General features: G+C 32.0%; 3 protein-coding genes across 3 annotated transcripts; 1 reads left to right on the top strand and 2 right to left on the bottom strand.

Annotated features, from left to right (window-relative positions):
• Positions 1-11,542: 11,542 nt before the first annotated feature.
• LOC106104057 (peroxidase-like) lies at positions 11,543-16,979 on the top strand. Its single transcript, XM_013283995.1, has 11 exons — positions 11,543-11,567; positions 11,784-11,960; positions 12,377-12,573; positions 13,195-13,393; positions 13,974-14,171; positions 14,247-14,406; positions 14,493-14,669; positions 15,287-15,437; positions 15,843-16,044; positions 16,369-16,477; positions 16,898-16,979. The coding sequence occupies exons 1-11, from the start codon at positions 11,543-11,545 to the stop codon at positions 16,977-16,979; spliced, it is 1,677 nt and encodes a 558-aa protein (XP_013139449.1).
• A 6,730-nt stretch (positions 16,980-23,709) lies between these two features.
• LOC106104145 (neuromedin-K receptor-like) lies at positions 23,710-31,443 on the bottom strand. Its single transcript, XM_013284097.1, has 10 exons — positions 31,257-31,443; positions 30,770-30,912; positions 30,337-30,550; positions 29,279-29,413; positions 26,854-26,931; positions 26,272-26,419; positions 25,632-25,828; positions 24,642-24,745; positions 24,252-24,344; positions 23,710-23,861 (listed from the first exon to the last, which is right to left on the bottom strand). The coding sequence occupies exons 1-9, from the start codon at positions 31,394-31,396 to the stop codon at positions 24,298-24,300; spliced, it is 1,206 nt and encodes a 401-aa protein (XP_013139551.1). The 5' UTR covers positions 31,397-31,443; the 3' UTR covers positions 23,710-23,861; positions 24,252-24,297.
• Positions 31,444-45,532: 14,089 nt separating this feature from the next.
• On the bottom strand, positions 45,533-51,591 carry LOC106104287. The gene is made up of 4 exons (XM_013284292.1): positions 50,424-51,591; positions 49,210-49,356; positions 47,733-47,866; positions 45,533-46,798 (listed from the first exon to the last, which is right to left on the bottom strand). Exons 1-4 carry the CDS (start codon positions 51,469-51,471, stop codon positions 46,661-46,663), a joined length of 1,467 nt encoding a protein of 488 aa, XP_013139746.1. The 5' UTR covers positions 51,472-51,591; the 3' UTR covers positions 45,533-46,660.
• Positions 51,592-55,138: the final 3,547 nt, after the last annotated feature.

Below are 55,138 nucleotides of genomic sequence, written 5' to 3'. Positions count from 1 at the left end.
TTTTATCTATTAGTACAAGACTTAATTTATTATGGTGTGTTAATTTTGTTCAAAGGTGTTTTTTTTTCAATCATATCATCATCATCATCACCAGCTCACTATACGTCCCCACCGAGGGGCTCGGAGCCTACCCTAAAGTTGGGGTGTCAAGGCCAATCATATATTCATATATCATATATTCAATCATATATGTATATATAAATATTATAAATGCGAAAGTTACGATGGATGGATGTTTGTTAGTATTTGTAGCCTAAACGGCTGAACGGATCTCCATGAAATTTGGCACAGGTTTAGTGCAAAGTCTTAGGCTACTTTTTATCCCGGGAAAAGTTACGGATCTTGTGGGATTCATTTATTTAGTTTTTTAATGTTTATTCGATCATTCTGCAACGGTTCAACATATCTTATTGAAATTTGACACAGATATAAAACAAAGTCTGGAGTACACATGGGATAAGTTTCATCCCCGAAAAATGTCCGATTCCCGAGGGTTACGTAGCTTTTTGTTATTTATATAGTTCGTATGTTTTCTAATACCACGCGGAAGAAGTCGCGGGCAACAGCTAGTATTTCCATAGTACTGTAGAAATATGGTCAAATACACAGTACAACATATCAAGGTCGAGAGAGTTCACCGAATGAGGTCGGCAAGGGACCAATTTTTGTGGCGACCTTAAGAGAATTCTCCATCTAGTCGAATACTTTTAGGCAGATGTTCATCCATTTAAATAGATTGTGACTCAAAAATGAATATGTATCTTTGATAAAAAATAGTAAAGGTTGTTTGTGAAGTTAATTTTTTATGGCAACTTTAGATCGCATAAAGTTGATCTCTTGAAACTGCTAAACAAAAAAATAGCAAAAGCATATTCTATGAAATGAAATATAATATCGAGAGTAAAAATTAATTAAAGTTTGAAATTAAATCTACATTGTATCGTTGTTTAATTACAAAAGTGCTTGGAATTAATTGCAATTTCCTGAAACGCCGGAACTCAAGTTAGGATGCAAACAATTAAGGAACGTACAAATGTAAAGCGCACAATTAGATACCTTTTATGAGTTGAGATACGAACCGGTTTTTTTTAAAAACAGCATTTTAAGGGTCTATATCACCTCTGACTAATAGTAGCTCAGATAGCTTATAAGTGGCGTCACTTCATATAGAGTACCAAAATTGGATATTTTCATCACATATTTTATACACTGGATTGTTATCGCACAATTTACAAGAATTGTGGGACAGGCCTTAAATCTTACTAACGCCAAAGTTTAGGTGGATGGATGCTTGTTTGTTAGAGTCGGACCTTCATGAAATTTGGCATAGATATAGAGTATAGTCTGGAAGATCACATAGGCTACTTACTTTTTTTAATTCCACGCGGATGGAGTCGCGGGTGAAAGCTAGTAATAAAATAAATTAAAAAAATAATAGTGGCCATAAATAGGGTAAAAGCGTATTGTTGGTAACACTGACAAAATAATTGCTACTAAAAAACTATATTCAAGGAAAGTTTATCATTGTTGTAGATATGTCTATGATATAAACCTCACTATCATTTTACTACGTCTTAAAAGGTTTGTGAAAAATGATTGGTTTTGTATTATTCATTATTCTGTGGCAACCAATAACAATTTAAATTGCACACCAAAGCTCTTGTCTCATTTCAGTCTGAATGCTAAATGTATTCCATCTTTAGAATTCTATCTGTCGATGTTACGAAGTAATTTGCCAAGGGATGTATGATTGATTGAAATTGAAATGCGATATTTGTTTCCATTTTTCGAATAAAAAGAATTTGTTATGACGATAGCATATAAGAATTTGCTAGTAAACATCTTACCTAATTTGCTAATAAACCTATGAAGAGCGAGAACCGACGACTAAAAAATATACACACACTTATTGCTATCTCTCGAAACTTATTTCAAATAATAATATTTCATTTGAGTAAATCATACTTGAAATTGATTGCTATTTCTACAGATTTTTTTAATTCTGGCAACATTTCGTTACAAAAATAACTTGAGTAATAAAGTTAACGAACATGTTTAACTTTTATTTCTATTGAAAGGAAACAAGCAAAAGCTCTGTAATGTACAGAATTTAAAGAAGCCAGCCTAAATTACAATCTCACGAGGCGACTCGAACTTGCAACCTCCACAGCCAGAGAAGGTTAAATTAAATTTCCTTAAACAAAGAGGCACAAGCCTGGCGGAAATGATTAGGGGGCACGCAAATTCCTATTTAATGAAATAATTTAAAGGCACTTGCGCAGTTTTGCATTTTCTCCAGTCCCCTAAATCATTTAAACTTTTTCGCTCGCTTTTTCTCACACATTAAACACGGATATGTAAATTCTTAATGTTCATCCTCATTTCCAATTCTTGTCTTTATACGACTCTATCGATTGGCTCGTTGCCCCTTTCGCAGCCTTCTAGGTTTAGTATTGTTGCATTTAAAGCAACCTGATCTAAAGGTCGTTTAGTATAGTTAACCTTAAAAATATAATCTTAAAAACGGCTAGACCGATTTTGACCAGACATTCACTGAAGGGTAGCTGACATTGACGGGTATATTGTAGGCTCCTTTTTTAAATTCCGCAACCGGACCGCTATCTCTGGAACGGGTGGATCGATTTGGATGGGAATTCGAATGAAAGATAGCTGGTAGAAGGTAGATGCACTCGGGAATGTGATGGATGACTTTTTAAAATCTGCGCTCACGATGTTTGCGAGCGACACCTCGTCTAAAATATTAAGGGTTTACTTGATTCCGTCTTCATTTGTGTTCATTTTTCGTTGCATTCGTTTGAGAGAAATATTTAAACAAAACGATCGTTTTTTGTTTAAATGTTAAGGATTGAAGTCAAACAAGTAATATCGCATTTAGCACTTATGACAATAATTTGCCTAATGTTTCTTGAAAATTCGCTCATATGGAACAGTCTGAGTTTATTGTTTATAAATTCAAGTTTATCGGATTTACGATTGAGTTAGTTTAAGATTAGATTTATTAATCACGCAAGTTCATCAAGTGAGGTTTACGTTCACGCTTGGATAATGTACGTAGGCAGCTGGTGCGGTAGTAAAACAACTGGAAAGTAATTATAACGAGAAGTGCGACACAAAACATAACATGCTAAAGAACAACAACTTAATACAGACTCGTTAGAAAATATTGCTGTATTCAAAGATCAAATATCAGCTATATGAAGCTTTTATTGTTTCATTTATACTATTATAATAAAGTGTAAACACACTCTTCTTTGTTGCCTAAGATGTCAGCAACTACAGCATATTTTTGAATATTTTTTTTTTAATAAAAAGCCCTTCACTTGCGTCACTCTTTAGGCTATATATTTTAAGGCCATTAAACTTAGGGCGTAAATATTTTGGATAAAAACCCTAATGTGGGAAAGGGACCATATGTTGCTGCCAACATCAAGGAAGCAAGGTTGTCATCATGTCATGTCATTTTGACATTTGTAATTTAAAATTTGACAAATGTAAAGAAAAAAATAATTTTTTTAATAATTTCGCGCGGATGAAGTCGCACGGGAACAGCTAGTTCTATATATGTTTTAAAGCTGCTTTAAAACTTACGGTATGCATTGTTTCTTTGTTAGGTACGTGAAATATCCTAACGAACGTTTCTAAAAAACCGTTTTCCTAATGAAGGCGAAACTTTAAAATGATATCCATTTCCAATATAGTTACATCATAATATCTACGTTGTTAAGGAAGTGTACTATAATATCATCTTCCTGACCTTTTTACGCTGTAGGGTCAGCGAAACAGGTTAAACTTTAATGTTTGGCCTGTATAGCGTACACAAAAAAAATATTTAACGGAAAATAACTATGGTTGCTTACATTATAACTGGGCCATGTTTAGATTGTCAGCATATGTTGTGATGATCAATAAACGCTTAAAATGTTGACAAGCTTTTAGTTATCCGATACGACGCTTTACATCGTACTTTTTGTATTATTGCGTTATTTATTTTCACTAAAAATTAAGGATAAAGTACCATCAAAAGTGTCTAAAAAATCTTGTATTTATTTTCTATAGTACCAAAAATTTTCAGTTTGTTTTTAATATTTTGGCGATGTAATTAGCCTTCTCTTTGATGTACTTTTTCTTTTTTACAGATTTTTATAATTAGAACACAAGTTTTGAATTTTATTCTTTTTTATGTAAACATCTTTCATTCTTAATAAATCCCCTTAACGTTGTTAGACTGTGTATATATTATTTTATTAATTTTATATGTCATTTTTTTTGTTTTAAATTCATTTTAATTCCTTTCAAATTCTCCACGAGCTCCTTTCTGTTTGTATCCTTTTTATTCTACTTTGGACGTCATCCAACTAAAGTAGAAGTAACTTAATGTTGATATAATGCGTAATAAAAATATTTATGTTAAGTATTTTATAAGCCGTTTAAACTGACAAATACGTTTCCGTTACGTTTACGTACAACGAACAGTTAAGTCAACAATATTTTATTTGTGAAGGAATGATGCGGAAGTAAAATGGTGACGTAAGACATGAACATTTCAGACGTAGATTAATATGTTTCCCGTATTGGGTAGTTTTGGTAACTTTATCGCGCTTTAGTAGAGAATATTTTAGTTTCTTTGACCCTCATCATCGGCTATTTATGTATTGAATTATACATGAGGCTTCTAAGGAACAAATGGACTATAAAATGTTGTTTTATTTTCGTATTTCAAACTGTCAGCGAGAGGACTTCGCTTATTTTAGTTTATTATGAATGTGTCAATATGTATTTACTAGCTTCCTCCCGCGACTTCGTCCGCGTGGAATTAAAAAAAACAAAACTGAGTCCCTATGTGTTCTTCCAGACTATCCTCTACATCTATACCAAATTTCATCGATATCCGTTCAGCCGTTTAGCCTACAAACACTAACAAACATCCATCCATCCATCTAAACTTTCGCCTTTATAATATTAGTAAGATTGCCACAAAAAGAAGAATTACATATACGGACTAATTTTAAAGAAAACAGATCGTGGCAAAAGGTAGCCAGCTCAGCGTATGCAGAAGGGACTAAGCCGTTCCTGCGTTAGTTTTCAGCCGGCTCCTTAGCACTCACGCAACTTGTACTTAAATTTGATAGGGTAACCGGCCTTATAATTACACACAGAAACAAAACACAAAAGAATTATCGGTTTTTCATTCGTGTTAATATTTTATTCGTGAATATTCTTGAATTTAGAATGTCTCGTGTTATCCGTATTTGGTAAAATAAATCGTTTTTTAACTAAAGTATAAAAGATTTCTTTCACCAAATGTAAAGACAAGAATCTAAATGTAGCAGTTAGTAAAGGCTGCACTAGTCTGTACATTTTCATGTAGATAAAATGAAGTATAAAAAACCGGAAGGGAAAAGCACCGTGAATAAACACATTTTAATCATTTCGAAATGTTTGAACCTTCGAAGAATTTTATTTGCTCAATCAGTCTTAAAAGATATAGGAAGTTAAATAAGGAAATTGGGACAAATGTATTTTCATTTTTTAATACCAAAAACCGAGATTTATACATAACTTCCATAATACAATTAAAATGGATTCTACAATAATGTAAAAAAAAGTAACAAGTTAATTACTTAATTTACTTTTGCTTAAGCTTATCCTTGTTAAATAACAATGGAATTACTAAGTTAATCATTGTTTGTACATCGGTTAAACAATAACACTTGTATTAAATATGTAATTTTTGTTAATGAAGATAATTACCGTACAAATGAATGTTTTTAAATGGCCGGTAATAACATGGACCTTATCTTGTTACTCGTAACTTAGACCCTTTGTAAGCACACAAAGGACTAACCGCAGACAAGCTTTTTATGACCTAGGCTAATGAGCTTAGGATATAAATACTCGCTAAGTACGTATCTCATATGTAGAATAAACTTTAAATTTATATTCAACAGCAATTTTACTGTTATTTAATACTAGTTCTCACCCGCGACTCCGTCCGCGTGGAATTAAATAGGAACTAAAGTGAGTAGCCTATGTGTTCTTCCAGACTATCCTCTACATCTATACCAAATTTTATCGAAATCCATCTAGCCGTTGAGGCTACAAACTCTATAAGCAAACATCCATTCATCCATCTAAACTTTCGCAATAGTGTGATTTTAAGCGATGTCTATTTATAAATTTTAATATAACAGTGTACAATTATTTTATATAATCCCCCTGTATCATAAACTAAACCATGTAATAGTAGTTTAGGGGACACTAAAAAACTAGCGCGGCCTTCAGTGACAAGCTGGAGGTCGCTTCAGCTGAGCCTTCTCCTTTTGGTAAAAATTTTTTTGTCATTAATTTTTTTTTTAGTAATATGATTTGTAAGTTGTGTTCTTTTAAATTATTTTTTGGTTAATAAATAGTGTTTTTTCTTATTTATTTTTTTAAAACGTAAAGTGAAAACTTCAATAAACCATTCATTCCGAACAAAAGATTGTGTAGGTCATTCGACAAATTAAAAAAATGTGGAGAAGTGCGTAAATACATCGCTATACTTAATAAAACAGCTGTAATGTAGCCATCAAGCATTCGCGACCTATTTTTCAGTAAATTGGTAAAAAATTTATCGACGCTATGCTAGACGAATCTAAATTGAGTAGATTTACATACGCCTACGCTTAGGGCGTTTGTATCAAGCTCGTGTCTGAATTCGTTCATAATTTTTTACATCTTTTGCTGAGTTTGGCGTATATTTGGAACAATTGAACATGCTAGACATGTTGTGAATGAAGAAACAGAATATTGGATATTATACACCCGTCCTCTTTGTTCAGTTCTTTCTCTTCAAAAGCTAGAACGTTTTTATCGTAGTTTAATTCTCAAGTCTTTTGTTTTAAATGTCAAATCTTCTGTTGATTTTGTTGTATAGTAAGAAATGTGGATTGCAGCTTGCTGTGTCCGTGTGGACCTTTTATTTTATCACACTGCTAGCTGTTGCACGCGACTTCGTCTCCATAGAATATACAACAAAAGTTAAAAACACTTTTTAAAGTTCAAGAATTTTATTTTAAATCGACCGTTGTATTATAGTTTTCTATCTACATCTATATGTCAGGATTTTTTTTTTCATTTATTTAGGTAAAAAAACAATTAAGCAACTTAATTACGATAAAAGGTCTATCTATCACGCAGTTTTATATTTTATGGTTAGATACGTTACAAATTTTTAAAAACACAGAACATACCTATTTTTTTTTCATTTATTCATATAAGTATATACAACAGCTAATTTAATCACACAATTACATAGGAAAATAGAACAAGTATACACAAAACAGATAAATTAGCCAACAGGTGCATAACTACATTGTAACAAACAATTTGTTGAGGTTCATTTTTCTAAGTAAGTACATAAATTATAAAGCGCTAAACAAGATCACGTAATTATACATATTGATATTTCTTTAAATTAGATTAGATTTTATTTTATTCTTGAAGCTACTTATTGATAGGTGAAAAATATCTACATGGCTGAAGTGTTCATTGTACAGGTGGGGTAATCGAGTTAAAATGGAATTTTTACCATAATTAGTTCGGTGATATGGAACGTAAAACAATCGTATATTTATAATGTATATATCACCCCTTATTAGGGTAGGCTCCGAGCCCCTCGATGGGGACGTATAGTGAGCTGGTGATGATATGTAGAGAAATATGTTTCTTTTTACAAGTGTGAAAATGATCAAAAACAAAATACAAAGAAAGAGCATTGAGTATTAACATAAAAAGCGATGGTTTTTATTCAATTTAGCAATGATCCCGGAAATGAGGGTAATCTCGTCTAAATTGATATTTAATATCTCCATTTCCACGAGATCAAACATTTAAAGCATGGTAAATATTTTTATAATCAATTTTATCTTCACTTAAGATAGTAAAAGGCTATAAAGTCAATGAAATGGCAAACATTCAGGAGCTCTCAGTGTTCTGGTTTTATATTTGATGGTATTATTTTTAATAGAGATTTTATTAAAAGGATTTAGTGTTTTTCCGTCAAGATAAGGCAACACCTTAAATTGATGCGTTGGCAATAGTTTTTTTGACATATTTAAAATAAGATAGAGTTAAGAGCATGGAAAGATTAACTTACAAACTAACGATACGAATAATTTAATCCCACAAAAGGACTAAAGGAAATACGCCAATAGGAGTAACAAATACTTTGTAAATATTTTCGACATTTTGTAAATATGAAAAATTCTCATGTAATTATTTATTCCGAATGTGTACTACATAAAATTTGGAATTACTTTATCGCAAAAAGAAAACAATACATGAACGATAAGAGCATGTTGGTTAGCAGTTTATTATGTTCACGAGAATTACTCGACTTATTGAATAGCGTACGTGAAAATTCGTGTTATTTAGTTTAAATAATTCTGTAACAGTGTTTTTTTTGGCAATACTATCAGCTGTGTGATTCATGTATAAAACATTTTTAAATGTTAATTTCAGTGTTCGATTTTAAACATAAATTGTACTGTTTTACAAAAACAAAAGAGGTGAGTAAGAAATATTTATTATATCTATACGATCACTCATTTTCCCTTCCATATCAAAATTAAAAAAAGACAATTACAATTTTCTTTAATTGCAATCTGCAGTTACTGCTGTAAGGCCACTATTTTAGAACTACCTACAAGAGTACATTAATTAACGAGTATAACTCAGTTCACTTAGTTTCCTCATCTATATGTATACTTCTATACTTTAATATAATAAAGCGTATACACACATTACTTCGTGGCGTTGGATTTCAGCAATCTCAGCATTTTTAACAAATATTTTTTTAATAAAAAACCCTACACTACCACGCTTTGAGCTAAATATTATTATAAAAAAAATGGGGCTAAATAAATTAGAAAATATGTGGAAAAGGGACCATAAACTACAAGCTGTCAACATTAAGGAAGCAAGGTCGTCATGTTTGTCATTTGTGCATATCAATTTAGACATTTTCAATTACAAAACATGAAATAATACAGTTTGCCTATTAATTATATAATTAGATTATGCAATGCAATTATAATTAGCAGAACTAATAATCATATCGCGTTCTTATGAGTCAGTTCTATATTTATCGTTGCCATGATAACAGTAGAAACTTCTAGTGATTTTGGTAGTCGTTTATTGAAAGTTTTATTACACATAAAATTACCATAAACAAAGAATTCACTGCCAAACGACTTGATAAACTTACGGCTAGGTCAAACAGCTCTATGTACTCGTATACCAATATTGTGTTTTACATAACATGGAAAACAGTAAATCATAATAAACCATAAGATATATTTCGTTAGGTAAGGCATTACACTTGACAATGTAAATCAGAATAAAAACAAAAGAAATTTCTTTTGTCGTTATGTACGCAGTCACTTGTTTTAGGTGAAAACGAATTTATTTATCTCTAAACCGATACAGTGTCAAGAACAGAATCCACAAAGGAAAACAGAAGACTAAGCAAATGTGATTATACAACGCGTATATCGAGGTGTACCCAATAAATATATTAGTAGGTAGGTAGTATACTTGTTATTTTAAAATGTGTGTGTTATTTTAAAAGGTGTTCTGTAATCTCTACAAATATAATAAAGCGTAAACACACACTACTTTGTTGCCTAAGATGTCAGCAATTACGGCATATTTTCGAATAACTCTTTTCTAATAAATAGCCCTGTACTTACGTCACGCTTTAGGCTATATATTTTCACGCCGTTAAACTTAGGGGTGAATATTTTGGATAAAAACCCTAATGTAGGAAAGAGACCACAAGTTGTTGCCAACATCTAGGAAGCAAGGTTGCCAAGGTTGGACATTATGTCATGTCATTTTGACATTTGCAATCGATAATTCGACAAATGTGAACAATAAAGTGAAATTTTTTAAATTTTATGTGGATGAAGTCGCATGGGAACAGCTAGTATTGGATAGAATACAATTATATTCAGTATGTGTCAGTCCACAGCTAAGGCCTTTCTCAATGCCTTACAAAGTATGCAGTACATACGATGACAAAATTCACATGTGATTTCGTGTGACTTAGGGCCTGTTCTATCAAATTGTATATTGTCTGATAACAATCTAACGTGTAAAATATGTAATGGAAATATCGAATAGCCTCTATCATCCAGTGGTGGTACAGGCCCTAAATGTTACGTCAGACAAACTCAACACAAGAGGTAATTAAGGTTTAATTATTTTACAAGTAATTCCCCACTTCTGTTGATAATATTACCACTTGCCTATCTGTGAAGCGAACATAATAATCAATGTTTAATGGTTGTTGATTTTAGTATACAGTTTTCAAGAGATTCGATACAGGTATGTGTTTAATATTAAATTATTTTGTATTAACAATTAAGGTTAACTTTATTATTAGCTAATATTTTTAATTTCTTTCCTCTTAAAAAACGATGTATTCTTTGCAGATTATGTATCAAGTAATCTTTTATTTTACGGTAACCACAATTTTATTTCAATGTATGGTTACATCCGGACAACATGAAAAACCTACTACTCCTGTAATTCATTCGACATTGTTGGGCGATGTAGTCGAGTAAGCGTTTTTATTTAACTTTTTTAATATTCCAATGAATTTCCAGAGAAAAATGACATCATGTACATTTTCTCACTACAGGGGATTTTTAATTAACTTTTCTACACAACCGTTTAGTTGCATTTCATTCCTATGAGTTTATACAGAAGCGCGCACACTACACAATTTTTAGTTGTGCAAGTAAACAGTTGAATGGGCTGCGGAACAATCGACAATCTACACTAAACTATCGCACAACTGTTGTTTTTTTGGGACTAAGTTGCCACTGTTTGCCTTGAAGAGGCATTTACAGATTCACCGGGCTTGAGGTCGCTCGAGAGTTCCCTCAGGAGCCTAGGCTCGGGCATTTACATCGTTATTATTACTGGATTGGGAGGCCACCGAGCTCTTGGATCCATGGAGTGACCAGGCACAAGAGCCCCCGAAAGGGGACCTCGGCTTGGGCTGTCACTCAGTACGCGTTTAGCATTCCCATTCAAGGGAGCCCGAGAGGGCCGAACCTCGGCTAGACTGGTTGCTGCTATCTGATTACATACACAACTGTTATGCGATTGTTTAGTATAATGTATGTGTGGTGTACGAAATAAAAAGACGTGCGTAAGCCCAAGATGTATAATCCGACTGAATCACAAAGTACATAATTGGTTGGGTAATCTTTGGATACATTATTTACAGTTACCTACTACACGACAGTATGTCTCCGCTCTAAAACAAAACGCGGCCGTCAAATTGTTGATCTTTTGTTTTAATATTTTAAGTTACGATGGAGATACAGAAAAGGACTATGAACTAACCTCAGTGCCAGTATGTACTGCCTACCAGACGACTTGTACAAAGACTCGTTACCGGTCCTACGATGGGTCTTGTAATAATTTAGGAAATCCTAGTTGGGGTACACCAAATAATCCCTACAAAAATATGGTACGAAGTAACTATCCAAATGGTAAGAATAAGAAATCCTTTTTATTATAAACGTACTTGTGTAGACCAGTGTTGTGTGTCCGGTGTGATTTAATTGTCAATCAAAATCTACAGTTTTGCCTACATACAGTTGCAACAACTGCACGGTTAGACTGTTCAGTTAAAATTGAAAATGCGTAGCCTACTACGCTTAGTAAATATTGAGCCATGTCATAAGTATCAATTGTATTTGCTCCAGGTGTAAATTCATGGCCCAAAGCATCTGATGGTGGGGAATTGCCAAATACTCGAGAGATCAGTATGAAAATATTTATACCGAAACACAAAGTCGAACATAAATGGAACTTAAATACTCAGCAATGGGGACAAATAGTGGCGCATGATTTGTCACTTACTGCTGGACCCGATGTAACAAGTAAGTGAAAAGCCCTTTATCAGTTTTAAAAAAATCAAAGAACCCTTCTTTAAGTGTAAATTGCATTGTAGTAATTTTTTATCCTAAACTTACTTTATACAATCAGCTTTTACTACTTTAGGTTAATAAACCTTTTGGTTTGTAAGAACCCTGATCATTCTCAGTGGGTAGTTTACGTTTATTTTACCTTTTAATTTTGTAACATCAATACGATACGACTTATGGTACTTTGAAAAGAGAGCGTACTACCTTCTCAAAGACCGGCAACGAATCTGTAGTTTCTTTGGTATTGCGACCATAATTGTCCATGATTACCTCAGTATTCCCGCTGTCCGTTTGCCTCCTTATCTTATAAAAAAAACTAGAGCATGTCCCAATAATAATGTTTATATTGAATATTGTTTTATTTTTACTAGAATTAGGAAGGCCTGTATGTTGCGACGACAATGGACGTATAGCTGAGGACGCGAGCACCCACCCACTTTGTCATCATATACCAATACCACCTAGTGATGACGTTCATATACCAGAAGGAAGAGAATGTTTGAACTTTATAAGAACATCTTCTACTAAAGATATAAATTGTACTGGCCTTCATGATCGCGCTGCTCCGGTAAGTTCGAACAACTGTTGTGCGATGGTCGGTTGTTTCGCAGCCAATTCAGCTGTTTATTTGCACAAATCTACAGTGGTAGTGCCCGCTTCAACATCTTAGCACGAATGGGCCGGCACGCCCGGTGTGATACCACGACCACACAGAAGACAGGCGTGAAATGGAAGCAATTCTTTGTTTCGTCTGATGAGTGTGATGCCGGAGGCCTAAATTAAGTCCCTTTCTCTTTACCACCCTTTTCTTATAAGGAGAGGATGGGAAGGAGAAGTGGATTTGACGCCGAAGGAGATGCATAGGAAGGGGGAGTATCCTCTTTATGTGCGTCTCCTCCTCCGTCGGATATGGGTAGGCAACGCTTCTGCAATTACGGATGTCTATGGGCAGCTGTCGCTTCGCCATTTTAGCGGATTCAAGTGGCTGCTTGCTCGTGCCACCTAATGATATAAAAAAAAACAAATAAAAATCGAGTAGTGTGTACACGTCATACAAGCTCATACGAATGAAAGCGAAACTACAATTGTGCGATAGTTTAGTTTTAGGTGTACGGACGCTCCAAGAGTTTATTGAACCCTGTATGTGGAACTAATTAAGTGGAAAATAATGTCTGCTTAAATGTTTCAGTTATCTGTGGTCACTTCTTACATGGATTTATCTCTTACCTATGGAAATGACGAGAAACATGCGAAAGCTATCAGAGAAGGTAGCGGAGGTCGTCTGTGGACAACAGTACGTAATGGCTATGAGTGGCCGCCCCAGTCCGGCAACGTAAAGAAAGATTGTATAGGAGCACATTCGACTGACGAACCATGTTATTTGCTAGGTAAGTTATCAATAACTTATCATCATCATCACCATCAACCTGTCATTATCCCTACGGAGGGTCGGCACAGTATGCAGTGATCTTCCATCTTTATCAACCATCATATTTGAATTCAATCCCGCTTTTAGCACATTTTCTTGCACATAATCCATCCATACTTTTTAAAATCTATGTTTACATTTGGATCTTCATCCCATTTTAATATTTGCTCGCTATCAATAACTTATGTGGTTAACAAAATAACGTTAAAACCTTACATCAACCAAATTCAGAATAGGTCGTATTTATGACTCATTATTGTCCTATCTTACCTTTATGTGAAAACTAGCTTTCGCCCGCGACTCCTTATACTTGGAATTAAAAAAAAAAGTGAGTAGCCTATGTGTTCTTTCAGACTATCCACATCAATACCAAATTTTATCGAAATCCGTTCAGCCGTTTAGGCTACAAACTCTAACAAACACCCATCCATCCTTCCATCCATCCATCCATCCATCCATCTAAACTTTCGCATTTATAATATTAGTAAGATTTGTAAGAAGTAAGATAACACTTTTCATTTCATATTATTGATACGCAGGTGATGGTAGAGGCAATCAAAGTCCGCAGTTAACAACACTGCACATCATTCTCGTCAATGAGCATAACCGCATCGCTGATGCTCTATCCAAGCTGAACCCGCATTGGGACGACGAGAAAATCTACCAAGAGGCGCGTAGAATAGCAATCGCCGAAACACAGCATATTAACTATTACGAATATTTACCAATACTTCTTGGTAAGTTAACATGCAGTATTTAAATTAGTCATGCAATACTTTCACTAATTAAATCATTGTTGTGATGCTTTCCAGGTAAAAGGAACATGGTTGCCAAAAAATTAATTTACCCTGACGTCAGAGCCACAAAAGGATATGTTAACGATTACGATCCTAATGTCAGTGCAGCGATATACAAAGAATATGCATCGGCAGCGTTTAGACATTTTCATACAATGATACGTGGTCAATTGGAGTAAGATACATTATTAAAATCCATAAGAAATAATCCCTCTTCTAAAAAAAATGTTTCAAAAATGTTTCCTTATTTTCTTATTGCAGGTTAATAACTGAGGATCGTACACTAGCGCAATCCGTACGCCTAAGTGACTGGTTCAACCGACCGGCGTTACTGGAGAAAGACAACGGCTTTGACGATTTAATTCGAGGCTTATCGTATCAAGAAGCTGATAAAAGTGATGAGTATTGGGACCTTGAAGTTACACGAAATCTTTTCAAGTAAAATTCATTATTAAAAAAAATGAATTCGTTATTGTATAAAATATAATATTTAAAAACGGATATTCTCGTGGCCCGTCCGCTTTGTAGTAAAATTTAAGTTTTATTATAATGGCTTGGTTTAAAAAAACCTTTAGCTGCTAAAGCATCAGGGGCTAAATTGAATGACCAAAAACCTTTAAAAATAATAGGGTTTTGACTTAAATTAATGGACAGCGATTAAATAATAGCGGATTACAAAATGAGGGTTGAGAATTAAATGTGACAAAGTTTGTACCCCGTCATTTCCCAAATTAAGGTTCATTTAATAACCAGCTGCATTGTGTATTTCCCATACTCGAAATGCAAGACTTACTGTGTAATTATCCTTATTGTCTTAGGAATGTGGAACTGGTAGTGATAAGTTAAATATAAATTGATGTTTCTTCGGCCAAGTTTGTCGTCTTATGGCCGGTTTCCCAGGTTTATTTAATCATTCGTTAGTGTTATTCAACATTTATAAGTTACTAGCAAACAATAAAATAAAGTAAAGCTTCAGCAACCCATTTTTGTAGTAAAGTCGTTATAAGGATAACGGAAAATTAATCATATGTCTAATATGTGGAACAACGTTTCAGAGGGAACCGTTCTAGTGGCAGTGATTTACGTGCTATGGACATTCAGCGCGGCCGGGACCACGGACTGGGCACTTACATGCAACTCAGAGCACACTGCAACTTGCCCTTAGTAGATAGATTCGAGGAATTGAAACGATATATGTCAAAAGAGGTGAATTCTACATTTTTATATCATTTTTTTAACAATAAAGCGAGCGGCGAAAACACTGAGGTGATTAACGACGCCCTTAGACATCCCCAACACCAGAGAAACTACAGATGCGTTACATGACCTCAAGGTCTCTCTCTGTCAAACTCTCTCAAACATCACTTCAAGGTCTCACTCAAACAATATTTTTAATATGAGAAGGGGGCAAACGAGCGGCGGGAACACAAAAACTTGAAGAAAACTTCAATAGTTCAATTAATATCTTTTAAAGTCTTTTCCGGTTAACACAATCTAAGAATACACTATTTTTTTGTACTGACGATCAAAAAGTAACCCAGTAATATATTTAGTTTCTTGACAAAACCTAAAGAAAAGACGTTAAGTTTTTATTAATCATTTTTGTTTCAGAACGTAAAAAAATTGAAAAAACTATACGAATCGGTTGAAGATATAGACCTAGTAGTTGGTGGATCATTAGAGAATCATCAGCCAGGTGCTCTAGTCGGACCGACCTTCCTCTGCATTTTATTGCAGCAATTTCTAAACATTCGGATCGGTGATCGATACTTCTATGAAAACGGGCAAGACCAAGAAATCGCATTCACTCTACGTAAGTCGCTAACATTATTCCTGGTCTCCACAAAGACTAGATGACACATATTCATCAATTATCGCTTAACGGCATACGGCATTAGTTGCCCGGACTATGTACAAGTGCGGGTAGGTAGACTTAACACATATCTTTGAATTTTTATGCCGATATGTGCAGGATTCACGATGTTTTCGTTTACCGTAAAAAAAATCCCGCACTGGGCGTGGTTGACTAAGCGCTGGCCACCTAACTTAAAGGCTCCGAGCCCCTCAGTGGGGACGTCTAGTGAGTTGGTGATGATGTATAAAATATAATTTATATTGTCGTATTTTGTTTTAACAGCTCAATTAAATAGTATTCGTTACGGCGCTTCTATGGCAAGACTTCTTTGCGACAACGGACACAAAATAACATGGATGCAACGAAGAGCATTTGAATTGGTATCAGATAAGTAAGCATATTTATATAATCAACTAGCTGTTCCCGTGCGGCTTCATCCGCATGAAACTATGATTTATTTTCATTGTTTACATTTGTCAAATTATCAATAACAAATGTCAAAATGACATGACATGACAAACCTTGGAAATCTTGCTTCCTTAATGTTGGCAGCAACTTATGGTCTCTTTCCCACATTAGGGTTTTTATCCAAAATCATTACCCCCTAAGTTTAATGGCATGAAAACATATAGCCGAAAGCATGACATGAGTGGCTTTTTATTAAAAAAAAAGGAATTATTCAAAAATGTGCTGTAATTGCTGCCATCTTAGGCAACAAAGAAGTGTGTGTTTATGCTTTATTATAATAGTACAGATAAATAATAATTTTCAAATTATTTTTTTGGTAATAGGACGTATCTATTTATTTTAGAAATCCATTACTACGGTGCGATGAATTGCATGAAGTTAATTTGAAATTATGGCAAGAAGACGCTAAGTCTAACGATAATTGAACAGCATTTAAAAAAACAATAAACTTATTGGTTTTATTTGTTGTATGTTTGTAATCTCGCAATTCAGATTTACTACTGGCGCTATTGTGATATCTTTTAGCATTTTCTTACTACGATTATTTATGACTTTGAGTAGTTAAATGTATTGTTTGGGGGCTCTACCATCGGAACATTAATAAAAAAATATTTAAAAAATTACACATGAATCGAATTATTGAACAAAGCTTCTTTATAACAAGTTAATTTAAATTACTTCACACTGAATAAAAGAGGTCTTAAACAAACTTTACTTTTTATTTTTCTGGGTTAACATTTGGCGCAACAATTGTGAGCGGAATGTTATATAAACCCTCGTTCATGAAGGTTTTTATTTTCATTAGAATAAGATGTGAAAGGTGACTTTTATTCGTCCTGTGGTACGTACAAGGTCAAAATTTAAGGCTGTGTTTTTTTATACATATGTACATATAAAATTAGCTAAATACAATATTCTACACATCATTATAAACACATCACAGCAAGGCATGTAACAAACAATAAGAAATGAATATGTTTTCAGTCATTCGGAATTCTCCGTGAAATGTTTTATTTATGGTCACTCTGGTATTAGAAAGTGTCATACTCGTAATCTGAAATAAGATAGCTTCGATTATTTATTAGTTGTTTATTATTATATTTGGAAAGATGATATTTCTATATTATTTTTGTATGATATGGCGTATTTTTGTCACTGAGTTTTCCAGGCGGTTTTTGTATATTTTTGTTGTTAATCTTAATTTTACCTCAGGCGTGACGGTCCAATAACTTTAGCTTACCACGTGACTGGCGATACACAAAAGACAAAATCATTTTTTAAAAGTAGATAGTTTTATTAATTTTTCTTAATACTTTAGTATTTTTTTATAGTCATATTTATACAACAATAGACAATTTTAATAAATGGATTAAAGCATTAGAATAATGTTTCTAGTAAAACTTTTATCCAACCTCACAAAGGCTTTCAATGTCAACGCAAAATATATGAATACAGTGACTTCCGTTTCCTCCAAACATTTCCTGTGAAGCTTTAGTTATTTGCTTAAGTTATTGTTTGCTTAAAATCCGTATTTTATCTTTTATAGCTTAATGTTTATACATTTAAGTATATTGCTACAATATTCAATTTTAAATCTTTTATATACTTGTAGAATATATTGTTGCATTGAATAATGTACAGTTACATTCAATTAAATTTAAGATTAAAACAAATATTTCCATTAGGTACAAAATTCTAACGAATTCTGTTAAAGTTAATTAGCATTTCCTTTTATTTATTTTATTACGGTAGCAACCTTTAGAATAAGCGGAAAAAGTTTCTTAGTAACGAGATTCACAAATCAAGAGAATAGCTTTGGGGTAAAAGATCTCTTAACAAACAAACCGATACAATATTTCTATTTATTGATACATATTACTAAAAGCTAAATACATATTTTTTTTATTTTTGAGTCACACCTAACTATAGTGTGGTACCCCCTTATATAAGATATATGCAAGGGAAAATATAATGAATGTGAAAGTTTGGATGGATGGATGTTCGTTAGCATAAACTGATAAACGGATCTCGATCGATATTGGCACAGATATAGTACACAGTCTGGATGAACACATAAGCTATACTAAGTATATTTTCATTGCGGACGGTGTCTCGGGGCAAACGCAAGTGAGTTAGTAAATCGAAAACATCACGCAAAGTAACCAAAGAGGTGTAAAGTCAACTCATTTTGATTTCGAACTTCATTATTTCAAAGTAAGTCGCTGTTTAATAAGCGTTCGGATTGACACGCTTTGCTGGATAATTGATTAAGGAGCCTACAAATATTCACAAACACATGATTCTTAAATAAGTAAACAAAGATATCTTACTGTTGCTAATAATTTTTTTCACATATTAGTTTATTTTACGGTCGATACTGACTTATTCTGATTTAGGGGCAAAGCACGAAATTTTGCGAGATATCGTATCGTCATCAACTACATTGATATAAAATTAGTTTTACGATAAGGCACTTCAGATTTAGACCTTTAGTCATTCATCTTTAGTCCAGTTAGAGCATCGTTAATTCTAACCGAAAACACCACTGTTCCATGTAAATACGAATGGTAATGGTAGCCAATTAAATGTTTTTTTATTTCTTTTTTTAAAATAAAACGTAATTAAAGACCCTACCTGTGCACACAAGTTTATTTATTAACCGGTTCCTTTACACTCAGAGAAAATTAAATGCACAAAGACCTTTGACAAACTTTTGTAACAAATTAAAAGTTTTAACAAGCTCTTTTAATAAAGCGTTTCGTATTTCAAAAACATTCAAATAAATGTGACCAAAATGAAAAGTTAGAGAAATTAAAATTTTTACAATGTAGACATTTTTTATTTATTAAAACATATTTAACAGATGTTATTTATAAATGTCCCGTGGCTTATAAGGTTATAGTATATTTTCTTAAAGTAAATAATACCTGCAAAATATTGTTTTCTATAAAAGCATTTTCGTGTTATAGTTTCTTAAAGATGTTTCGATTGAAATCTCTTTTAGACAAGCGTCTTAAAGTTAGATATCGTATTGTTAAACTAATTCTCAAGGAGACAATTATCATATGTGGAGATAACCTCTAGGAGATCATTTTGGCGACATTTTTCAATTGCGTGCAGCGTGTGTAGTTCAACGAAGTATAAACGCATGATGTGCAGCGTGATGAACATATAACCTCGTTATCGCGTTTTAAAATACATCCGGCGCCAGTTTTTGTTTTTAAAGGGCGGTTCTTTGCCGCCCCGTCGTTTACCCCCTGCCGTAGTGAATCCAAGGACTTTGATTTCTTCATTTTAAAATCAATAACAATATTGTAATTATAGCAAATTAAATTTTGAAATACAATCATAGATAGTAATCTAACGAATCTAATCTAAACTATTAATATTATAAATGCGAAAGTTTAGATGGATGGATGTTTATTAAAGTTTGTAGCTTAAACGGCTGAACGGATTTCTATGCAATGCAAAAAATGATTAAAAAGCGAGGTCATCCGATAACAAACTGTTTCCTCCGACTTTATCCGCGAGGAGTTTAGAAAACGAAAGTAAATGTATATTTAGACCACTTTAGCGATATACTTTAGCTCTACAGTTCAACGACAGTTAAAATATTGCCCAAGCACACATAATTTTTCACAAAAAACAGGTTTTACAGTTTGACTGTTCAGTTAAAACTGACAGAACTGAACTGATCATCTGTTGCAACTTTGGGGATTTCTTAACATTAAAGAACTCTGAGTTAACAAAGTTAATCAACCTCCTTCGTTTTTTAATTAAAACTGCTGTAGAACTTTCTAGAATGTTTACTTCTATGAATTATGTTCTAATTCCAGAGACTCTTCCCATTATTACTCTATTTCTGTTAACGCTTACTTATTATGTTTTTGCGTGTCTGTTTTCAATAAGCCACACATTTCCCAATTGATGCTTTTATCATAATTCAAGGCTGAGTTCAAGAGACTGCCTAATTTACTATCATATAAAGTGTAACGATATTGGGCTAAACCCAAACTTAGCCTATGCTATAAAAATTACATTGTTTTTTCATAACGTCTAGAAGAAAATTCAAGCAATTTTTTTGCGAAATAACATCAAAAAGGTTTTATTTAAAATTAAATTAATTGTTTACGCTCTTTAGAAATCATAATGAAGCAAAAACATTCTCTCCTTGCAACAGGATAACAATTGTAAAGTGACAATCTTCCATTTTAATTATGCATTTTATTTTATCACAATTATATTTTTGAAAGACGCGATTCATCATCTCTTAAAAGGGACAAAAAGGTTGACAATTCTTTTTTACTTTCATTTGCTAAACATTTATCACAGAAATAATATCCAACGCATTATTTTAAATATGAATAAACACAATACACATCTTCTTATTATGTTATATTACCGGTCGTAGCAAACTTTTCTCAACTCATATCACAATATTAGGTTTTATCTTCTCCTTTTTCCTTATTACACAGCTTTTTACTCCGTCCGTTAGGAGATAAATTTTGTTTTATTTATTGTTAGGAAAGTGATTCTTATGTAGGCGTAACCTTGACTTTGCCCTCAGGGAATTACCATGTTTTAACAATACGAAGTAAAAAAACATCAAGAATGTTTTTACCAACAATCCTTTGTTTATTCTTAACATCTATACAAATTTTTCTTACGAGATATTTCTTATATACATTTAATATTAAGAACAGTCTAGATATACTTAATAGAAGTTAATTAAAAATATTTGTACTTTAAATTTAGTAAGTAATTTATCAAATTTAGGCAATAATTTAAGACGTAAAAATGTATTTTGTGTCATCTGTTAATGTCTTAAAAATCCAATTACGTTATTATCTTTGAGCTAAATACAGGTTAAACATAAACATTTAAATAAAAGGTTAGTAGAACATAAATACAAAATCTAAATTGAAAAAGGGAGAGTTCTTATCGAAGGTACGCCGTAATATGTTGTTACTCCCAAATAATGCGACAAGACAATGATTTACGTAAACGAAGCAACCGTCGGACCCTTTTTACCCCAACAATCGTTATTCTAATTGACACTTTCGATTGTTGTCTTTCAGCGAAACATCAAGTTTCAATGTGAGTTACTATAACAGTGCCAATATGAAAAAAAACATCAGAGTCGATTGTAATAAATTGCTGTTTCTCGCAATTTTCTAGGTTATGTTACTCAGTAACAATGTTGGCTTACTAATGGTAAATGTATACGATATTGGTCCAGTAGATTTGGAATTTATTCATTACATCAAAAATACAAATCTTGCCTCTTTTAGTAGTATAGATTAAATAATTTCATTGTTTATAAACACATACTTACTATCATTTCATGACATCTCGTTCATTTTTACTTCTACGTATAAGACAGAAATGTCGAGATAAATTTTTATAAATAGCTATTTGAAAGGCGAAAAGCTGATCAGGAAAGGCTGATAAAATTCATAATGTAAACGGTTCAGTATAATGAAATGTGTTAAGGGTGTCCTTTTTCTGCGTCTTAAATTCTTCCTTTCTATTTCTCGTGTAGCATTTTATAAGTGCAACGTCTACGGGATAAATTGAAGACACGTGCAACAGAACTCGATCGTTACATTCCATATCACATTTATCTGATACTAGCTGTTCCCGTGCGATTTCGTGAGTGCGTCAAATTATCAATTGCAAATGTCAAAATGACATGACATGACAAAACTTGGCATTCTTACTTCCTTGATGTTGGCAGCAACTTATGGTCTCTTTCCCACATTAAGGTTTTTTATATAAAATATTTATCCCCTAAGTTTATTGGCGTGAAAATATATAGCCTAAAGCTTTTTATTAAAAAAAAGAATTATTCAAAAATATGCTGTAATTGCTGAGATCTTAGGCAACAAAGAAGTGTGTTTACCCTTTATTATAATAAGTATAGATAGATATAAATATCAAACGATTCAGTAATGAACAATTCTTCTGTACTATTATACTGATCAAAACAAAACAATTAGCTTTAAGAGCACACCTTTGACTAAACTATCGCACAACTATTCAATCACGCTTTGGTTCCTATGAGCTTATATGGAGGTGTACACTACTGGATTTTTAGTTATGCAACTAGGCTGCGAAACAATCGGTAATCGCACAGTTGCGCGATAATTTAGTTAACGGTGTGCATCCGCTCTAAACGATTTTTAATCAAGATGAGAAGTAAATGTTTACATTTGTTACATACGAGCAAATTATTTGACTAACTTTGTTTACAAAACCCTTGAATTCGTTGTTTTAATATTTCATAAGGTAAGAAAAAATAAAAAGACTTTTAAATGTTGGAATTACTTCGCGATTCCTTTATTCTATTAAAGTTCTTTACAATGTCTTAAACAAAATAAACTACCTACCTTCGTTTTGTGAAAACAAAATGAGATTTTTATTTTCCCCGAATAAATTTGACATGAGAAACAGCTGCGGGGATTTTAAATCTTTCATAAAAGATAATATCAGAAGTATTAGATTCTACCTAAAAGATAGACTTTTCAACTTTGCTTTTACGTTAGTATGATTCAGTGTTCTTAATTATTAAAGTATAAAATAATAAAAAATATTACGTAATGGACCCAGAAATAAGTAAATGTATACTGTTCTGAAACTAGAGGTTCCAAATTAAACAACCATAATTTATTATCATTTTTTTTAATTTTAGCATTTTATTTACATAGTTTTAATATCTATTTAATAACAAATGTACACTTAGTGTGTCAAGATGTTTTATTTCTATTAATTAAATCGATTCAAAATTCAATGGATTTTTAACTGTGTTACTAAGCTAAAGTACGACTAATTTATACAAGAATAAATATTTTAATATACAGCTAACGTTTTATAATATAGAGAATATACACATTAAAAATCTTTAAAATCTTCGCAACAGTTATACTTACTTGTTTTTACATTAAGATTAAAAATACAATGTTAATTTATTTCATTTAAACTAATGATTTTCATTAAACCAATTAAAATATTTTCTCATTTCTGTTGAGAGCAGGAGTCGAAACTCTACGATTAAAAAGAAAATCACATTTTTTTCGCAGTTGGAAACTTTTGTGACAGTCTTTAGGATGATTAAATCTTTAATGCAATAGGAAACGACTAGATAGAACAAAATACGTTATCTGTACAAAGTTACATTATAACCTTGAAGTTTTCTTAAGTCTACAATTTATCTTCGAGCTCGTGGTAATTTCTTACGCCGTTACTTCTTGTACCGTTCGCGTGTATCCTCACCACGTTTCCATTTGTCTGACTAGGCTTTGACTCATCTGTAAACAAAACACTACATTAATTAAAAGTAATGTAAACTCTTCCCTGTTAAGTACTCGGCGCCATCGGATATATACAATCAGGGTCCTTCGCGGTGTTTAAATTACAGAAAAAAATCCTTGTTCGTTGTAACGAGACAAACTACGCCTCTGCTGCAATTCTACAAACAACCAATTAGACAAGTGAGTTGCGGAACACCGTAAAAATAAACGGAGCTATTAGCCGTGTACACATTTAACATATGCGTCTTATTAGTTATTGTTCCGCGCCTTTCAAACAACTGTAGCTATTTAAATAGAACACCAACACATTCCCTGATAGTACTAATAGTAAAAGATTATCCATAAAAAGATAAAAAGACTGTCCATTGTTATAAGTGTTATACGTACCGTGTAGCGGCATCGAGCGGGAGAGTCTGCACCGTCTGTCCGAGTGTCAGGCCCGCGAACAGGATGACGTCCCGTGGAAATGTCTCTGGCTCACTAAAGCAAATACAAATATGCTATAGAAAATTGTATAAAATCTAACATACAGAATATTGTATTTAAATGTAAGTAGGTTCATACATTCAGTTCCAAAAATTAAAGAAAAAGGTTGACAATCTTATAATGGTACGGATATCTTATAAAGAGAAATAAAGAGCATATAATAAAGGATGTATTTTGTTTGTACACCAAAGAAAGTTTGAATGGATTAAAGTAGTGGTGTAGAGAAAGAAAATCTATGTTGAAAAACTTTTACAGAATTTGTCAAATAAAACATTACCAATGTAAGCTTACCAGAGAAAGATTTGTTCAATTCGAATTGTTTTGTTAATTGATCAGGCGTCGAATTTTTCACAGACCGGCACAAACAAAGTGCCATTCGAAAATAAACACGAAACCTGAAAACAATTTACTTTAAAGGACCTTAAATATTTCAAATACTTTGGTTTTTATCATTTTTATCTGTACTTAACGAGTATTAACTTAAAAACGCTCGAGTAACGCATAACATTTTTGAACTATCTTTGCATTTTTATTTGACGCTAACAAAGCGTGAAACATTGCTTAAACAAATTAATGTTTTCAGTTAATTTATTGTGCGTTGTAAATCACCCAGTTCCTATAAATGTCGGGACTGTAAATATTAAAAATTGTTTTCCCAAAACATGAAAGTGCATTGTTACAAACAAATGTAATTTAGCAACATATTTGAATTTTCTCGGTAAACCATTTGTTTAAATTTACCACCGGCCTATTGATTTTCGTTTACTTTGACGCAGCTTTGAGCTTTGATTCATAACGATATCTAATGACTGGAATAGAACCACCATTATCTGATATTATTCATAAAACAGTGGTGTAATTTATTAAATAATCTAAACGTAATGTTACTGAGCAAACGGCAATAATCTTTATAGCTTAGAGTTTACAAAACATATGCTTTGATTTATAGTCACTAAAGGCCATCATTTGTAATAACAAAAACATAAAACAATACATTTAAAGTCCAGCAACAAACATACAAACGAATTACGCACCTCTTTATAACTTCGGTTAAATCATCAATTATATTTATAACTAGCTTTCGCGACTCCGTCCGCGTGGTTTTAAAAAAAACAAATGTTAATAGCCTTTGTGTTCTTCCATACTATCCTTTACATCTGTACCAAATTTCATCGGAATCCTTTCAGCCCTTTAAGCTACAAACTCAACAAACATCCATCCATTTAAACTTTCGCATTTGTAATATTAGTATATGAAGTATGATTGGTATGATATACTCACTTGTTACTCATCCAATAGTAAATCAGAGGATTGAACATAGAATTAGCCATAGCTAGCCAGTAGAAGCCCAGGTAGATGTGCTGGGCAAATGGAGCGGAGGCTAAGGACTGGTGATGGTACACAAGTACAAAGTACGCGTGGTACGGTAACCAGCACATTCCGAAAACCACTACGACGAGCACAAACATACGCACCACCTGTGTAGAAGTAGACGCGGTTTTACATAATAATAACAATTTTTAACGAATACAATTACGCGGCGTTGTGTTCGATTGTTATTCGACTCCTGTGGGGATATTTAAAATGTTTAGAAGTTCGCAATTATTTTAATGAAAAGAAGTATCAAGTGTTTCCATAACAGTGAGTTTTCCGAACACTCAAAAAATAAGAATATAAATGCACTACTAGTTCCTTCAAATTACAAACATATTTATGATGTTCGGTCGGAGGTATAATTTCAATGTAAAAACTAAACATAGAAAAGGCTGTAACAAGATTGTTTAATTAATCTACTATTAGATTCGATTTACAAGAGGCGTGGTTCATACCTCAGCAAGCAATTTGAATAAAGTATAATTTGGTATAATTAAGACTGGTTTATTGGGTTTATAATATTTTTATTTACTATTATTATATGTACCTTTTTTTTAGCTCGAACTATCTGCATCTGATGATGCGTACATTCGCCGATGCCATGCCCTCTCAGCGCAGAGCTCATTTGTGCATACGCCCACACCATCACAGACATAGGGACCACATACGTCACAGATAAGAACACTAAGTTGTAGCTAAAATTAACATTTCCCTCATTAGTATGCATCGAAGGTTTATTAATATTCAAAAGCAACGATAGACGTGACATTCCTTAGAACGGATAATAAATCGGGACATTTCCTGAATAAGTGAATAAACTTACTTTTTTTAAGCGTTTCTATTCATAAGACAGATTAAAAATATTTTACTTAAGTACACAGTGCAAAGGTTATTACTTAATATGATGTAAAAAAGGTAAACACATTTAAACTGTCTAGAAAATTCGACTTATTTTCTAATACATTTGTTATTTCCAAAAACACTGTTGAATATGTCTTGATTATTACAAGTAGCTTAATAAACAAAACACAAATATTCGTGAAACTTTATATGATAAGGAAGTTTTACCCAAAACTAATACACAGAATGTTCACCTACAATAAACATAAGCAATTAATAACTGTCTCACCAGTAATCTGTCTTAGATGTAGGGTAACTGCCGTCGGGCCATTTGATAAAACATATCTCACGCTCACCATTTATGTATCTGAAAATTATCATAATATTAATACGACAAGCGAACTTTATATGTGAAATGACACGGTTATAGTTGATGGTAAGGAAGATATATAAAGTAAATTAAAAAAATAAAAATGAAGGTCTAATTTGGGCCCAAGGATAACCACTCTATATCATTAGGTGAACTTTAAAAAAACTTTAGTTTATCATTCTATAACTTACTAATAAATTAAATTACAAGGCTAATTATTCATTGATAGTATTAAAAAGGAAAATACTCTGTACCTTGTTGAGCAATAAATATATCTGCAATTTGTATACTGTCAAACAAATAACAAACATAGGTCACGTTTATGTCCCAAAGGGCGTAACTTTAACTTCACAATACTGTCTACTCTAATGGAAATAGGATTACAAGTCTATAATTTATTTACGTAATTAATGTAATTTATTAATAATTATATTTAGTCTGAATTGTTTTTTAATATTTGTTATTTGATTAAAAATACATGCAGACGAATTGAGAACCTTCTCCTTTTTGAAGTCAATTAAAATATCCCTCTTTTTAATTGTTTAAAAATCTCATTTAATTATTAAAAGTAAATTAATTTGAGAACCGCTTTTTCATTCGCAAAAATTATAATAAAGTTTATCGTTTTTGCGTAAATTATAAAAAAAATGCTTCCACTGTTTTTATATAAATTGTGTTACAAAGTAAATTTATACGTTAGCTAAAAACAAGCTGATGCGAGTGGGCTTGGCCGGAAAAGGCCTTGCTTACGATCTACTTCGCCAGTTGGGCTATTTTATGTGATCAGGATTAAACGAAGGCCTTGGGTGTGCCTACGCATTTACATGCCTTATCGATAGATGATACGATGCATACTAATAAGCCTAAATAGATGGTGACGCAATTCCTATTAGAAGTACTAATTTATGCGATCATTTTCTTTTATGTTATGGGATTAATCATTTATTGAATATTGATTTTCTTGTTAACCACTTCCTTTGGCATTACATTTTTAGATTACTATACTTGCTAAAAATTAAAACTTATAGACATGGCTTTCTAATTTCAATTTACGAAACATTAATGTAACAGTTTCGCATTTATATATTTGTCATACAATTAATTAGACTCTTTGTGAAAATAAAATATAATACAGAAACTTAAACACGATAAAAACAATAATTATTGTTAGTAAAATCTGGTATTCCCAAGTTTTCTTTCCATTAGCAACCGTGCATTAAAAATGTGGAAAGCTTAGAGGATATTGTCGGAGTAAAATACGTTTATTGTGTTCATCCGGTTAAAGTGTGGGCGTATTCGAAAGTTTAAACGCAGTAAATGCGCTACACTATTGAGCAATTATTGTCAATTTTATTTATTTTGTATTATACATGTTTCATAAAACTATACGAGAATAAAATGTTCTCGTGTTTTGTGAACTAAAAGGTATGTTTTGTACATACAATTATAGAATAAAAATCTATAATATAGACAATGGTGTCAATAAATGGTTGTTATGGAACAATCATACATATAAAGTAAAAAGTGGTTGTATATAGCAGCGTCTTTCAGCTTTAATTTCATTAATTTTCGTTAGTTTTCTATCGCTAGTTTTTGCATTGGTTTGGCCACTTATCGAAAATATTCCATTATTCGATCCCATAAGCCTTTAAGTGACAAAAACACTCATGATTTTATCTTTATATTTATTGACACATATCGTTTGTATGGAAGAAGTTAGCGACTTAATGTAAAAGGACGTCATTAAGAGCTCTCGTTATCGTGCGTGAGTGTAGTATCAAGATTGCGTGAAGTGGAAATGTAGTCTCTTTCCCGGATATAACGATAATGGTCGAGATTTACGTATTTAAATAAAATCTTATCCCAAAATTTAATTCCGCTTTCTGATTATTTCCTCTAAAACTTCGTTGTAGCGTCATTTTATTCTTTGGTTATTATCAAGGATATACTGGTAGCATTATGCCGTACCATTAATTAAAAGTACAGCCTAAACACTGACAAAACAAAGTAAAATCAATTAGTGAAATATATAAAGGAGAGGTTAATAACAAAATTCATCAAGCCAGATTAATTTTAGAGGTTTCAATATTTGTAAGCGTATCCTATTGTAAATATACAAATTGGTCATATCGAAATTGCAAGCTTACGTGTCTGTGTTTCAAAATATTTACTGTTTCGTTTCGTTTTTCAATTTAAATTCTAATACCACTTCCATTTTACACTATGAATTAGAAATCTAAAATGTAACATGTGCAAAAAGGTATACTTTATCGCAAATAACTCAAGACCGATATTCTAAATACGCAGATATTAACATTTCGTCAATAAAACACTAGGTACTTACTTTTTGGTGTAGGTATCTGAATATATCAGGGTAGGTAAGGCTAGCAGAATGCTAGAACACCACACACTGAATAGTACGGCGCGAGCGACTCTTCTGCTAAGCCTATGATGTAAGGGTTTCACTATAGCGACGTATCTACATAAAAGAAACAAAATATTAATTTATGGTCAGCCAGGCATCAATATTTTTCTTGCATTTGCAAGAACTATACATACTTTATGGATGCTGAAGTTTATTTGAAAACAAAAGTGACTACATCTATAATTTAGTAATAGTAGACTAGAGATAAACAAAATATTAATGCTGCTGCTGCTAAAACTTTGATATTTGCTTCTTTAAAATCTGCCTTACAAGAGGTTTAATAATAACCAACGCCATAGCCCTGTCTAAAACTGAACTTCTTCATGAAATTCCGCGAGTCACGCCTTTGCGACTTTTGAGGATGCCGCTAAAAATAAGGATCATTAATCAATGGATAATATTACATTTCCTCATTATTGCGTACCTTCTTGGTAAAACATTAAAGGCATAAAAAATTAAAAATTTTATTACAACTTGAAAAACACATAATATCAGCCATGGTTTACTCCATTCCTCCACTGCATACTATGGGTATTTGACCAGCCGTTGACTTAATGTAATATGATCTTCCAATTCATTACGTGTGATAGTATAGAGTTTTGATGCATGACAAATCCCAATTATGTCGATTAATTACATACTAGTGATTGACAACTTAGCCTATTGAGTGATACGATGAATTTTGGTGCTGCCAAAATTCCCTAAATCAGGGAGATTTTACCAATTTAATTTACTTCAGCCATGGCGTCGTATTAAAAAAGATTTACACCCGTTCAATCTTATTTTAATAAAGATTACTGATTGTATTACAATGAAGGAATCCTTAGGAATTTTGGATATTGTCCTCAATTTCACTATAAATATTACAATGGTTAACGTGACAAGTTGTTTCCTGTTATACGATTTTTATATTCTACCTTGACTTACATTTACAGTAAGAATATAAACTAAATAAGAATCTAAAGAAGCATTCTTACCTATCGACAGTGATGGCTACAAGAGTGAAAACGCCTGCAGATACTGTCAAGTTAGCCGTGAAGTTACTCGCTCTGCAGGTAACTGAACCAAATGGCCAATTGGCTGTCACCAAAAAGACAAAATTCGGAGCTCCATTCAATGTTGCCATTAGAAGATCCGCAACAGCCAAATTAACCAGGAAACAGTTCGTCACGGTTCTCATCCGTCGATGGGCTATAGAAAAAACGTAGATAAAGTAATTCTCAAAAAACAACTGAATGATAGTTAAAAGTAAACTCATACATATAAAGTTTAAATTCAACACAAAAACCACATTCTTTTTTAAGGTATGAAAGTCACCAGTATTTCATCTATATATTTCTCTATCTATCTAGGCCATTAAATAATTATAACTATTAAATTATTTATGTTTTAATGATGAACCAAACTTACCTAGTACTATCCAAATAACTAATGTATTTCCGATAATCGCAAGTAAAAGCATTACTGCGAATACAATGAACCAGGCGAACTGTCCCCACCATGGCGGGCTGTATGGCCTTCTGCCTAGCCCCATACAGTTGCCGAGTGTTACTCTGTTAACGAAACATAAAACGTGAAGCGCACATTATATCAAATCCTACCCTGGGGGTGACCGCGGCGAGTGTTTGAGACGCCTCGTAATCACCACGGAAAAATTCTCAGGGCTAAACTTTATTTGTTTATTAACTTAACACTGGGTCTGATACCATATATCTCCAGAAAAAGATACAATCAAAAACATAGGTTTAACAAGAATTAAAATATCAAATAGTGAAGATTCTATAGTAGCAGTAGTAGACTGCCCGTAAAAAATCTAGTATAGTTGTAATAATAAAATTATTTAGAGCAGAATAATAACAAAATGTATGCATATTACATTTTAAACAGTTAAACTTACTTCAAATTAACATCCTCCAGTAACTGCTTGGGCAATAAATCCAACAACTGCGACACATTGAGATTCTCCCACGATGTGTCGCGGCCGAGAATGTGTTGAGTGCAATTGAAAAAGTTCTGTATCTCCATTTCCGAGTCCATCTCTTCGACCGTCTTTACCACTTTAAAACTCACTTCTCACATATTTAACTTTACGAACTATTAACGAAGGAAAACTTGTATTAGTCCACTTTATTTCAATCCTAAATAATCTTTCATACTTATGATACAGTCAAGTAATGGTTGAGAACAGATATAAACTCTCTAAACTAAAATACGTTTACGAAAAAAATCTATGTCAGGTCTCTATCTACACTAATATTATAAACAGGAAAGATTTGTATTTTTGTTACATTTGATTCACGTAAAAACTACTAGGCCGATTTTAAAAATTCTGTCACCATTACAAAGGTAATTTAACTGTGAGTAACATGGCTATATTATTTTATTAATTTTTAATTTCACGAGGGCGAAATCGCGAGCAACAGCTCGTACCTAATATCTTAGTATTTTTAATATAACATTTATAACTATAATTATTATTATTGAATACACCATAGTCAAAAATATCCCAAATATAATTAATGCCGTATATAATTAAACGGCGGACAAAGCCAAGAGGCATAAATGAACAATGTAATGCCCACAAAACACTTAAACGCGTAATTTACAAACGCAATTTAAGGGCATGGTCGTTAAATACTTTTCTGGGTACATTTCTGTAAGGTCAGATGTTACCCTAATTTCTGAGAGATTGTAAAACTTTTGTACAATATTTCATACTTTTTTTAATTATTTATGTCTGTTATAAAAAACTAAATATTTATTCTGAAAACGCATAGTTATGCGTTACTAACTACACATATATTATTCGAACTTCGTTATTTTTAGTGTCATCAAACTTTGTGAAATATATCTTTTTAACAGTAAATTTTCTTCTTCCCAAATTCAATGAATATAAAAATCAAATAATTTTAAAACATATCAACAGCCTATTAATTCTTGTACTATTAGAGTATCGTATTCAATCAGTATACTGTAGCTCTAAGGATGTCTGATTAAATATGTGAATAGAAGAATATTTTTCAGGGAAAGAAATTCTATAAAAAATATTTTAGAAACTGTTATACCCCTTCAAGATGATAATGAGGCCATTTAATTTAAGTACAGAAACCTGTAAGAAATTTTAACGTAACGTCACGTTAGTAAACTACAATACTTTTTCGTTAGCTGTGTGTTGCTGAATTTATAAGATCTCTTAGGTTTTACGTCAAACGCAGTGACTGTCTTTGAAACGTTCAACAAGATTATTCCATTTAACATTTAATTTTCCTAGGTAAATAGAAAAAGCAATTAAACAATCAAGACTTTTATTCTTAAAACAATGTTCTCTAAAGAGTTGCCTAACCATACATAATGAACTTCCTACAAACTCCTTTGTTTAGGAAAGCACCCTTTGTTCTCTTAAAAATGGTCCGTATAACAAAAGTCTAAGCGCGACCGCATGACAAACAACTTGTTTGGGGTCATTAAATATTAGATTTGCTTTGTAAAACATTTATAAAAATCATGGCAAAGAAAAATCTTAAATCAAAGAAACACATTTCATTATACCACTATACAAAATTGTTAAAGTAAAAACTTGTTTATAATGTGGTTAATAGATTATGCCACATGTTCTCAATAAACTGGAGATTACAAGCAAGTTTCTTAATACCCAAAGTAAACTACAGACGCCCTCTTGTGTAAGGGACATGACTGGCTATAGTTTAAACTGCAAAGTCACTTTCCCCTTTTCTGTTACCCAGTGATGACCACATGGTTATTAAAATAATTAAAGTGCTATTTTATTTTACAGTCATTTGTGGTAGTCTTCAACAATATGCGCTTCTGGTGCAATAAGGACGACAGGCGTGAAATGGGAGTATACTAAGTATACGTTTTTGCCCCTTCCCACTTATTTCTAAAAGTATTTTAGGAAGGTAATGGATTAAATGGGGTGGCTAATTGGCTACTTTTATATTTAATCCACTCCTACTGCTTCTTTGTGCCTACGCAAAGTATTTTGAAGACATTTATACCTTGAATAATTTAAAGTCAAATGTTATAGTTAACATACTATCGTCTCCAAAAGGTGTTCATTACAACACATTGATCAAAACAGTACACTTACGTTTATGTAGACCGATTCTATGTTTTTATTTTAAAAGTAGGCGGGAAGTTGTGTCCGGTGCTTTCCAGAAGATTTGTCCGCAAAACATCCCGGCAATTCACTGTAAGTTTGACACAAGCTCTCACGTCCGGGAGGAATCGAATTTTCTTAAAAACTCCCAAGGAAATAAACTTGTGAATAGAGCAGTTGGTCAAAGAACTAAAAGTTTTCATTTAAAATCTTAAATTACCAGTCACATAGTGTAGATTAATCTTAAAACCCATACTAAGGGATTTCCTTAGTGACCGCTTATCGACACTATGATGAAGCTACTAAAATAATTTAAGTTTCGTACTATATTTGAGTGTGCTATAGATTTTTTTTAATATGTCATAAATAATTTGTCCTACCTCATAATATAACTGTTTAAAATTGTAACAATACAATAAAATTCTTCACGTACGAAGATAAGGAAATAAAACTTAAACTAACTTTTAACGCACAAAAATTCATGAAATAAAATTTATTTAAATTCACATTTACTTTAAATAACACAACTAGAACATTTTACTCACTAATGTATTTAAAATAATTAAATTAAAAACTTTATTTGTGTAAATTTTCCACGAATTTCCCGCCAAGGGGGTAAGTAGTAAGCGTGTTGACGCTATCGCGCACCGACCCTCACTGAACCTGAACTTCAAGCAACAGTGTCCTTCAAATATTGTCAGCGCAAGCTTAAACCTATTATATCGTATTCTTTGCAATATCAATAAACAATAGACTTTTTATTAAAATACCTTTTAATACGACAAAAAAGGCTTATTTATGGAATTCCCGGTCGCTTTGTTTTTTAAAGATTGTTTTAACAATCAAATATTTTTTGGTTAATCTTTCTTAAATTTAAAAAAGATTATTAGTCAATCGTGTATTGGGCTTCAAATGTACTTACATCTGTACTAATATTATAAAGAGGAAAGATTTGTATTTTTCTATGTATGGGAATAACTCAAAATCAACTTGTCTGATTTTAATAATTGTTTCACCATTAGAAAGGTAATTTATCTGTGAGTAGCATAGGCTGTATTTTTCGTTGTAGTAAGTCTCTAAGCAAGTATGAAATAATAGTATATTTGAGTACCTTCAATTGTCCTTAATTTTGTTTTTTCCTAAGTTCACAATATTGGTTACAAGTATCCATAAAAAAGTGTAACAGGTCAAACCCAGGTTGATCGTCACTTTTCATTCAAAAATTTAAGATTGTGATGGTGTAACTAAATTTGATAACATAGTATATTACACTATGCAAATAATGTATGCAGACATTATAAACATTTAAATTGATATTGAAAAGTGCATTGTTAATTCCATTTTACGTGTTTTGCATTTTAATGTGCGTTGCATAAATTAGTTTCCGTTTTGTTAATTAAAATGTTTGTTAGTCGCTGAACCCAATAGAGTTCATTTTTAATATTGTTTCAGAATTAAAACAAATGAAAAGATCAGTTATCCAACACAAACTCTTCTGTTCATTATTAAATCTATTTAGAACGTGCACCTGTGACTAAACTATCGCACAACTGTTTTGTCTCGCTTTGATTCCTGTGAGTTTATATGAAGGTGCGCACACGACTCGATTTTTAGTTGTGCAACTAAACAGTTGAATTCGCTCAACAATTGAGCGATTGTTTAATGAAATGTGTGTACCCGCTCTTAGCGTCTACAAATTTACTTCATTAATTTTCGTAATCAAAGTCGAAAGAATATTCTGTCTTAAATAAAAATAAATAATTTAATCTCGAGGAAAATGATACTTCAAAAAATTGAAATGTTCCAAACATTTTTCATTGTGTTTACAGGAACGTGATGACGATAAAAATGAGCCTTCAAAGGTTAGATACGGTCTTGGAGGGTGACTGAGATTCATCTCAAAGGAATCAATGCTATTACGAGCTTTTGCTCGTTTTATTTTTAATATTAAACCATGTTGAATGCTTTGACGTCGCGGGAATTTATATTTGTACTAACAGTATGAGAGTAATACAAATTACAACAGCTCAGTTTTAAGTTATTTGACCGTTACTTACATATACAAAATATTCTGCCACCCATAAATACTATGAGAGACATTCTCGCATTTTTTATCTCTTAACCTTAGTGTTTTCATCCAAGATAAAATCTTAATATAAGTCCCTATATATTGTAATGGTTGTCAAATTCGATAAATTGTTAAATTGGAATAAAATGACGAACAAAGCGAATCCAGCGTTAATTGAACTCATCCATTCTGATTGTATTTGTAAGTCAAATTCCACTACAGTAAAGACAGATTTTTCGTTACGGAATTTAGCAGAATATTTATTTTTAGTTTGTTTCTAAAATTATTTTAATATTAATTTTGCATATTATATTCGATTAGATACAATATGTAATTACATTTCGAAAATTACGAGAATAGAAGAAACTATAATTGGACTTTAGAAATATTTAAAACCAATAGCAACAAAACCCGGAAGCCGCTTTCTTTTCATCCCTCTTTGTCAACTTATTCATAAAACTTACGTATAAAACTTTGAAAGTTAATCAAAGGCAACTTACTTCAACTTAATATCCCAGTAAACATACCTAAACAACCGACAGAACGTAAAGTACGAATTCTTAATTAACATGAGTTTCAAATATTACACATTCCGTTGAAGCCTTCGGCCAAAGACGAGGAAGTTCTTGGCAATAACTTCCGCTTCTCAGAGCCCCTAACATTAACCCCCGACAATTTATAAAGGTTCACTTCCTACAAGAATCGATTTTAGCCGAGGATATTATACCTCTACGAAGTACATTACCTTTTTTGAGAAGTGCTTTAACCCTTTTTTACACTATTAAAACTGTCAACCCTATTTTAGGGCTGTCGCTACCGAAAATGAGTTTAAACACTCCATTACAGTAAGAAAAATCTAACATTAAATATTTGATAAAGTTAACTAAATCAGTATAAGAGCGGGCGACCAAACAATCGCACAACAATTGTGCGATTGTCTATTGTTTCGCAGTCAATTCAACTGTTCAATTACACAACTAAAAGTCGAGTAGTGTGCGCACCTCTATATTAGCTCATAGGAAAACAGTTGTACGATAGTTTTAATTTCTGGTGTGCGCAAGCTCCTAAGAATTTACTACAATCTTTAAATTAGTTTGTATATTAGACTGATTTGTTTACCATAAACGATAATTTTTCATTTTTAAATGACAAATTTTATATCCTTCAACGTATACTTCTTGCATAATCTAAGTTTTTAATTAGAAGTTATATTTTTTTTAACCTTTTAATCTCTTCCTTTTCTCGGTTTTCTTTAATTTTGCAATTGACATTCATGTTTGTCAAAGTGTTAAAAGCGTCCTGAATATCGTGATATATGACAATATTATAAATTAATCATGCTCGAGCGGATGTCACGGAATCGCATATTCTCTATTTACCATCGAAATGGATGTTCAATAAAGGGTCCCGATGAATATATGAAAGCATGTAGGATAAAATACAATTTCAAATGAAAGGCATAAAATATTTATTCGTATGATTTATGTTTTTGTAGCGTCCGCAATAAAAGTCTTAAAAAACTAAAAAGTAGAGTTTGTCTATAAATAAAAAGCAACGCTGGTATGTTTTCCTCAATGCGATCAACTGCTCCGCGGTTTGTTTTTTTTTATAAATATTTTAAGGATGTGCATAGCATGCCAGATTTTTCGTAAAAATATTATTGTTTATAAAATTAAACACAAAAATTGGATAAAACGATATGCGTTAGAATCATTATTACGCTCAGAAATGAAAACAAATTTAAAAATAGCTACATATTTTTACAATTCGTCGAAAAGCAAATTTTCTTTATAGCAATTATGTCAAGTCTAGTGAAAGCTGTAATTGGCATTGCTAATAAGAGCTTTTTTGAGTCTACATTTGCGCATTGAAGACTTGAAAATTACTGTCTAGTAAAATTGTCAAATCAGTAACATTTTTTACAATGACTATTTTAAAATGGTACAATAAGATACCTACCACGTATTAACTACTTAGCTAATATATCTAGTTGTCAGTGGAAATAGTAGGTAAGTACCGTGGAAAAGGACTGTATTATTGCTTTAGTATATTGTTCGTACATTTACAAGGTAAGGCTCAATACGACCACGCAAATTGCCTGTTTAAACGTTGTGGAGTAAAACAATGGCCTTGCGTTTGAAATAAATTTCGCCCTTGGAACATCCTTCTTATTTGTTTGTATCTCAGCTTTTATAAAATATCTCGCCCCGCAATAAACTGGCAGATTTATCTATCGCTTGCAAATTTTCACCGTTTTCTTCATAGCGACGAAAACAAAAGCATGAGAAAGACATAGAAAGTACTAACTTAATATTATACTCGTATATTAAATTAAAGACCACTACTAAAGTGTTTTTTTAAATAAAATAAGAAAAAAATCTAATTCCGTCAATATGTCTCTGAATGTCTTAACTAAGGTTGAAGAGATAGCACAGAAATAAATATTCAAATATAAATTATAATCTGTTCTATGCATAGCATCGACCCTCGAGTAAAAGATCAAAGGAAACAGTCATCACGAAGTAATTGCTTTTTGTTCACTATTCACGGCGCAATTAAAAGCAAACTGCGGATTACTTCAGTAACTTGTTATTCCGAGATATTTATAGGTGTCAGGAATAACGATACAATTATTATTATATTCATTTCAATATGACTTCTTCAATGATATTAGTATTATTCAATTTCAAAATTGAATAGTAAAAGTTGAAAAGCGAACACTGAGAAAAAGCTTTTACTTAATACAGACTCTCTTTGAAACCACTTATAATCAAACCCTATATTTTAATATGATAACCGTAACTTTGGATTTAATTTCCAAATTTATCATATTAACGTTTAAAAGCGTAAGTTCCGCTAAGGAAATTGTATAAGAGTTCGGCGAAATTGTTGAAATATTTTGGTTAAATCATTGGAGTTGTAAACGTGGTCCAAGTTATTTAAGTGAAATCGACCGACGAATGAATTGAATTATTGAAATACTCTAACAGAGAACTAAATTTAATAACAGCTTTAGAATCACAAATGTATTTTGAGATCGAAATCATAAAGTTATAGTTCCACTTCTTTAAATTTCCAGGTAAAATTTCTGTTGTCTTATTCTAGAACTTTTTTAAAGGCCAACACATGTACAATGTCTCAAGTACTAATCAGTAAGCGAAGTAACGATTCTTTTTTGTTATCACGTAAAATGTTGACTCATAACCTAGCCTTAAACTTCTATAAAAATACAATATCTTTTTGCTTTAATAATTTGTTAACAAAATCTATTCGAGGTTCGATATTATTTTGTTTGTAAACCCTTATCTATACTGAATGAAATCTTTTGTTATTGATGTACCGCGTTTTGAATGTTAAGTAGCATTTTCACTATTGGTGTAAGAAATATATCGTAAGCAACGTTCGTCCTTATTGATTTCAGAGGGCGTTGTACTCGCCTTATTACATTTCCTTGTTGTTGACGATAGCACAAAATACGCGTACGTTTTATTTATTTTGCCTTAGATATTCAAGCGGTGAGTGTAGGCGTCTAAGCATTTAATTTCAACCTTATATGTGTAATAGCTAGCGCGGGCGACAGACACACGACAGTTAATATAAATTCGTCCGCGCGGAATTAAGCAGAACTTAATCAGGAGCTAATATGTTCTTCCAGACTATGCTATAAAAATTTTTCTAATTTAAAAAAAATCGTTGAGCCGTTACTTCCTTCTAACATTTATTCATTCATTTAAACTTTCGCAATTACATTAGTAAAACTAGAAATCTTCGAAAATAACGAAACTGGGAAAAAAAAATCATTAAAAAGCAATACTCCTTTAAGTGTATTCCTTGTATGGGCGTCACAGCCATGTTATGCTTTAGTAAAATATAGTTTCATTACCTCTTATGTTTTCTTCCAATTTGCACAGAATACCTTACCAATATGGCCGTCCTATCGTCGAGCTAATGCAACACCTTTATTTTTGACATCCGACTACTATCCGATTATTAACATAACAAGCACAATTACGACATTTTAAAACCATGACATAAATATTTTAAATAATGTTTTGGATCACAATTACAAAGCTTATATCGTTGTTGTTGTTTCATATTGTGACAAATGGTATTGATTTATAGCACAGACTAATAACCTTCAAGAATACAGAATACATCAAAGTAGTTAAAAAGCTAACACTTGTGCATTTTGTAGCTAGGGATGAATCCAGGCCAACCTTCATAAACCAGATTTATAGATACAAACCTTTTTTTTAAACGGTTCTAACGATACCGTCTAAAAGAAAAAAGAAAGAAATATCGTAAATTTAATGCGTGAACGTTATTACAATCAAATTCTTTAAATACAGTTATTATGTTTTACTTAGAACTTTGACACCTTCAAGTTAAGAATAAATCTTAAAAGTAAATGATGTTCTTATAAATGGAGTGGTACGCTGGAGTGCATCTCCTCGAATCCATATTTCTAGGGAATCTTATTGACGCAAGCGTTTACTTGTATCAACAAAAGTATTTTCAAGCTTTTCCACGTAAACCTATCGCGTTTTATTGAATATATTCCTTTAACGTCGTTCAATATACACAATAAAATCTCACTAATATTATGAATGGATAAGTTTGAATGGGTGGATGTTAATACCCATATAACTCCCGTATACAGCATGGATTAGGATGTAATTTTGTTTATAACATAGTCAGAAGAAACAGACGCTTTTTAAGTTTTTTTTTTAATTCGGCGTGGATGGAGTCACGGGCGACGGCTAAAGATGTCAATAAATTTACTATATGGCATTGCCATTTTTTATAAATACGGAAAACGAATGAAACGATAAATAAATTAAATAAAATCGTGGATATTTAAAGTAATTAGGAACAAATTGATGGAAATGGCAATATTGACAATTTAGTTCTAGAAATCCTTTGTGCAAAATCTTTACGGTTCATTACCTTGTCTCAAGAGAGGATTATCCTTTTGGAAAAAGAATACCTAAGATAATACAATTAGTATCGATTGATTTGACCATTCAGAATTCCAGCAGTGTGATTTGAAGTCTAGTAGATTTTAGCTTTACCAGGATTCTCAATCCCATAATTATTACCAAAATGCCGAAACCTTTTCATAAGTCAGCATCTTAAGTGATAAAGCCACGCTTGAAGTATAAATTTCATTAAAATATTGACAACTGTTAATGCAAGCGATGATAATAAAGCGAAGGGTTTAAATTATGGCGTTTGACATCAAATTGAAAATTCAATATTGAAAACTTAACTGTTAAATTGATATAATCCCTGAAGCTTTACTTGGTAAGTTTATATTGCATTACATTGATATGGATTTTTTTTATCATTGTTCCAAGATTAAACACCCGAACAAACAAATCTTAAACATAATTTCGGATGTAGTCACGGAAGTTCAAATGTGATAAGCGTCTACCTACGCTTAAAAAGTCCGTTCAAAAATTATAAAACAAATGATTCGTCGTTTATGAGTGTAACAATTCGTAGAAGTTTATACGAGTTTGCAAAGCAAGCAACCGTGTAACAACATTTTAGAAGGTAAAGTTTGTAAAGGATATAAAACCTAAACAAACAATTTAATCTCATGAATAATAAATATAACGGTACATGGTTAATCAAAATTTATGTGTTGAAATACACTTTTGCATATGTTTTTTCTGTAAACTAATATTTCCTTTAGTTTGAGTTTTATAAAATTCAACACTGACAAGAGTTACCTCCTTTAGCTTTAACTCGATTTCTCTTTAAATTAAGTTATAACTTCATATGTCGAGCGAGTATTACTTTGTAACAATGTAGTTGAAACTTCGGCAATATGGTTAATAGAATTTAAGCTTTCACATGATTCAATGTCTTACATCCAGTCTAGAGAAACTTTCTCAAGTTTTCATTTACCTCGTTTCTTTGAATTGATAATTAGTTAACGTATACCAGTAATTTAAAACGCCAATAGCATATTGGTTTGGGGTACGGACTACCGATCTTGTGGTCGAGGGTTCGAATCCCGCCATTCGTCTATTGTGAACCATATCCTACCACAAGCCTAGAGCTTAGTTGGAATTGTTAAAGGAAATATTAGTAAATTGACAAGAATGTACAAATATTTGTGAAAAAAATAAAAAGTAATTGACCTAACAAATTATCCATGTCACAGACTCACGGATTAAAATGAAAAAAACAGTTATTGAAAACGAAAAATAACGAGTTATTTCGGACTTTTGTAAAAGCGTTATGAAAAACTTTGAAAAAAAGGATTATCAAAAAAACATTTAAACTATGTACTTGAAAATAAAATAGTATTTGTTCAATTCCTTTTTGTAATTAAAATCATAATTAATATTTACTTTGTAAGTATTTTTGCCTCAATATTTTTTGTATAATTCCTTTTGCTTTATGGCTTTTAATTAAATTGTGGTTTCACTAAATCGTTTGTAAATGTTTTAAAATAAATATTGAAATTGCTTTATTGTATTTAGCTAGTAATAACACTATCACAATATTTATTTATACTTTTACAACATCGATGCTTTAAATAGTTAATCTGTTTTAAAACCTAAATATTCGAATCTGGAACAAAATAATGTTGCGAAATTTCATCATGATTTTATTGTAATTAGGTCAATGTACGTATGATTTGGCCCCTTAATCTTAATCTTACATTTTCTACTTTCCGCCTTTTCCTAATAAAATAAATTATATCATGTCGTGTTTATACTCAGAAAAACTTTAAAAGAATTATATCCAGAAGTCGACAAATACATAGTGAATCATAAATCAACATAATCGACTGTTATTTATCACATAATACATGTTTGTGACAAGAATTATTGCCATAGTTATTTATAGAAAATGTTTTTAGGTTATGTGATAAGGAAATCTATTACTCTAACTGCTACACTTAGATTAGTTTCAAAATTGCATGTTTACCATAATTGTGCGATTCACAATAGCTCATCTGTAAATGGTATACTAGCTTTTGCCCGCGACTCCGTCAGCGTGGAATTAAAGAGAAAACTAAAGTGAGCCTATGTGTTCTTCCAGGCTATCATCTACGTCTGTACCAAATTTTATTGAAATACTTTCAACCGTATAAAATACAAATTCTAACAAACATCCATCCATCTAAACTTTTTATTTAAACGAATCTAGCAGACGAAGTCAGCATGAAATTATTATTTATCAAGTTTATAAAAACACAAAACAAAGCGTGAATTTAAAGGATGTTTTTCCTGTTTTCTTGTATTCATAAATAAACAAAAATAGAAGCAAATTGTAAGAAAGGTAATCAGTACAACCGTTATAACAAAGACGATTAATTTTAATCACACATTAGTGTCGTGAGGACGGATTTTATTGAGCGTTTACTGTGACTGACTACCCTTGATAATGTCTACGTAATGAAATTATATTCTTTGTGTCATTAATTCGTTAACGGACGAGTTTATCGCATCGTAAAACTCTTTTATTTATCTATTAGTTGTTTTATTTAAGTATCAAGTGACATTAAAAACGGCACCTTGCAATTATATAACTGGAACAGGTCTAAATAGTTTAGTTACGACTAACAATGGATACTACAGTCTCTAATCATACTAATATTATAAATGCGAAAGTCTAGACGGATGAATGTTTGTTAGAGTTTGTAGCCTAATCGGTTGAATTTGGAAAAAAAAATATAGATGTAAATAGTCCTTTACGAACACATAGGCTACTTAGGTACTTTTGTTTTTTTTTTTTGAACGCGGCGTTAATCGCGTTCGAAAGCTATTTCTTAATGAAGGCATTTATTACCATCATCATCAGCCTTTGTTATGTACCTATTTCTGTTATTCTGTTTGTGTATTTTGATACTCATTACTGGAGTCATAATTTTAATTAATGTAGCTTTCATTATTGCGGGAATATATCAAAGAACTGTAAGAGATTGTATCAGGTGCAATTTTCCTAGGAAAAAGTATACGTTATGTAGAAGTTGTGTCGTAGAGGGCTCATTGTTTACAGACATAGGTCAACATAAAGCGTTATGAGAGTCAACGTCCCCATTAACTAACCGTGGACTACGGAGAAAATATATAAAGGAAGACTGTATATGTCATACATGTTTATGGTCTATTTGTGTAAGAAAACTTTTGTGGAGAACATAAGAATTAATTAATACCGTGGGAGTCGCCAGCCAACGATCTAGGGGAGTTTAAGTGCGTGCGTCATTGGAGATCCCGGAACCCTAACCTATTTGATTAGATGATGGCCACCAAGAGTTTCAATGGGTCAAATCCCACTAAAAAAAGGTAAGACTGGTGGGAGACTTATTTAAAAAACTACCTATAAGTACCCTTATCGAAGATCACAAAACATAAGACTATCTCTAGCAGTTAATAACGAAAAAGTATGGATAGTAAAAATACAATTTACTTAATATATTGCTGAGAACTGGTTATTTGGTCTATATTTATAAGAAAGGAAACAAAAGTGCCGTTTAGACAAATATGTAAAGCGGGGGAAGACAATGTTCGCAGGAATACCAGCCGCGCTAGACTCGGTGTGAATAATCAATGAGCGGGATAGCGTTGCCGACGTCAAAATGTTGGCAATTTCAGACACTTCCAGCCGTTTAACTGGAATAACGATGATTAATCTAAATATTCAAAGACCCTTCTCCTAAATGGTGCATACTTAAACATAATGCCACTAAGAGCTGAGGATGTTTAATATTATTTAAATTCTTAAATCTGTGAGAAAAATAATAAAAAAGATTAGATACCACGTTGTGTATTATTTTGTCTTGTAATTGAATGTGTTTACTACAAGTATACAAGTTGATGAATGTGGAAGCAGCGAGAGTGATGTTCCAGAACCGCACATAACGAAAATTCGTAACTGTCTGTTTTACTTTTTCGTAGGTTTGTTCTGTCGCTTCTAATAAGGTTAATAGGGTTACTTTAAGGTACTAGAAAAATGTTAACCTACTCTTCAGGTAAGTATTAGATTTTCTAGTTTCCGTAATATCACTGGCAATCTTAATATGACTAACGATCAATAAATTCTGTTTTAATGTTAGTAAAGCTTCTCAAAACGTGTCCCTTGTGTGTTATCATTTAGTTAAAATGCTTCCAGCTCGGATTTCATGTTCTATCATATTTACATCAACCATGTTGTGACGTCATTTATAAATTGGAGATGTTATGTTTGTGAAGTAATTTTAATATTTATGAAGTGTGGAGGGTACGCTGGTAGAGGTAGAAGAGATGGATGGATTGCTTGTGAGGTGATTTAATCAAGAAGGTGGTGCCTGAGATGACGGCCGTAAATCCACCGCGCCGCTCCTACTGCAGTAGGATAAGTTAGGAAAGATGATCGTCAGAACACAGTAAATAAAGACAAAACATGTAAATGCGTCTTTCAAGAAGAAAGCTCTAGTCTCTCTTTGAAACACACACAACCGTGCTAGCTTTATTTTTATGCAATGTTTGCTAATCCACCGTAAATTTGTTTGTGACGATGTATACCGCGTATTCGCATCACCGATCGCTTTGTACGCATAGGAGCATATGTTGTCAACATGTCAACAACAAACATTTCACTTCCGTCTGGTTAGTATCGTTTTCAACATCATACAATTGCGAATATGTGTGAAATCATGATAAGGATGTTTTCGAATTAATATTACACTGTAAAGGGTGTAAAAGCGAAATACGGTTCAGTGATTTTTCTTAGTTTTTAAAGTTTTCAAGCTACAATTTAGTTTTTTAAACTAAGCATGTTTAAAAAATAATAACAGTGAAATAAGGCGCATTTGATTTTATATCCTGAGGGGTATATTGGAAATAGGAAATGTTTTCAGTCGTTCAACACCATAGACAATAATTTACTTTTTATTAAAGTATGTTTACAAACTTTCGTCATGTCCAGTTATGCAGTGGTTGACATAAAAAATTTAAAAACATAAATGTTGTATTCAATAAAACAAAAATTAATCCGTTTAGAAATTTTACTTTCGTTAATTACTGCACATTGAGATCCACATTGAATCAGGACAGTAAAATTTTCCAAGTGGCTAATTTGTATAATAAATAAAAATCTTAAAATTACAATACACAGTTAAAAAAACAATTGGATGAAATATTACAAGTGCTAAAGTGAATTTAATATTATTAAACAGTTAAACATTATAATGAAGATTTCTACCCTTATTATTGTACTTATTTACTTTAATATGTTAAATTTAATTATTGAAAAAAAAAAGATTTGGCGAAAATTTAAAAATATGAACTAAAATCCATCCAATTAAACATACCATATTTTTAACATGAACAGGATTTTACGTATGTTGGATTTTAAAAGGTTTCTAATCAAAATCGAATTTCATAGGGAATATCAGATTTACATCACAATTCTTAAAATAATGTGCGAGTAAAGTTTTATAAATTTCAAGAGAAATTCTTTATAAAAAACAGTATCGAAAAACGAATATCGAAATTTATCTTTAAGAAAATGTTCATCATATCTAGTACACAAACAGATTCACAAACAAAAATTAACACCGACAAACGAGAACAATCAAACTCGTAAGTAAATAATGACTCAAGTATTGCCACAAAACGCTCTTTTGTGTGTTTTTCACCTGCACAAGTATATAGACAAGTACATAAAGAAATTAATATACAAGAATTGTGATTTAAATCAGTAAATAAGTACATTACATACTCAACAAAGCTGCAAATGAAAAATCGCACCGAGTAACACTTCTTTTAAGAAGTACACGTACAATTTTCATATTTAAGGGCCGACATACACTAACCTTTAAGTCGCCATACACGGACCGCAGTTTAGTCATAAGTCGTAACAAATCTGTTACTTTGACCATTCCAATACGTGTACGTCGGCCCTTATACCACAATAAAAGTTCACAGATAGCTTTAAGCTACACTAACAGTACAAGAGATCTCGACATTAAGTAGGTCATATAATTTTTCATACATTTCCACTAACTTGTAATTCATAGATAGAATTAGAACATCTAGAACTTTCCGTATGGAGTAGAAAGGTAAAGTTGGCATAAATGTCTACTAACTCTTATTAGTGTGAAATATTAATGTTTTTAATATATAATTTTACTGGGAGGTGCGGGGCTGTTAGTGCTCATAGCCTGCTCCAGTGTGTCCAGTCTGCGGTACGCGTGTCCGCGACTGTTCCTGCGGCGACCTGACTGACGACCTTCTATTATCAAACCTAATACCTAGATAAACAATTAAAACAATCAAACACTTCATTAGCTTATATACAAGACTAGGCCTTAACTACGATGACCCACTATGAATTGACTTCAATATTTATAAATTTTTTGCTGATATATTCATATATGAACCAGTAAGAACGTCGGAAAAGTGTATATGGGAAATTCAAAAACCATTGCATGCCGGGATTCGAACCCAGGACCTACAGACTACAACAGACTTACTAATTAACGCGGTATATAGTTAAACTTAGGAATAAAATGCGAAGGTTTAGAATAAGTTGCCAGCGTCGGTTTTTCCGTCCAGATATGACTTGGGGGCCTTCAAGAAAAGAGTGAATGAGTATTTATTAGGGTAGCGCGTACCATCTTTCGACCAAATCTTCACTCTCAGTCGGTGGGATCGTGGTCAAGCGCTAGTTTAAAAACTTAAAAAAAAATGTATAAGCAAAATTTGTACTAATATTTGCTCATACTTAGCTTATTCCTAAGATTAACTTTATACCACGTTTATTTGTACGGCTGCAATTGTTGTAACTCCTTAGCCACTGATGATCTTACAAACACTTGGAATTAAATATGTATATTTCATAAGATTCAATTTTAGAATAACAAATAACTGCTATCCCATTTTCGTTTTTATTTCGTTTTTTTATTTCCACAATGTTTAATCTGCTATGCCTTTGTTATTTTATGCTCTGAATGAATTAAATGAGTTATCATTATTTTATATTAGGGTTGTGGACTTTACACTCTCACATATTTGTCCATTAGAAAAATGTTGTCAATACTCCAGAGATGGCTGAATGCTGAGACATCTCTTTAATTGCTTTTTGGTTGTATTTCATTTATTAAAATAAAACACTGATTATTGTCTAAAAAGAAATTATTTACACTCCTTGTTAAAATTAAATTAATAATTAAATTTGTTTCTTACCACTTTAGTAAATTTGCTCTTGTTATGATACAAGACGTAAAGCAGGACCACAATAATCACTGCCGTTAAGAAGAATGGGAAGAAATGATCATCATCTTCCGCAAACTCATCTTGTGGCATCTTGGAAATGAATTCTGTAAAAAAAAATTAACAACTTAACATCTTGCTTCAATACTTATTGGTGGAAAATGTATGCATAATGTATAAATATTATAAAGAACTATAAGAATATCTTTCAAAAGTTCCTTTATGCTTTATTGTATGTGCTTAAAACTTAAAACTACAACTTGATAATATTAATAAAAAAAAAACAATAACCTTTGTATGTATTCCTATAACACCATCTTTTAACAAGGTTCCTCTAAGAATGTACAGTTTGAACTCTTTAGTTAAATTTATATATGTGTAGGCTAAACTTTAACCTTACAGTTCAATTAAGAATAATAATTTTGCCTACACACGCAGCTTTTACTGAACAGTTTGTCTGTTCAATTCAAAATTTTAAGTTAGAACTGATCGTATCAGGCTTAATCAAACTGATATTATAAAAGCGAAAGTATAGATGAATGAATGGATGTTTGTTAGAGTTTGTAGCCTAAACAGCTGAACAGATCTCGGTGAAATTTGGCATAGGCGCAGAGGATAGTCTGGAAGAACACATAGGCTACTTGCATTTATTTTAATTCCGCGCGGTCGGAGTCGTGGTAGTGTAAGAAAGGGGAACCTTTTATTTATCTAATTCTCCACAATCTCTGATACATTGAGTTTAAAAAAAACACATTAGTGCTTCAAATACAAAATATAAACATATGTGAAATAGATGTGTAGTTTTGAATATAGAAATCATAACATCATTATTTAAAACCGTGAATACAAAGGCATGAGTAAAATGAATTACATAAATATTAACAGCCTTGAAAAACATATGAACACATAAAAACTCAGAACAATACCATTATACAGCGATGAATTCACTTTTATGTGTATGATGTTTATTTTTTTATATTATCAACCAAAAATTGTATTAGTATAACTAGTAAAAAAGGTTTTTTTTTCAACAAATTGCTACAAATTATTTTGCAAGGATCATTATTGATTTTTTTTTAAAAAATAAATAAAACACATGCTTTAAAACAACTAGCAAATAATTAATTTAAACTATTATAACACACTAGCTTTCGCCTGAGACTCCGTCCGCGTGGAATTAAAAAAAAAGAGTAAGTAGCCTATGTATTCTTCGAAATCTATGACAAATTTCATCAAGATCCATTCAATAGTGTAGGCTACAAACTCTAACAAAAATCCATCCATCCAAACTTTCGTATTTATAACATCAGTGATCTCACTAATCTAAGTAAGATGTTATAAGAACACTATTCCTATCTCAGTTTCTGTTTGAGAAAGAAAGAGATGGCAGATACAGATATAATACAGATAACTAAAGTAGTTCAACAAAAAAAAAGTTCAAAATACCTACCTCCAGATTTATCTCCATAAGCTGTTATTATTGGGGCAATACTTTTAAGATTATCCTTTGGTTTTTCCTCAACAATTTGTTTATCTCCTTGACCAATGCTTATTTCGGAATTATCTTGAAGCTCGGGTTTTTCATCTTCTTCGGAATCTGGAAATTTTAGAATAAAATAATTAAAGTATAGTCAGTATCAAGACAAATATATTGGTAGCCTTATCTTTTATATGTATTAATAGCTATTGTTATCTCTTTCACACGGATAACAGTAAATATTAACACAAGTGTAAATTATATTGTATTCTGGTTATATCTACATTTAATTTAGTATAAGTATTTAGTGTCCTCCATATTAATATTAATATGAATATTTAGATGAATGTTTGTTAGAAGGCTAACTGATCTCAAAGAAAGGCATAGATGTTGTAATACAGATAGGATATTTGTTAAGTTTTTTTTAATCGGCCTGGATGTGGTTCAAAAGCTAGTATTATATGTGTGATAGCTATTTCTTGCTACTTTGTAAACATAGAAAAAAATAGTAAAAAAACATAGCTAGTAACAGTTTATAAAGAATTTTTGAAATTAGACATTTGTTTTTGAGTTTCAATGCTACACAAAAATAAATCTATAGACTTTTTAATATTAGCATAGACATGGATAAGAATTATTTCTTTGTATGTTATGTGCAGGGGTAAATTGAAATAGTAAATAGATTTTGTGCCCATAGACATATTGCACAAAATTGTGCAATATAAGTGATTATGTTAAAAGGTTAAAGTGGTATATTGCAAGATTTTCAAACATTGGCCAATATTGTGCAAATTATGTTTAGATTATTTGGTCCACTGTAGTATAACTCAGTTTATAGTTTTGTAAGATAATTATTGTGTGGGCCATAAAAATGAGATAATAATCCATTTGATTATGAACATTTCCCAATGGTACAGTAATGTAAATATACTGCCTCTAGACTTCTATGACTCCATTTGCATTAAATTAAAAGTAAGTAGCCAATGCGTTGTACTAGTCTATCCCAGGGGATGTTTTTTATAGTTGATCCATAGATGTAGACATCTATATCAAATGTAATTAAAATCTGTCCAACCATTTAGGATACAAACTAAACATCCATCCTTCTAAACTTTTTGCATTAATATTAGTAAGACATACTAAATATAGATAATTGTAAAAGTTAATAATTTTTTTTTGATTCTCACCCATATCATCTTCAATATCTTCATTAAACTCTTTGTCTTTTATCTGATTGTTTAGGAGCTGATCTTCTTTTTCAACATCCACTTTTTTAGGAGGTTGCTCTTCTTCCAATATTGTTTTATCATCATCAGATTCGACTGATACTTTAGTTTTCTGAACAACTGTTGACTTTTCAATATTAGTTACCGCTTCATCAGTTTTAGGTACAGTAGGTTCAATTGTTTTCTTCACACCCTCATTTACTTTTATAGCAGATAGCTCAATAGATTTTTGATCTACAAAATTAGGATTAGGTTCCTTTAGTTCTTTGATTTCAGGTTGAAGATTTACTTTAGAAGTTTCAGGCCTAGCAGGATTGGCATCTTTAATTTCATCATTAGAGCTTGGAATAATGTTTTTAGTAGATGAAATAACTGTGGTGTTCGCAATAACAGGTTCAACGACCTTTGTTTCTGTACTAGTTACTACCGGAACTGCGGGTACTTTCGCATTAGTTGGAGATTTCACTTGTGATTCATGAACTCTTAATTGAATGATGTTTAATACCTCTGAACCCCATTTATAATATTTACAAAAGCTGTTGCTGTCATCACTTGTAACGTCGGCCACTTCGCAAACTTTATCACATCGTTTTTTAGTACTGAAAACATCTACAGCTATCTTTTTATACAAGGGTATGTCAGGAAAGTTTGTAAATTTCCAATTTTTAGTAAAATTTGTGCACATCGTGTCCAAATTAATTACATTCTTCAGATTGTTTATCAAATCATTTTGTTGTATTAAATTGGATTTTCCAATTGCGTCGCAGAGCTGGGTATTTATATCGTAAAAGATTAAGCATTGCATTTCTTTAATTTTAAACGGCGGCACAGTTACATTGCATTCCAAAATCTTCTCCTTGATTTGTGATACAAGAAACTGGTTTTCACAGCGGTTTGCAAGAGCTTTGAGCGAATTATCTAACGAGTACACAGTGTGGGTACCAATGGGATTGCCTAAACTACGATAGCACGTATTTATTAATAATATTGTAATTACAAAACGAAACATCGTAATCTTTTTTGAGATTATTGTTAAAAAGGAAATACAAAATCGATTTTTCCACACAACAAACACTTTTATACAAAGCAAATATATCGAACCTCACTCACATCTCGTATCTGACATTGACATAAACAGTGTTGTCGTTGTCGGTCCCAATATTAAAAAATATAAATCATTACAAAAATAATATGATTTAAGTTGGAAAAAACAATGAACTGACTTATTTCATAATTCTCTCTTAGTTGTTTTTCAGAAAATCCATGTATTTTGTGATACTGCTTGACAAAAACAAAAGGAATAAGTTCATGACAGTTGTGCTCATCGCGTTGCGCTATCTATTGATGCAACTGGATAGATGGCGCTGTCACGATTTTGTGACAGGAGGGTGTTTTCGTTTTACTGCTTTTTAATTTCAAGGATTATTTTCAAACCTTTCCTTTAAGACATCGTTCTATAAAATTATTTATTAATTATTTAACCAAACGGTAATTCAAAGTATGAAATGATTTTGTAACTGTCACTGAATACAATAGACACTAGTTCTATCTAGTTTCTAGTTGTTTATAAAGTTTTTTGGAATCTATATCCTTTTGCAGAAATTAAACATTTTTTTATTCGAAGTTTCAAATAAGAAAATATAATATTTATACGTCGAAAATAATTGCATTTATAAAACGATCCCATATTAACCGAATGTATTACTCTCTAGCGAGCCGGTCTTTTAGGCAATTCGCAATAACGTAAAGCTAATGTCCCAAAATCTCCTCGGGATAATTCACACCAAACTGCGACGTTGCGACCCTATTTAGTCGCCCTCTGCAATATAGAATGAAATGGCGTAGTTTTCCTCCTCGTTATTTTTGTTCTATCAAATAAAGCAAATGAACAAGATTTTCTCTTAAAAAAAATAGCGTCTTCATATAATAAAAAAGTGTTTTTACAATCATTCTATTATAATTAGTTAATAGTGCTAGTTATGAATCTTACAAAGAAACCATCATATTTCAATGCTAAAAATCAAATATCAGGTAGAAAATACAGAAAATTCTAGAATAAAGTTAAGAGTTCGTGTCAGTTGGGCAAAGAATTATAAATAAAACAAATTGAAACCAATTTGTGCAACAGAAAATATTTGATTTGCGCATTCTCCGACGAAAAAAATAAATCACGACGTAAAACTTTTTAATTCCATTATTCATGAAGAAGTTAGGAAAATTTTTCAAAACACTTTATTTTTCTCGTCAACTTAGCCTATTTAAAGTTACTGGCACTTCTAGTTGTTCTTCCGCAATATTAAATCGTCGATAAAGTATTAAGTGCATATTTTTTTAAATTTCTTAGAGTATTTAAGAATGTATGCAACTTGGGTGTTATCAGGCAAGTGCACGATGTGATGTCTCCTTATGTAGGATGGAGTGTTTAAAATTCAAAGTTTATTAAATCATGAATGAATAGATGAATAATTTATAACTTTTGAGACGCGGCAATATCATTCTCGCGAATTAAATAGTCGCTATGGCTTTGCTTTATAGATTATGGGTACAACAAAGTCAGTATCCCTCGCTTGATTCGCTTAAGTCCTAGCAATTTTCTTTGGGTCATTGTTTCCGTGCAATAAATACCGATATAGTTACCGACCTACACAACAAAAATTATTCAATAGTATATAATAGTTTCAGCGTAACAAGGATTTAACGAAAAATAACGTTGTAGGTACTTTATGAATAGGGAAAAATATTAAGAAAGTTAGTGGTGCAGTACGCTTAGAATTTTCCCTCGTGAATGCAGCGTCGTTAGTCGTGTTTAACCTAGATTAATGTTATGTGTAACACGTTTTTTTCTTTTTAATAAACAAGAGTTTACCTGGAAATGCTTCCGACCTACAACTTAAGATTTACAATGCAACGGTCATGGTATGTCTTGATAATGTTACCAGTTTGGTATGTACATAACTTCTGGTGATATTTCTTGTTTAAAAAACAATGAGGCTATTTTAACTATCTATGTCTATCTAAATGGCAGAGGTAGGCGACTGTTTTAATTTTTTTTCATATTTGGCTATTGTAATATTTCCCAAACAGGGAAAGGGAAACAAAGTCTCCACATTGTGGAACAATACACGAGTTTTAGTGTTACATTACGACATCCCTTCTGTTATCCCGTAATTAGCAGTTTTTGACGAAACAGTCGGCTCCAGGAATACGTAGTGCTCTTTTATGATAACTTTTGAATAAAATAACATACACGCCCATATTCTATCCGGACATGTGGATATCTCGTACAAAACAAGTCAATGTAATAAGAGTACGTTTTTATTTTCTTATGGAATAATATTGAAACTGCTACTGTTTTATAATAATTTTGACTTATTTGAATATAATAAAGACATTAATTATTATTTTCTCCTTTGCATCATTATCTCCCCTGCCTTATCCTACTCCCGTAGGGTCGGCGCACCGGGTTTTCGTCCTCCAAAGCGTATCATCCGTCATCTCAGTCATCACTCCCTTCTTGATCATGTCACCTTTCACGCAATCCATCCATCTCTTTCTAGGTCTACCTATACCGATGTACCCCTCCACATTCATAATTAACGTCCTTCTTGTTACATGCGATTCATCCATGCCCATACCACTCTAACCTTTTACTCCTTATTTTCTCAACCACTGGGGATACTCTCAAACTTCCTATTATTTTCTCCTTTGCATTGAACTAAAATCTTTTCAGGAGACTCAAAATTTGGTAAATTATAGTTCATAATAATAAAAGGTAACCGATCCATATCTAACAAAAGGAAAAAATGACCTGTTCAAGGTTGGAAGAGTTTATTAAATAAAAGCGATTTAGTGACCAGAGTTTTATGATTCAGGCGATTGTACGTATTCTCGAGCTCATTAGTTTCCTGTCCATTTCGGTGAAAAGGCATATGACGCACGCATTGCAATTAGGTCGAAAACTAGAAACAGTTCGCGCTAAATTATACCCATTATAGTGACAGTACTCTGTACGATGTTCGATACTCAGTCAGGTGAGAAGTTAATTTATTGATTTTACATGTGTTTATTACTGGAGGTTTAATATTTGTTATACCATTCGATCGCATGAAAATTCTGACGGAACTAAAAATATTGCGAGATATTTTTAAATTATACAGTAAAGCCTATTCTATCATTCTAGACTCTTTGAATGAAAACATAAATTCTCTTTCACGTGCACGTAGGCTCGTTCAAATTTCATTTATGAAATGGACACGGAAATACTCCTCCAAATGAACGTAGCATAAAAAACCATACATATTTCAAGTACGCTTATTATGATTAAAAGTTATTCGTATTGCAGGCATTAATGGTAGAAATGTTTATGTTATTTTTAGATTAAAGTCTACAGTCATTTAGTACGATTTAACCTGAAAACTAAAAATAACACGAACACGTAATAGAGTTGTAATAATACTTAATACTAATATTATAAAGAGAAAAACTTTTTGTTTGATTTTAATGAAATAGGCTATTTCCTGGTATCTATGGGTTTGCAGACGACAGCACAGTGGTAGAGAGATACCTACCAATCGGTCGAACCAGTCATGATCAAGTACAGTCTGAACGCGAGTCTTTGGTAGAGCGTATTAATCGCACACTCGAGGCTGTCTCCATCTGGGGAAATGCCAATCTTG

The sequence above is a fragment of the Papilio polytes genome, unplaced genomic scaffold (genome assembly GCF_000836215.1).
Source record: "Papilio polytes unplaced genomic scaffold, Ppol_1.0 DF823691.1, whole genome shotgun sequence".
Classification (NCBI taxonomy): domain Eukaryota; kingdom Metazoa; phylum Arthropoda; class Insecta; order Lepidoptera; family Papilionidae; genus Papilio; species Papilio polytes.
Note: the sequence above shows the minus strand (reverse complement) of the source record. Positions and strands in the feature narration are given on the sequence as shown.

Bases quoted from the DNA above. Each gene is read 5' to 3' on its own strand.
- LOC106104287 (XM_013284292.1), bottom strand. From the start codon at position 51,471: ATGTTTCGTTTTGTAATTACAATATTATTAATAAATACGTGCTATCGT. The intron at 49,357-50,423 runs GTGAGAATCAAA...TAAAATTTCCAG, and splicing joins AGATATTGAAGATGATATGG to ATTCCGAAGAAGATGAAAAA. The intron at 46,799-47,732 runs GTAAGAAACAAA...TTGTTTATCTAG, and splicing joins AGAGCAAATTTACTAAAGTG to GTATTAGGTTTGATAATAGA.
- LOC106104057 (XM_013283995.1), top strand. From the start codon at position 11,543: ATGGTACGAAGTAACTATCCAAATG. The intron at 13,394-13,973 runs GTAAGTTATCAA...ATTGATACGCAG, and splicing joins CGAACCATGTTATTTGCTAG to GTGATGGTAGAGGCAATCAA. The intron at 16,045-16,368 runs GTAAGTCGCTAA...TTGTTTTAACAG, and splicing joins AGAAATCGCATTCACTCTAC to CTCAATTAAATAGTATTCGT.
- LOC106104145 (XM_013284097.1), bottom strand. From the start codon at position 31,396: ATGGACTCGGAAATGGAGATACAGAACTTTTTCAATTGCACTCAACAC. The intron at 30,913-31,256 runs GTAAGTTTAACT...TTTCGTTAACAG, and splicing joins CTGGAGGATGTTAATTTGAA to AGTAACACTCGGCAACTGTA. The intron at 25,829-26,271 runs GTACATATAATA...ACTTCTACACAG, and splicing joins TAGTTCGAGCTAAAAAAAAG to GTGGTGCGTATGTTTGTGCT.